At 40.2% G+C, this 62,224-nt stretch overlaps 1 long non-coding RNA gene across 1 annotated transcript; it reads left to right on the top strand.

The window, feature by feature from the left end:
• The first annotated feature begins 22,429 nt into the window (after positions 1 to 22,429).
• Positions 22,430 to 37,201, top strand: LOC309872107. The gene is made up of 4 exons (XR_014315669.1): positions 22,430 to 22,641; positions 23,873 to 24,006; positions 33,766 to 33,951; positions 36,263 to 37,201. It is a non-coding gene; the product is annotated as an uncharacterized lncRNA (long non-coding RNA).
• The last annotated feature ends 25,023 nt before the right edge of the window (positions 37,202 to 62,224 follow it).

Raw genomic sequence — 62,224 nt, forward strand, 5'->3', positions numbered from 1 at the left:
ATCAGTTAGGGAAGGAAGAACTGCCTAAGGGAATGTGACTAAAGTAAGGGGAGGTAAATGATTGGCAGAGCTGAGAGGTGAGACTTAGCTGCATTAGCTAGCCTCAGGTTTCAAATAGCCTCCAACCAAGTACCTATCCGAAGGCTAATGATGTCTCTATTGGCAGAAGGGGATAAAGGATGGTGGCTCTTAAAATGATGAGGATGTGTTTTTATGTCAGCCACATAAATCTGTGACTTCTTTTCCAATCAGAGTATTTATCTCCACCTGCTCTTAGGTTCAGATCAATCCTCCTCCCTCCAAGAATCCATCTGTTCATTATGTTTTCTGTAATTTGCACACAGTGGTATCCTTGGCAACCAGTCATTTGTCGCAGATACAGCCCTTAGAGTTCAAAATTAGGTCCTTATTTCAAATACTATTCACTAAACAAAATACTATTCACTAAACACACCAATATCTGTTAAGATAACTGTTCTCAAATTGTGTTCTGCAGTTCACTAATTATCAGTCCTTGGACCTCGGGGTCCAAGGGCACCTTCTTTAAATCAATAAAACTAGATGCAAAGCACAGATTAAAACTGAAATTTGGAGTGAGCTCCTGCTTGTATTCCAGGCCTTCTAAGAGCCACTAGTACATAGAATTCCTGAAGCTTTCTCAGAAATTTGGGTCCACACTGAAATTGACCCTAGTATTAAAATTTTTTTGTGAACCATATGAAAACAAAAGCATGAAAATTCACAGCTACTTTTGGAGGGTCTCCCCAAATATCTAAGAATTTTAAAACTTTTCTAAACCAACTTGCATGTGAGTACAGTGACCCACAATGTCTCATTTCCCAAGATGCCTGGAGCCCACAACCATCAGTTCCTCCTAGGTGAAGGAGACCACTGATAAGATTTCTCTAGGGACCAGGAAGGCAGCACGTGCTGCTAAAGGTGCCCCTTGACATGCAGGATGCCCAGCTTTGCCCTTTTGTCTAACCTAAAAGTATGGAAAATTTTAAGAATGATGATGTTCCCTGGCTGGATTTGAAACAGAGCCCCAAGGATCAACCTTGACATATAGCAAATAAAGAGGCAGGCAGTTTGTTCATTGAGTTTAACAGCTCTAACACAACTCCGTGCTTAAACTGTATCTGGCAAGTAATTTCTTGTTTAATTATCTATCTCCTCCTAGATTTCTGGGTTTTATGAGGTCAGTTAAATCTGTCTTTTCAGTATTCCTAGCACAATGCTATGCCTTAGTCTGTGGTCAGTAAGTATGCATTGAATGAATGACTCAATGTTAAGTTTTTAGCATCCAAAAGCTCTTTTGTAATTCAGAGGCGATTCTGGTGTTACTGCTGTTGCTATACCAGAAGGCAATACTAATTGTGTTGATTGTTTCTGCCAGGCTCTTGAACTGCCAATAGGGGAAAATTTGTTCTTTGGCAAGAATGAACAAATAAATAAAATAATCTCTGATTAAATCTGAAGATTTTATTAATATGAGGAAAACCTATGAAAGAGGAGAATGTTTATAAAGCAATTTTATTTATTTATTTATTTATTTATTTATTTATTACCCCTGAGATTCCTTGGCATAGATTCTGGACTTTCCACTGGTATCATTTCAGCCAAGTGTTTACTGGTACTAACTATGTTCAAGATACCAAGAGAACTGTGTCCTCTACTGAGTCTGCAGAGGTGAGAAAGTATATAATGGCTGCCTTGCAAAGAATATATGATAGAAATAAGATTGAAAGACAAAGTGCTAGAACATTCTAGCAGCTGGGGAAAATAGCCCTGGAGCTGCCCCTGTTTCTCTGAAGCATTCAGTCTGAGGGAGAATGAAGACTCAATGACACAAGGAGAACTGAATACACATTTCAAGTAGATACTTTGTTGGACATATTCATTAGCCATTTTTCCTTCAAGCAGAGCACCTAGCTTTTGGGAAACAACATATACAGATAGTGTTTGCCTTCTTCCGTAGGAAGGGCAGCCTTATCTTTACATCCCAGTTAGCAGTAATGCTTACCCCCACACTTTGTTGGTGTCTCATGCACCAGAGTTCTGCGTTATTTCTTATTTAACAAAGACTTTTGTGGATACATGAGGTGTTCTCATATATGAGAGAATCTTATAGGTCAGAAATCAATCATTCAAGATTAGCAGAAACTGCCCATCTAATCCAGGCTTCTGTTTATTCAAAATGATTTAAAATGACTACATAACAATTCCTTTCTGAACACCCACGGAGGTCCTGGAGTTGAGCCTGAAAAATGGTGAGGACACTGACAAAAGAGAGGGAGGACAACAACCTGTTTATAAGCAACAGCCAGGGAGAGCTTGAGGCAGAATGAGGGACAGTGAGAGGCTGCAGTTAGCTAGAGGCACGACACATACTTAGGGAAGTGGTGGGGATTCAGTCCTAAAAGGTAGGTTAGATCTAGTTTCTGGAGGGTTGGGCTTTGAGAGCTGGCTAATAAGACTGGCCATTTGTCTTTGGGCAATGGAAGGCAAGGAAAGATTTATGAACCAGAGGTTATATGATCAGCACATGCTTCAAAAAATTGAATTTGTATTGGAGAAGGCAGAGTCTTGTGGAAAGGCTAATAATTTGGTTACAGAATCAAGAAGATCTGACAACTGACTGATTGTTGATGGGGGACAAGGAAGAAAAAGATGAAGTCCAAGGGGGTCTGAAGCTGAAATCTGAATGATATAAACTTGCCATATCAATAAAATAGTAAGATTAATAGCACTTAAGGAATACAGTTTAGTTTAAATAACGTTTTTACATAATTATATCTTTAAAAAGAAAAAGTGAGTCAGTGGAAAAACTTGTTTTTGAGGGGAGTAGATTATAGTTGACATCTGTTGCTTTTTGCCTATCCAGCATTCTTTCTTCTTTTTCTCGCTTTTTCTATAAAAGACTACAGTTCATGTGATTGAATCCAATCCATTGCTTGCAAGGACTTAGATCAATAGTGAACATAACTGTATATTTCCATCATGTGAGTGCTTACAGGATGGTCAGTGTCCCAAGTTAGCCCAGTGAAATTCAATTGTAGGACTTTCGTTGGAATTATTGGGAAAGAGAAGCTCTTTCTTTCTCTAGGTTTACTAAAGCAGTGAAAGTAAGTCTGATGCTTATGGTAACTAAAATGAACATATTCTAATAGAGAGACCCTGACTTAGAAAGAAGGGAGTGAACACAGACATAAACAAGAGAGAGACAAGTACAGAGAGACAGAGACAGAGAAAGGGAAGGGAAGGGAAGGGAAGGGAAAGAAAAGAAAAGACAAGAGGATGAAATTCTATTCTTGACAACACTGAGTTCCTGGATCTAGCTCAGGAATCTTATGGCTATGTAGGGAGATACATTCCTCTTTCCCCCATTTCAGCTACTTTAAGTTGGATTTCTGTCATTTGCAGCACCCAAGACCCTGGTGAATGCAGCAATGATGTGTTTGACTTCAAACATATAGAATCTGTTTCCAGAATGGTGTCTTAGTGGACTGTAACTCCGAAGAGAAGCTGTAACCAGGGATACATATTTGAAACTTACCTGCATGAAAGCAATGTTAAATCTCTGGGAGGAACAAAAAAAAAAAAAAAAAAAAATCTCTGGGAGGGACTGAGGTCCCCAAGAGAAAGAATGTAGAGAAAGATGGGAGGGAACAGAGGGCAGAACAATGCTTAGTCATGGGAACTGAGAGACACAATTGGAGAGAAGAAAAAGAAATGGTCCTCAGGGTTAAGAAGAGATTAAATAGAATGAAGATTGTCACTGGGCTGGCAACTAGCAGTCACTGGCTCTCATTAGGTAGTGATCTATAAGGTCATGGGTGTTAAAAATTACGAGAGGAGGGCGCCTGGGTGGCTCAGTGGGTTAAGCCGCTGCCTTCGGGCTCAGGTCATGATCTCAGGGTCCTGGGATCGAGTCCCGCATCGGGCCCTCTGCCCAGCAGGGAGCCTGCTTCCCTCTCTCTCTCTCTCTGCCTGCCTCTCCGTCTACTTGTGATTTCTCTCTGTCAAATAAATAAATAAAATCTTAAAAAACAATTATGAGAGAAGATGAGAGGATTTATAGGTTATGAGAGGATAAGATTTGGATTTCCCCCTATAGAGGCCTTGACTTTATCCTCCATTGGAGTCTGTAGAAGATTTCAGGAAGACGTTACATGTCTTACCCACCTTTAACACTCTGTGCCTGACAGCCAGTTGGTGCTCAATAAGTGAACGAATAAAAAGAAAATTGGCCAATGTATGTAAGGAGTGTTTTTATTTAGGAAATGGATTTCTGTCAGGGAAAACACGTTATTTACAATGTACTTCAAGTCTGAAGTCTGAGAATGTGCCTCTAGCACAACAGCATCCGCAATTTAAGGCTGGAACGTAGGATGAAGCAGCCTAAGTAGCTGCAGAGCCTTATGACGTAAATGGGTCACAAAATACCACAGTCTTGAGTTATAAACTCAAATATACAAAGTAAGCATTGCAAAAGGACAGAAACATCTTCTGTGTATGACAAGAAAATGGAGGAAGGTAATCGATCTTACATCATTAGGCTCACAAAGATGGGCAAAACCTATCCCCAGATTCATTCTCTATTTTACATTTTTCCTCCTTGCTCTAGAAAAGGAAGAGATTTTGGAACAGGATGGAAAACAGGCCTAATCATGTATGTTAACGCCAACCAAAAAGCACTGATAGTTTGGATTGCTAAAATGATTGCATGGCTCCAGGGAAAAGAGTTGATGACTCTCATTGATTATTGATGTCTGCATGGGCAAGGGAATCGGAGGCTGGGGCGGGGTGTGTGGGGGGGTCGGAATCTCTATTTTATTCAGATCTCTGCTCAGATGATACCTCAGAGGGATTTTCCTTGATTATTCTATCTAAAAGTATCTTCTTATTTTTCTTTATAACACTTAGCACAATCCAATATCATATCATTTTTACCTATTGTATTGTCTATTTTCTCCTCACTGAATTACAAGGTCCACAAGGATCTCACTGCTGTATTCCCCGCTCCCAAAACAGTCTCCTCAACAAGTATTTACTGAGTGAATGAATGGTTTTCATGCTCCGTGTCAGTCAAACTGGACTAAGATAAAGTTCATTTTGGGGACTGGAGAACTCAGAGAGACTATCACATGCAGACAGTTGTAACGCTTTCAAATTTTTTACAGTCTCCTGGTGAAAGGAAAGGAGAGTAGAATCCTTCTAACCCATGTGTACAAGCACAGACATCCACCGAAAGTTGAGTTTTCAGAAAAGATAAATAAGCGTGACCTTCCTTTCCTCCCCTTCTCAGAGCTGTATCTGGAACCCAAGGCTGGGACCACCCACAGAGCTGGGGCTTTGCGCTGACATATGCGTGTGTTCTAGGGGGGCTCTTCCACTTTAACGGAAGAGCTGCTTGAAAGAAACAGTCACAACCTTGAGCGAGAGTTAGAGCAATGAATCCTAACATTGTAGTGACACTAATTTAAGATTCAAAGGGTTTGGGAAACACAACTGTCAAACAGTGGGATGAGCGTGCTGGGCTCGAAAGCCTTGGTTGCGAATGAGCGAGCAGGCATTTACCAAGCAGCAGGATGGAAATCCACAAAGGGAGACCTTGCTTAAGCGATTTCATTGCTTGGGATTTGGGGCCAGAGCTTTAGAATCCCTGAACCAAGTCCCACGTAGGTTCCCCAAGTGAATGCTCAATTTCCCTGGGGGAATCCTTTGTGGAAAGGAAAGTGGGTCTGATCCCTCTTCAGGGGGAAGGGGTGTTGGTGTGGTGAGGATCCTGGAGGCAGAGTGAGGCATCGGAGCCAGGGAAGAGCAATGAACGTTAACCTTAGAGGTCAAGGCAGAGGTGGAAGCCAGAAGCAAGACCAGCAAGTGGAAATCAAGGTGAATATGATGGGAATGAGAGGTTCCAGGGGCATGCGGGGGCCTGCAGTGACTAGTAACTAAGGATTATTATGAAGACTAGGGAAAGGTCGGAGAAGAGGCAATGAATGTAGTCGGAGTGCATGTTAAGGGATTGCTGTGTGGGAGAAAATGGACACATGGGCTTGATTTATTCATAATTTATGCCTGCATAAAACTTCCAAAAATTTTAAGACAGCCTTCAAGAATAGAAACAATTGCAGTGCAGCTGTTAAAATAGAATAGAGAAATATTTTTTGGAAAGGAGAAGTAACAGGAAACAAATTTACTAAATGCCGAGGACAAATCTGGTTGTTTTATTTTTTTTAATTTTTATTTTTTTATTTTTTAAATAAAAGAACAGAACAGAAGAACAGAACCCGCCTGTAGGAAGAGATGGCGAACCAAATAAAAGGCAGAGGGAAAAACTGAGGACGAGGGGGACGGGACCACACCAGGTCTGCCGCTTGCGGCTTGAGTCCCTTTTCCCTCTCATGCTGGCTCCCTACCCCCACTGTCTTCTGGCCTTAAGCTTCTCACCCACCGTCTGTCTGCTTTCCACCTGCCTCGCTGCTTGTGGCACCAGGGAATGAATATAAGCCTCTCACCCCGTCTTTGCCATGCTCTGAACAAGCCCACCCCCTCTTTCACTTTCTGGCATTTACTCTGCCCTCAATACTATTACTCACCCAAAGGTGAGGCTTCAGATGCCACAGAGACTGGGACAGTCTCCCACCTCCTGCTGCCATTGAAACAGACTTCTGCCATCACCAATGCATTCCCTGGACCAGGTAGAGCCCTTCCATACCCTACTGGATCCTTCTTTTATTCCCACAGGGGGCACCCCTCCCGCCTGCCTCCCACCATCCCTGTCCTCTGAGCCCCTCAGATCTTCTGGGCTGGGTGAGGTCTCAGGCATCTGTGCTGGGGAGGGAGCCTTAAGGATAAAGAAGGGGTGTTGACCTTGCCCTCCTTTCTGTGGCTTCCTGAGTCATATCCACAAAGTCTGGTATTATTCTCACCACCCCTGATCATAATACTCCTTACTCCTTGTAATTGCTTGTTTAGTCCCCGATCTGTTTGTTGCTTGACACAAAGTGAATGTTCAAAAAACATTTTATTTATTCAAAGAAATATTTATTAAGCAACTACTACGCAAGTGCCACTCCTCTAAGAATCTGGGATACGCCAGTCAACAGAGAGACAAATCCCCTCCCTCTCCTTTAGATCTTACATTCTCATGGGTTTTGGTAAACGAATGACTTACGTTATGGAGGAAATAAGGAGCCGTCAATTAAAGAGCCAGGAAAGGGGTCAGGACATTCCGACAGTGGTTCTCAAACTGGAATGTGCCTGAGAGTGCACTGATCAACAGGGAGATTCCCAGCCCAGCTCTAGGGAGTGCAAGGCTGGCGTGGAGCAGGGCCTGTCTCCTGTGGGTGGTCCTCAGACCACACTTGGAGCCGTCTTGCCTGGCCTTCTGGTGGCGGAAACTTGAGAGCAGAATATTGATGAATGGGGTCAGGTTCCACGGTGGTCCGGTCAAAAGTGACATTCTCAACAGAGGACCAATTTGTGGAACCGTTTAAAAAAAATAACAAAAGCAGGTGAGGCTGTCTTTTATCACAGGTGAAAGACTGGCTGACTTCTGCCCTAGATGAGCACAGCATGGCCGTCCTGCTCGGAGGCACTAATTAAAGCCCGGCCGGCACCACCCCTTTTGCAGGCCCAAAGAACCCAGTATCAGAGAAGGCTCTGGGGGGACATGGAAAGAGGCCTGGGCCGTGTTTTACCGAGAGGCCAGGCTGTCCCTACAAGATTGTCTCAGATTGGCTCAGTTGTCAGCTTTTTACTCCTATATGCGTGGCACTGAGTAGAGGGCAAATCTGTTTTCTTGCTGTTTACATTCTTTGGGACTGAGGCATGTGGGTAGGCAGCCCAAAGGCACCATTCTCCCCAGGGCTTTCTCTGCCTCCCACAATTTCCCTGTCTCACCCTCACCCTTCCTGCAGTTCTTGGGAAGAAGGCACGTTGGCAGTGAGGGACAGAAGTGTCCCCTGGGCTCCCGACCAGTCCCCACCTCAGCTTTTGCAGGCCGGATGCCAGCACCTGGAACTTCAGTCTAAGCTGGTCAGGACGAAACCGTGCTCCAGAGTCCCAGGGCATCTGTAGGGCACTAGATACTCTCAAGCTTGTGAGGCAAGCCCTGGGGTGGGCTGCCCTCTCCTGGCCTCTGGATCCTGCACACTCCTTGCTTTCTTTACTCTCCCTTCCAGACCTTTCTACGCTGCCCTGCGGATACCTCATTATAAGGTTAAAAAAATAAAAAATAAAAAGATTATCCTATATTATCCATTTCTTTCCTGAGGGTTTTCTTCACATCTTGTTTTAATGGAAACCTGACTTCTATCTATTTGCCGAGGCTGCAGGCCTCTGGGATGGAGGCTGTTTGTTCCCCCAAGTTCCATGAAGTGCTGGGCAGGAAAGAAGAAGTCGTATCACCTTCCAGGTATATGCCGTCTGCTGTGTACCAGTCTGAAGAAACCCAACTGTCTATCTTACTGTTCTAACATATGGGCCCCGATGAAATTGAAAATCATCCAAGTGTGCAGAATGGTGCTTGGGCTAAGCGTGGTTCCTTAGTGCTGCCCTGAGATTGCCACTAGCTGTCTCTCTCTCTCTCAGTTCTCCAAGTTCAACCTTTCAGACATTTACCAGCCTGGGCAACCTGCCTCCCTTCACTCCCAGCAGTTGAGTTTGTGCTGCATGTGAGGTAGGGCCCTGGAATCTAGCAGGAGCCAGCAGAGATCAGAAGTAGGAGCTGCCTGGCTCTGAACCTGGGCCCTTCTGCTTCTTGGCTATTTAGCACCAAACCAAACCAAACCAAACCAAACCAACAAACAAAAATTCTTCTCTGTGCTTCAGCTTCCTTCATAAAATGAGGGTGTTATCATTTACTTTGTAGGGTTATTATCAGAGTCAAGTAAGTTAATGCATAGGAAAATAAAAAGAGCCGAGAATATGACACAAACTCAAGAAATATTGTTGATCATCTCCTTTAGTATTTCCAGGACTCCTTTCACTAAGGAGTGTAGGCTTCCAGACACAAAACCTTGAGGTGGAGGGCAGAGATGGGCCATGTTCGCAGAACAAGAGGAAGCTTTACAGATGCCTGCACTTATCATAAGAGCAAGCAATGTGATGTCTCAAGCCCAGATCAAAGGACATTTGCACAGAAGCTTGTGTAATACAATGTCCCTCCCCACTGCCCAGCCCCCCCCCCCCAGTTTAATCTTTGCCTATCACTAACAACTTGTATCCCTTTACTTTTTTAAAAGTCTCCTTTTATTGTTTTTAATTTTAACTCCAGAATGGCTAACAACTTATATCCCTTAATAAGGGGAAGAGGCATTTTCAGGAAAAGCCGGAGTTGTGTCTATAAATGCAGTCTTTGTCCTGATTCAGAATTGCTTGCCCTCAGGGGTGTAATTCTGGTATTCTGCGGCATAGAGAACCTGCTCAGGAGCCCTGGGAACTCCATGTGGTGGATTCTAATGTCTCGCTACCAAGGAGATTCCTTTCCCAGTGCCTAGCTAATAGCAGTATTAGAAAAATCTATCTACGTCGCAAGAGCAGCACACGGCGCATGGCAAACCAGCCATCAGGAAGGAAGGCTCTGTTCTAAGCGGCAGAGGGATGCAGTCCTCTGCCGGCGTTAGCTGTCAGGGGCAGAAGCTTCGGGTCTCGATGCACATACCTAATCTAGCTCACCTTCACCCCACATACATTTGCATTTTCTATAAATCTACCTAACACTCACAGTTTGTTTTCGTAATAAAAGATTTAGGCTTCCTCTTCTACATGTCCAAATGGCCTTTACAACAAAGTGCAATGAATTCCACACACTCCGACTGGGCTTCAGGGAAGACCACAGTGAACCACAGTTAGGCACAGATGGTGGATGTGATGATGGCGGGGGCTCTATCACACACGCAAGCTGATGTCCCCACTGGCGGACTCACACAGAACACCAGAAACAAAACACACCCGACTCTCCCAAGATGGGAAACAGCCCAAAATATCAGATCTGCGAATGGGGTCCCTAATCTCTTCATAAAAAGCAATTAGAAAAAAAAGAAGAAGGAAAAAATATTATTTGAAAAGTCCCTCCTTACCACTTTTCTTTTCACATAATCTCAGATAATTTGCCACTCCTCTGTCTCTTGGCTCAGGCCGTGTAGACCCACTTTGTTTTCTCCATCTCCTTAGGCCAGCTTTACTCCCTCTTCCAACATCTTGTTCACATCTAGGCTACAGTTAACAGCATCAGAAGGTTCCAGGTCCTAATCTCCATCCTCTGGAGTTCTGAATCCCATTAGTGAGAAAGATCTGAAAGGTCTGTCTCGGGTACAGCAGGACAGATACTAAGAACCTAAGGTTATGTGACAGTTTTAGTTTCACTAAGGTGACTTTCATCAGGGTTTGCCCAGGACTACCTTGGACTTAACACTGAAATCCCTCAATCTCAGGCATACCAGGACAGTTAGTCACCCCACGATACTTGGGAACTTTATAAAACAAACAAACAAACAAACAAACAAACAAAAAAACACTAATGTTGAAGGCCCCTCTGCAGACAATATCTTTTAATTGGACTGGGGTGGGGCTGGGCATCACTGTTGTTCAAGTGTTTCATAAGGTGATTCTGATGCTCAGTAAAGGTGAGCATCATACTTAGAGGTATGAAAACCATACCTCTAAGGGATTATCAGTCAGTTTGGATCAGGCCAGTGAAAAAAAGCTTCTCTTAGGACATGATGTGTCTTCTAATAGGCTTCTAGCCTGACACAATTTCTCAGAGGCCTTTGAGAAATAAGTCACTCATGGTTTAGCATCCTTCCAATCCTCAAACAATAAAAAGGTGCCAAACAGGGAAATGAGACTATCCAACAAAGTCAAATATCTAAAATCATCATAGGAATATACCTGACATTGCTCTTCAATTCCCCAGACAGTTAGATAAGAATAATTTCTAAGAGTCCAGGTATCTTACACCATATCATCTAGTTCCTCAAGAATCCAATGCCAATGAATTAAAAATTCAAACTGAAAAGGCCACCACTCGGGCTCAGCTGATGCCCCAGAGGTCTGCACCTTCCATTGCTGACTGTAGCACATTCAACTAATGACCATATTCTTCTTATTTTCAGATAGCCTTCAGTATATGCAATAGGGAATCTAGAAACCCTTGGCGAAATTCGAGGATGCTTTTCAAAGAGATAAATCAAACTAAATTAAAAAAAAAAAATGAAACCAAACCAAACCAAAATATCAAAAGCAAAAAAATATTAAAAATTATTTAGTACTGCTTAACAAGTTTTGCTGCAGTGTGGGTGAATTTTCTCTCTGTGATTTTTGGCTTACCCTCTTAGAAACCCAGTTAAGAACTGACATGAGGCCTTGGGAAAGGAGTCTATTTTGGCCCGCCTCATACAGACAGCAGGAAATCCCTACCCAATGACCAAGGCTGGAATTTGACATGAGGGTTTGGACTCCAGTAATGAGGAGGGGTTCCTTGACCTGGCATTGTCCCCAAGGTACTCCTGCAAGCCTCCTCATCAAGGCTAGGAGAGATCACGGCCACCATGTTCCTGACCCTGGGTCCCAGCCCTTTTAAATTCTGAATGGTAGAGCCCCATCCACAAGAAGGCACCGATTGTGAGCTGTTTAATAACGAGATGGGAAAATCATTACATTGAGGCAAGAGATGAGGATGAGTTATGACAGATACCTGCAGATTTAAATTGATAAAAGACTAGTTATCAGTAATAAGTTGCTATTTAAAGTAGCACAACTGTTAGAGCTCTGGTATCCATGACAAAATTCTATGGATATGTGTAACAGAATTACCAGAAGAGTGGAGAAAATATGGATTCTGTGGCCATAACTATATAGATCTCAAATCGGTAATGTGATGTTGGAACCAAGGTATCTTTGTTTTTCAAAACTATTCAGATAATTTTGCTCATGCCTGGTCTGTGAGCTAACTCTATAGGCCTTTTTACTCTATCAGCTATGTCTCTGAGAAGATTAGAAGGCTGAAGACCAATGTTCTAATCTGATATGATTCTAAAGAAAAAGGAGAAAACCTTGGAGTCTTCAGTTTTCAGATAAAAGATCCATTGAAGACTGGCTACTACTATTGTTCTTTTGAATTTCTCTTCTGTCCAGCTCTTCGTTCATCTAATGAGCCCCTCTGGCCTTACTAGGGAAGTCCCATATCTCGTACCCATCTGCCAGGCACAGCAGCTGAAGGTGCTTTATTATTAGGTGACCCTATCAGTGATCTTTTGAAAGTGAAATGGGGAACTATTAATAATCACTCTAGACAATGGGCATAAAGTGGGACTGTCTGAGACAAACCCTGACATGGGTCAGGACTTATTTTTCACTAAGCTCCTACCATTGATCCTTGAATCTGCTGATTCATGACAAAAACCATCTGGAACTTCTTTTTCCTCCAACCGCTACAAAACTTTGGACCTTCTAGCCTTTGATTGAAGGTTTGCAGCCTTACATCAAACCCTAGGCTTCTTTTAAATCCTTTTCATTACAACATATTTCTCTTATACACAAAAGTACATAGAATGACATGATAAATCGCACCCAACCGTATCAGACCTCCAACAGAAAGAGGTAGGACTCCTCGGATTCCCTTCCCCTGGCCATCCCTCCTTCCTTCACCAGGAAAACAACCATCTTGAATTGGCATTCCTGAATTTATTATTCATCTGTATGTTTTTTCACTTTACCACATAGGACGACCCCACAAATAATGTCTGGCATTGTTCTCCCTATTTTATTTATTTTTTGAGAGAGAGAGAGAGAAACAGAGAGAGAGAGGGAGAGAGTGCACTCGTGCAAGTAGGGGATGGGGAGAAGCAGAGGGAGAAGAAGAGAGAGAATCTCGAGCAGACCGCATGCGCAGTACAGAGCTTGACGTGGGGCTCATTCTTAGGACCCTGAGATCATAATCTGAGCCCAAATCAAGAGTTTGGGCTGACTGAGCCAGCCAGACATCACTGTTCTATTTTAAAACTGTTATTCCACAAGTTGCCTGTTCTCATTAACATTACGTTTTAGAGACATCTCACTCTACTCTACTTCATTCACTTTAAACACCGTGTAAAAAGTCAATTCTAGCAGACCATGATTTAGGTATCCATTCTTCTATTCATGTACATTTATGTACATGCAAATTTTTTGCTGTTACAAACAATACTGTTATAAAAATTCTCCTATATATTTTCTTTTGGAACATGTATGAGAGTTTTTCTGAAGTGTATTCCTAGAGGTTGCATTTGGGGTCATAGTTTTGTGCCTCTTCAACCTTAGCAGATATTGCTAAATTTTTTTCTAAAGTGATTGTACCAGCTTAGACTCTCTGAATCTGCCCAGAAAAGCTCCCCTTTTGCCCCAACCTTGCCAATAACACATGATATTATCAACTCTATTAAATTAATCACTTTGGCATTTGAAATAGTACTTGGTTATTTTAAATTGCATGTCCCTGATAATTAGTGATGCTGGATTCTTTTCACATATCTATTAGCCATTTAGGGTTTCTCTTCTGTGAAACACTCACTCATATTCCTTGCCCTTCCCCCCACTGGGCTATTTTACTTTTGCTGAGTTGTGGTAGTTCTTTATAAATTCTGGATATAATCCTTCGTTGGTTATATGTTTTGTAAATCTCCTTGTCTGTGGCTTGAATTTTAATTTTGTTGGTGTCTCCTGTTGCATGTAAATTTTTATTTTACTGGAGTCAGTTTTATCAGTCTTTCCCTTTATGATTTGTGCTTTATTCGTGTCTTATTTAAGATTCCTTTCCTACTTGGAGAACAAAAATATATTCTTTTACATTTTCTTCTAAAAGTTGAAAAATTTTGTTCTTTATGCTTTCCTCATGTTAAAATTGATTTTTATCGTTGAGATGAGCTAGAGATCTAACTTCATTTTTCCCCCCAGGGACAACCAATTGTCCTGGTATCACTTATTAACTAGTTCATTTGTTCTCCCCCTGCTCTGCAAAGCCATCTATGTTACTTTTCAGGAATGTCTTTTCCTCTTATTTTATCCCATTGATCGATTTGTCTAACCCTGCACAGTCTTAATTGACATAGTTTTATGATCAGTTTTGAGGTCTGGTAGAGAAATATCTTCAGGTTTTTCCTCTTCAGAATTGTTTCTGCCTTTCTTGTTAGAGACTCAAATATTTGCTGTCTGGCCTTTTGCAGAAATAATTTGTCAATCCTTAGTTTAGGGCGATCAGCAAGGCTGTTACTGGGCCAGGGAGCAGAGGCCCCGAGTGTGGGCAGTGAGTTCTGTCCCATGACTCTCTGCCACTTTATTCTCCAGGGCTCCACTGCGGCTGGTGGGGCTTTGAAGACCTGGGGTCAGAGCCCCTTTAAGACCTGTGAATGTTTTAGCCCCTCCTTCTCTACTACATCAAACTTTACTAAAATGTACTTCAGTTGACTCTTGAACGATGCAGGGGATACGGGTGCTGACTCTCCACACAGAAGAAAATCCACATACAAATTTTGACTCCATGAAAACTTAACTGCAGATTAGCCTACTGCTGACCAAAAGCCTTACTGATAACGTAGTCAAGTAACACATATTTTGTATGTTATCTAGATTATATGCTGTATTCTTCCAATAAAGTAAGCTAGAGGAAAGAAAATGTTAAGAAAATCATAGAGAAAAGAAAATACATTTACGGTACTGTACTACAAAAAAACCAAGTATAAGTGGACCTATGCCATTCAGATCTGTGTTGTTCAAGAGTCACCTGTACATCCCTCAATAACAGTACTTTATGTCCAATTCTAGAGTTGGAAAGCAATTTTCTAGTTGATAGGATGATACAGTTTGTAGATATTAAAATTAAAGATGCATTCTTTAGAGAGGTGTCCTGGCTTAGAGACCCAGAATCAAGGGCTCAGGAACAGATGCTTGGGTTCAAATCCTGGTCCTACTACTCACTAGCAGAGTGACCACTATATGTCTCAGTCTCCTCAGCTGTAGCGTGAAATGGAAATAGTACCACAGGGGTGCTGGGCAACACATTAGTTAACGTGAGAGAAGTGCTCAGAACAGAACCTGGGGCATAGCAAGTACTAGATAGGTGTTTGTTGATATTGCTGTTTTATTTTGTAGTTTTCTTTTCATACTTCATAGGCTGTATCATTTTAAGTTGACTCACAAGCACTTTTTTTTTTTTTTTAAAGATTTTATTTATTTATTTTTCAGAGGGAGAGCGAGCACAGGCAGACAGAGTGGAAGGCAGAGTCAGAGGGAGAAGCAGACTCCCCGTGGAGCAAGGAGCCCGATGTGGGACTCGATCCCAGGACGCTGGGATCATGACCTGAGCCGAAGGCAGCTGCTTAACCGACTGAGCCACCCAGGCACCCCCTGACTCACAAGCACTTTTAAGAGGAATAAGCAGTTGGACATCCATCAGGCCTCAGATACTATCCCTATAGCTCTTAATGATTTAGACAAGCCACGCCCATCTTTAGGGACGAGCCAGTCCCTGCTATTTCTGGGTGTGCCTTTTCCTTGGGCTTAGCTTTTGTCTGGCCTACCTTTATTTGCCAGTAGAGAAGCAAGGCCTAGAAGGCTTAACTTAGGGTTAAGCCCTTGGGGGAAAAGGACCAGGAAAACCACGAAGCCTGTTTTGGTTCTAAACCTCAGTCTGGGACTTCATGAAGTTAGCTTAACTCACCAGGAGACAGTGTTAAAGGGGTCAGCTGATGAGGATAGAGGAGAACCTGCCTTTGTCGGACCTCTTCTTTGTATTGGATGTGGTGTGCTGTAGGTTGCATGGGTTCAAAATCCTGGGTGTTAGCCAAGACATCATTACTTAAAACTGCTTATTCATAAGATATATTCTATATTAAAATAATACGATTGGCCACACCAACCCTGAAGGTAAGAAATCCTCTACAACTAACTAGCCTGAACTTCTTAGGGTAGATTCCCTGAGTCCTTTGCTAACCATTCAACTCTCAGATGGGGCTATGTGTTAACATCCTTCTGCAATCCAGACAGCCTGGACTGAAGAGAACTTTGTAAGAATCTCCAGGAGATTAGTTGCTCTGTTGCTCTGGTTCCCTTTTTCTGTCTGTTATATTTAGGCAGATTTCAAACCACCCATAACCCTGCTTGGCATGATTTTATATCAAACCATTTTATAAGTTCTTATTCTCATCCCCCCACCCCCCGCCCCGTCCCGTAAATCTGAGCATTACTAAGTAATGAATATTGTCTTCGTAAGCTGGTGAGAGACCTCCCTCTACTGGGCAGATGTACAACTGCTGCCCAGACTTAGGATGAGAAATACTAATCTTCATATTATATACTGAAAAAGAAAATAATTTTTATCTTTGGTTTAAAAAAAAAAGTTTAATAACGCAGTTGATCTTGACCTAGTTTGACCTAAGAGGAATTGTCACCAAGTCTCTGCCCCTTCTGCTTTCCTCTGCCCTTTGCGCAAAGCAGCTGAATGTGTGTTGCTGTGACCTGTCATGGTAATGACTGATACACCACCAGGCTGTTCGTCGGCTTTTTCACTGCAGTAATGTGAAAAACTGATGTAAAGCCAGCAGGCAAAACCAAAGTACTTTTAACTTGGTCCTGTATTGGAGAAGTTTATTTTAAAGCCAATTCTATGGTAGACTCGGGCTATACACAGATTTGTATCTGTGTATACACAGGTTTGACACAGATAGGCACTAAGTTCCGAGGCTTCTTAATGCAGGGTAGTGTTTCTAATGCCTTGTCTGGGGAGAAATTCTGCAGCCTTTCTGCAACTGGTTCTCAGAGCTTCTTCCCCCAACCCTGCTCTCGCAAATCCTTTGTTCATTCTTTTTTCCTTTCTTTAAGATTTTATTTATTTATTATTTATTTAGAGCAAATGAGTTTGGGGGAGGGGCAGAAGGGCTGGGGACAGAATCCTAAGCAAACCCTCTGCCATTTGTGGAGCTTGATGCAGGGCTCAATCCCACAACCCTGGGATCATGATCTGAGCCAAAACCAAGAGTCAGATGCTCAACTGACTGAGCCACCCAGCCCCCGCTTGTTCATTCATTTTTCTTTCTAAGATTTTATTTATTTATTTGACAGATAGAGATCACAAGTAAGCAGAGAGGTAGGCAGAGAGAGAGAGGGAGAAGCAGGCTCCCAACTGAGCAGCAAGCACAACGTAGGACTTGATCCCAGAACTCTGGGATCATGACCCCAGCAGAAGGCAGAGGCTTTAACTCACTGAGCCACCCAGGTGGAGGCAGGCAAGGCAGCATGTTCATGGGTTGAGAGATAGGAAAAGGTCTATTGTGGCTGTTTTCTATGAACTCAGAGAAACTAGAACACTGGGATGCAGATGTAATGTTGCTGGAGCGGTGAGCTGGGGAGAGGTTGAATAGGTCTGTGATGTTGACTTTAGATTTTATCCTGAGACAAAGGATCATAATCTTAAAAACCTTCAGGGGATAGGTAGATCTGAAAGTCACTGAAACAGCTGAGTGGGAACAGGAGAGAAACTGACGCATTCAGAGAAGACAACTACAATTTTTCCAGCCAATGGTTGCCATGTGCAAGTGATCCCCACCCCCTCACCACCACCACCCCTGCCCCGCCCAAGTTAATCTGTACTTGAAAAGTTTGGCAGTTGGCGCCTGGGTAGCTCAGTTGGTTGGGCAACTGCCTTCAGCTCAGGTCATGATCCCCAAATCCCGGGATCATGAAAAATAGAAAAGTTTGGCAATTAATTTTTAAAAACCCTTAATTTAGGCTGTCTTGTTAAACCAGTTAGTAAGATCATGGAACAGAGAAGTGATGATAGTCTGGACAAGATTAGGTCAGCGAGAACAAACCCATCTCTGTGGTTTTGTACGTGGAGTCGTCATTATCCGGCTAGTTCTCTTTACAGCAAATTCTCAGAAAGATGCGGGTTGAGTTCCTACCCTGGCAAAAAGCTATTCAGCTTTCCACAATATGCCTTGTCTAACTCACAGAAGTAAGTTTACTGTTTATGACAGACCCATTTATTAGATGACTGGATCAATGACTGTGCACACAGTAGGTGCTTAGTTCACACTAAATACATAAATGCATGCAAGAATGTTTCCATTCCTCTCACAGAAAATACAGTTCCCTGGATTAGAAGAAATCCTATGCCTTCCATAGGCCAATCGATGGCAGACAGCTTTATTATAGGGTTATAAAATAAAAACTTGTCATTTCCAGCTCATGGCTGACTTGGTTATATACCAAAAGAGGGTGCTGAAGCCCCTTATTTTTATGGGAGAAAAAATGGTAAACGATGAGGGTAAATATCAGGATATGTGTAGCTTTTGTAGGCTGTTGGGAATAGCTTTTTCAGTACTAGAGTCATAAGTATTAACAGCACTAAAGAAAGTAAAGCTTCCAAGAAAAGTGAGGGAGATTGTCCTTCAAAAATGGAGGTTCCACTGTTAGGCCAGCCCACTTTTCTTCAATCACTCATTCAACATCCTTTGTGGAGAAAGTACTCTTTAACGGGTGCTGGGAGCAGAGTGTGAAAAAGACATCACTCTGGCTCTCATAAGCAGATAATCACAAGAGTGACAAGTGCGTGGGAAGGAAGGTGCAGGGTGTTTGAGGAACTCTTAGGAACACGGGATGGGGGTCCTGAGGGTGTTTTGTGGACGTGATGCCTGTGTGGATAATGAGTAGATGACTGAAAATCATCCAGGAGAAGATACTTCTTTGGGGGCTGGAGTGGGATGGGCAGGGGAGAGTTCCAGGAAGAGTTGACTCAAATCCCAGGAGGAGAAAGCAAGCTTAGTATGTCCCTAGAAAGGAAAGAAGTTTATTCTAGTTGGAGTTTAAAGTAGAAAGTGAAGTGGCAATATCTCATTCTGGAGCCATAATTAGAGGAGAGACCCCACAGGGCCTTGTGACCACGGTAAGGAGTTTGGACTTTCACATAAGAACAAAGGGAAACCATAGAAATTTAATCAAGAAACTCATCAAGGGATTCACATGATCACACTTAGATTTTAGAAAGGTTACTTTGAGGGAAGGGGAAGTATTGAACTGGAGCAGACTTGAAGCAGAGGGATCAATTAGGAGCCTGTTGCTGTAATCCAGGAGAGAGCTGACAGTGTGGCCTGGAGTGAGAGAAGGGCAGTGCGGCTAGAGAAAAATGACGTAGATGTGAGGGGTTCTTTTTTTTTTTTTTTTTAATTTTATTTATTTATTTGACAGAGAGAAATCACAAGTAGGCAGAGAGGCAGGCAAAGAGGGAGGGGAGGAAGCAGGCTCCCTGCCAAGCAGAGAGCCCGATGCGGGCTCAAACATTTTAGGTTGACTTAAAATGTAAAAATATTCACATGGCAATATTCAATATAAAATTATGGCTTTTAGGGGCTCCTGGCTCAGTCTGTGGAGCAGGTGACTCTTGATCTCACGGTGGTGAGTTCAAGCCCCACATTGGGTGTGGAGCTCATTTAAAAATAAATAAATAAGTGACTCTTAATCTCACAAAACAAACTGAGGGTTGCTGGGGGGAGGGGGTTTGGGAGAAGGGGGTGGGATTATGGACATTGGGGAGGGTATGTGCTTTGGTGAGTGCTGTGAAGTGTGTAAACCTGGTGATTCACAGACCTGTACCCCTGGGGATAAAAATATATGTTTATAAAAAATAAAAAATTATATTAAAAAAAATATTTCTTTAAAAATAAATAAATAAATAAATAAACAAATAATGACTTTAAAAACAACTTGGATCAAGTGATTAGAATTCTACCTGGTCTTTTTGCTTAGAGCAGACTTCGAATGCACCACCTGGGATTTCCAGTTTCAGTTTCTACAGAGGGGAATGAAAACCAAGAAACGCTTGCAAAAACCCTTTGTATGCATTCTCTCTAGATGTTCACTTTTCCTTATGGTTATTTATGGTTGTCTCAGTCAACCTCGTTCATTTTTTTAAAGCCATTTTTCTTTATTGAATCTTTCTAAAGCATTCAGCTTTTTCTTTTTGCAATGACATTTTATCAGATTATGGAATATTTCATTACAGTGGATATAAAATAACAAGTAGAGTTAGGTGAGGAACAAAGATGCATGGTAAGTTCACAACTCAATGGGTGGGGGGCATTTTACAAAGTAATGGGACAGTCTGAGCATGGGTCAGATTATTTTACAAAGAGAATGAGGAATATTGGTCTAGCTATTGATTCGTTGAGATTGTTTAAGAGAGCTTCTACTGTAATATAAATCTTATGAATATAAATATTCCCACAATGACAGACCTCCCTACTGATTTATTTGTTTTGTCTCCATAGAGAAAACAGCTTCCCTTTTGAATTCAGTATTTCTCATCCCCACTTGACCTTACCCAAACTTGTTCCTCTTCCTGTCTTCCCTCTTGCTCCTTGACACATCATACCCCATCCACCCGTGATCCCAAATCATAAAGGGGAGCAGCATCGTGGTCTCTTCTTTAAACCACAGACCCCATTGGTCACCACCTATTCAATTCTCTCTTCCAAATATGTCTTTCCAACTTGGCCCTTCCTCATTCTTTCACCTGGTTTACAGCCTCGGGCTCCTAGTAGACCTTCTTCCTGTTAGATTCAGCCCATCTTTCATCAGTCATCGACATTGGCGCCAGTGGGATATTTCTAAAACTGCAAAAGTGTGCAAAACTCCACTTGGCTGCGCATTCCCAGCAGGAAAAAGTTCCAGCTCCTGCTAGGACTCCTGCCTCTCCTGCACCCCTGCGTGTCCCAGATTCCATGATTCCCAGATTCCCAACACCACTGAAGTGTGTGTCCCCTCGGTCTAGAGAGCCCTTCCCCACTTGGAAGCATGCCAAACTCCTACTCACCCTTTAAAACCCATTTCCCCTTTGTATTACTGTAGTCCTGAATAAGGGATAGTTCACCGCATCTGGCTCCAGTGGAATTAAAGCCAGGATAGGATAGATCTCCATGAGGAATAACATAAGCTAGTTGGGTACCCCAGATCACTGTCACTTCTGGGTATCAGAAAAGAAAAACAGTTGGTCTGTATGAACACTGGGCTTCCCTCACCCCACCATCTCCCTGGAAGGAAACTTCATCAGCAAGCTAGTAACATGGGACTTTTTCTGGCATGCTTGGTGGAAACTACCCCCTATAAGGTCAGCTAACTGTGTATAACAATAACGTCACTTAAAAATGTCTCAGATTTAATGAGCACTCACAGCATTATGTGGTAACCTTAGGGAGAGAGGCTTTTGGGCAAGGGCTAGGGCTTCATGAGTCAGCAATTTGGAATGTGGGTTTTATGATTCATGTAGTAAAACCTATTCTCTGAGGTGACATTCTCTGTAAGGCAGGCATCCGTTTACTGTGACGTTTGTAGAGACAGATGCTAACCTCCAGCTCCAGAACAAGGAATGCGACATGGAACCAGTGAGCCTGACTAAATGAGTTAGGATTCCAGGTTACTAATGGAACAGCCTAGCTCAACGAGCTGAAGTACAAAAGAATTTATGATAAGAATGTAAGTGTGTCTCATGGAAGCCAAGAAAAAGAATAAGCCAGAAGAACTGGACCCAAAAGGACTCTGGTTTCTTTCTTCTACCTTTTTGCCTCTGAGCTGTTTTAATGTTTTCTACTTTCTACCTTTGGTGAATCAGCCATCTCTCCTGGCAAACGAGAAAGTTTGTCTTTTTAGTGGTTAAATTTTTTATTTTAGGGGTGCCTGGGTGGCTCAATGGGTTAAGCCTCTGCCTTCAGCTCAGGTCATGATCTCAGGGTCCTGGGATTGAGTCCTGCATCGGGTTCTCTGCTCAGCGGGAAGCCTGCTTCCCCCTCTTTCTCTCTGCCTAGTTATGATCTTTGTCAAATAAATAAAAATAATAAAATCTTTTTAAAAAATTTTATTTTAAAAAGTACCATACAGACTGACTTTTTTCTTTTTGAATTTTGCAAGTTTCAGTACACGTATAAATTTGTGTAAGAATGAGCACAATCAGAACACAAGCATCTTCCTAGCCTTCGCAACTGCCTTGTGCTCTTGCTTTGTAGCCATGCCCTACCTCCACCCGCAAGAAGCCCCGGCAACCTCCATCACTGTAGTTTGTCTTTTTGAGAACATTGTATAAATAGAATCCTACAGTATGCAACTTTCTGGGCCTGGCTTCCCTCCATCGGCATGATGTCTTTGAGATGAACTTGAGTGAATGTGCTCATCAGTAGTGTCTTCCTTTTTATAGCTGTACAGCGTTCCATCGCATGGATGTACCAGGACTTGTTTATCCATCCATCTATTGAAGAACAAGATAAAAGTCTCAACACTTACCTCTTTAGCTGCCTGGAAAAGATTAGCTGATGTTCGTGGTTTCAAGTCCAGAAACCCCTGTGAGGCACTCGGAGGCCCGGCACTGGTTAGATTGCCATTTCTGGAGACAGGAGCCAGCGTGGGGGTAAGATGTTAGGATCGGCCGGCCAGCTGCTGGGGTCTGTGCTCTGCCTCCCTGGGGCATCATCATCTCTGGCCAGGAGTAGGACAGTCACCATGGAAGCCCTGGGAATGGAGGGAGAAGAGTGAGTGGTAGAGAAATAAGCCATTCCTAACTTGTTCTCCCACAAACTTGTTCTTCGCCTCGTCCCTGATACATCGGTCTAAAAGGTCTGGTTCCCCAGCCTTAATTCATAAGCCTTCAGAGTGAGTCGCAAACTCCATGTGGTGGGAACGACTATGTCCCTTCATCATCTGGATGGTGACAGACAGGTAGTGATTCCCCACGGGGTGCATGGCTCAGCCCATTCACCTTCTCTGCACTGGCCCTCCTCTCTCAGCACCGTGCCCTGTTGGATGTCCTTAGCAATGGTAAGGATTCAAACGGAAGATGAAAGGAAAAGAGTTTGAGCCCAACCTGAGGCAGACGTTTTGCTTGCGAGTCAGGTTCTCATCTCTCATTTGTCTTTGCTGTCTTTGAAAGATAAAAGGTTTCTTATTCTTTCCCATTTACGGCATCTTTCTAACCAGTGTTGAACGGCCTTCAAAATAACATTTATTCTAGCCGGTGCACAATATGGCTGTTGTGATCGGCTATGGGCTGAAGCCCGCTGCCACTCAGCCTTGTCTGTCACCTCATATCACATGAGTCCAACAGAGCTGCTGCCTCCGCTTAAATCCCTAAAGCCAAGGAAATGAAAAGAAAAAGCCAAATAGTAGTGGCTCTCACTCTCAGAGGTGCCTTGGCCTTTGTTCCTGAGGAGGGGGAGAGATAAGGAGGAGGGACCTCAGGCGGAAATGCTCAGGACCTCCTACCCCTTCAATCAGAGCAATGCTCCTGTGATCTCTGTTATATACAAGGCCTCTGTGTAGATTTTCTGAGAAGAAAGGATTCTAATGCTGGAAAAAAAAATGTGACAACCACTCCCCAGCCAAACAGAGACACCGAGAGTCCTACCACGTGTGCGTGCCAGCAGTCTTATTCCGGTTTCATCTGTTTTGCTTTTCTCTTGAGGACGTTTCTTATTTGGAAGTTAATTCTCCAGGAGCTACCTAGTACATAATCTAGTTATTGCTTTTTAGTGGATTCAGGAAGATTTCTTTTCTTTCTTTTTTTAGTTTTTTTACAAGTTATTGGTATAATCAATGTTTTCTGTAGAAAATGATAAAATTTATAAAAAGAAAAAAAAAGGTGACTAACAATTATCCTTCAGTTCCACCACCTGGAGACAGTTGCTTTTACCGCCCATTCCAACAACAAATCCTATCATTGTGCCTTTAATGCATTTGGAAAATCTTTCCCTTTATGCCATTTCTACTGTCACCATTCGAGTTCAGTTCTTTAACCAGTCTCTTAATCTCTGAAGAACAGGAAACCAATTTATCGCTTTTTTGGTTAAAGCCTTTCAGCGGCCTCCATGGACAAGTGGAACACTATTATGAGCTGCTTGCTCAGTTCCTGAGGGAACTGCACCACATTTTGCTCTGAGGGCCTCATGTCAGTCCCCAAGGACGACTCCTGCAGAGTACCTCTGAGTAAGTACTTCAGGTGTCTAGCACTGTGGGCACACACCGCTGGGCTTCAGTGCTGAACCAGATGATTTCCTCTCTTGTTACGTCATTGAGAATGTGACAGAGGAGAGATTAGGTGCATGGAATCATGTTGCCATCTTGCCTCCTTAAGAAAAAACTCGTTCTCACTCAACAGTCAGCTGTGCCTTTTTATGTAGTGCCAAATGCATCCCTAAGACATGGTAATGAAGGTCAGAATAAACAGATTTGGCCGTGGATCACCAGAGAGAGCTGCATTCAACATTGACAAAGCAACATGGTCACTCTCTTTGGCCTCAGCCACATGATCTGTAGCTCTTGTATGCATGCAAATTCAATGCCATTGTCTAAGTGGGGACTGGGAAGCTGGAGATCAATGGGAAGTATGCCTCCACCTTATAATATCAAATGGGGATGATGCTGGTGCTAAATAGTTTTAGGGGTCCACTAGTGTCTTTAGGGGTCCACTAGTGTCTTTACTACCTTATAGAAAGCTGGGGCTCACCTCAGGGATAGACTCCAAAGGGCTATCATCTCTGCCCCTTCTGCTGATGCTGCCATGCTTGTGCTGGCAATGAACCATGAGAGGTATGACCCCTCCCTCAAGGTTGTCAGCAATGCCTCCTGTATCAACTCTTGGCCTCCTTGGCCAGGTGATCATGACAACGTTGGCATTATGGAAGGATGGTAACCATATTCATGCTATTACTGCCATATAGAAAGCTTTAGCTACCTCCTTTGGAAAATTATCATGATGGCTGGGATACTGCCTGGGACACCATCTTTACATCCCTGGGCCCTGCCAAGGCTGTGGGAAGGACCTCACTATGTTGAACAGGAAACACTGGCGTGATCTTTCAAGTTCCTACCCCTTGACTGTCATGGATCTGACCTGACCTCTGCAGAAAGCTGCAAAATATGACAACATTAAGAAAGTGCTAAAGCAAGCGTCAGAGGGGTGTTCTAGGTGACAATGAAGTGTTATAGCAATGCTTACTCTTCCACCTCTGGTGTTGGGTCTGTAATTGCCCTCACAACTGCCTTATAAGCTTATTTTCTAATATAATGGTGAATTTGGTTATAGCATCTCTGTGATAGACTCACAGCCCAGATGACCTCTATATAATAAGCACCCTGGACCATCAGCCACAGCAGCAGCATAACAGTGGACTTTAGTGAAGGGTTTTACTATGGACTATGGCTGCTATGGACGGAATTATGTCCCTCCCACCCCCAGATTCATACACTGAAGCTTTAACCCCAACGTGGTGGTATTTGGAGATGGGGCCTTTGAAGGTGGTTAGGGCCAGATGAGGTTGTAAGGGTGGGCCTCCCATGATGGGATCAGTGTCCTTCTAAGAAGACACAAAGGAGAAGGCCACTGTTTATAAGCCAGGAAGAGAGCTCTCACTAGAAACCAACCAAGATGACATCTTGATCTTGGGCTTCCAGCCTCCAGAACGATAAAAAAATAAATAAATAAATAAATAAATAAATAAATTTCTATTGTTTAAGCCATCTAGTCTATGGTATTTTGTTTTGGTAGCCCAAAGTGACAAAGACACTGGCCCAGCTCTATTCCTTAATCACTGAGAATCTCTCCTCCTTGAAATATTTCCATCCCAAGTCTCCTGAAGAAGAGGAAGGGCTTATAGAGACCTCACTTGTCCGGATCATCAGTCACATTAATCAAGTCTATACACTGTCTCCTCACAAAGAAAAAAAAAAAAGTTCAACGAAGCAAGCTAAGACAAAACAAAACAAAGGCAAGAAAGAAACAAACAAAGTACCCCCGAAAAGTTCTAATCAGAAAACAGAATACAAATAAGAAAAAAGAAAAAGAAAGAATCGTAGATGGTTAGGAGCATAAATACCCTGGCTGAAGTCTCTTACTTGGGAGCAAATGAGATTTTCTGGGCAGTTAGTGCTATGACTTGGGACCCTCAATGGAAGACTTCTGTGATAATTAATTAAAGATCCAAAAGTCATACCTGAAGCTTCTTCTTTTTCTGACAATGTATACTGGCAACTCCTGCTCCTCTAAGTTCATGGTTCTAAACTGCCTCACAAGGAACAGATGAACACTTTAGCAAGTAACTTGTCTTGGGACCAACCTTCCCTCACACGTTACACATCACTCTGCTCTTATATGAATATGTAACCACCTTAACGTTTGTGTAGCATGATTTTCACATGCATTACATAATTTCAATTCCTAAATTCTAGTGCAAAGTAGCCACATCTCAGGAATCTCCAGTCTTGAGTCTCTAATCTCAATATTTTTAATAATTTGAATTTAAATGCTGAAGTGGGTCATCTTTGAGCATCCTATGTTCTCTTCCTGTGTTAAAAGACTCCATTCTCCCCTCTACTGACCTGAGGTGTTTATTTGACAAAATGCTCAGTATGAGAACAGTGGGTTGATAAATATTTGTTGTGTGAATAAGTGAATGAATAAACACATGAATATTTCTATATTTATTTTATTTTATTTTTACAGAGAGCAAGAGAGCAGGCACACATCCATGTGCAGGGGCATGGTAGAGGCAGAGGGAGAGAGAGAGGAGAGAGAGAGAGTGTGCGTATATCTTAAGCAGACTCCATGCCCAATTTGGAGGCTGAGACAAAGCTTGGTCTCAGGATCCTGAGATCATGACCTAAGTCGAAGTCAAGAGTCAGACACCTAACTGACTGAGCCACCTGGGTGCCCCCAGATAATTCCACCTTTAAAGTAATAGCGTAATGCATTTTCCTTTCTCTCTGTGACTTCTCAGTTAATTCTCCCTTAGTTTCATCCCCTTTGTCTATATCTCCACCATACCCCACTGGTCTGTGTTGAAATCACAGCAAGCAATGAATTGCCCACTGATGCTAGTATTTTCCCTCTTTAGCATTCACACTCAAGCTTTTCCCTCTGTCTGGAATGCCCTTCTCTCCCAAACCCTTTGTCTGCCAATGAACTCCACTTATCCATCACTGCCCAGTCTAAATACTGTGTCTAACCTATGGATTTCTCACTCACCCTCCCATTCAGTATTAATTGCTTGCCTCCACTACACTTTATAGATGCTTCTACTGTAGAATGTACAACCCTGAATTATTACTTCTTTTATGGATGTTTATCTTGTTCCTAGACTAGTGAATCCCAACTCAGACGACATGACAAAATCTCCTGGAGAACTTTTATTGAATCAGAATCTCCGGGATGGAGCCTGGAGACTTTTATTTTTATTTAATAAGGACCTGAGTTGCAATTGTTTGCAACCCTTTGGGCTGGCTTTAAGACATCTTTGCTTAGGCTATATGGTCTTAAATAAAGAAATGTATTTTACTCAGCTTTATATCCTAGGCTTAGCATAGTGTTGGTCTACAGGAATCATTCAATATATGTTTATTGACCCAAAATGAGTTGATTGTGATTTTCTGCCTGCAGCTCTCACATTCCTGAATTTAACAGAAGGGGAAAGATGTAAAGGGGGAGAAATTGCTAATAGTGAAATTTCCAGCAGCTATTCAGAAGATAATTTGAGAGCAAAGCAGTCTTCTTAATGATTGTCTATAAAACTCATAAATAAGGTCCTTATATAAATGAGGGAGTCTCTTCCCACCGCCTAAACTTAGCAGAAGCTCACCCTGACTTTGGTTACAGATTGTATGAACTAGCTAGGGGAATCATCTCCATCGAGATGTGCACCTCAGCTTCCTCTCTCTCTTTTTCTTTTCTTTTTTTTTTTTTTTTTTTGGTTACCATATAGATCTCACCCAGTGTTAAATTGATCACCAGAGGGCAAGATGGCTTATTGTTGCTGATTAGGTTATAAAAAGCAGTAAGACATCAGAAAGTGAGTTCTGTCTTGCCATACTTCAAAGAATTTAAACTAAGAGCTTTCAATAGTTCTTTGCTGCCTTCTTTGTTCAAGAGCAGCTATGTTTCAAGACCAATAGCAGAGAATTTATTGCTCTAATAAAATGAAACAGTAAAAAACAGCTGGAGAGTATTGGCAATTCCTAAGATCCACTTATCAGAATAGCTTAAAAGCACTTCGAGAATATTAGTATTAGGACCTCAAATAACCATCAAATCTTCATATTTACTCAGATTATTTAATTGCTTCTTTGGACAAAATATTGAATTTTTGCTTCATCACACATTGTAAATATTATTAAGTTCCTTAAAGGAAGAGTATACATCTCATTTCCATTTCTATCTGTCTTACAGCTTTGCCCAATGCAGCTGACCAACAGATGGTGAACTTGCAAATTAATATCCTTTGCTTTTATTTTTCATTTTATTGTTTTAATTTTAAAGGCAATACAAACTTCTTAAAAAAAGTCCTCAAATGTGTAGAAATATATCAAGTAAAAATTTTAAGTCCATAAACAAAGAGAGAAGTCTGGAGCAACCCCTGGGGTGTCATTTAAAAAAGGATTTTGTAGTCATGAGACTTTTGCCATGATTAGCATGCCGTTCCCAGCTATGTTATATATTAGCTACCAGTCCAAAACAAATAAAATGAACAAACAATCCCCCCAACCCCCTTTAGCTTAGAAGGAGATATACAACGTTTTTCTGCCATAGATTCTTCCCTTCAGAAGGTGGTCCTTCTCTACTATTGTTCGACATCTGACTTTTGGGAAAGGTTCAAGTCTCACCTTCAACACTGACTGGTCAATTTGAACATTAGGTGGTTGGAGGAATGTAAATAGGAAATCCGGGAAGGGGGAGCTGAAGTCAGTGTGAGGCTGGGGTAGGCAACTCCTACCTGTACAGATTACACCCTCCCTCTGATTCTCCCCTTTCTGCAGAATTTGTGCTCTGCCCTTTCCAAAACCGACTCCCACCATTTGTACCTTGTATGTTTGATGCTTTCTCCATCCATATGCCGTAATACATACTGCAGAGCTATTCGTTTTTGTTGTTGTTGTTGTGTGTTTGTTTCATTCCATTCTGAGCCATCTCCTTAAAACAGAGCTATGATTCTGGAGCCAGCTGGACCTAGAGTCTCTGTTCTAACTTTGTGATTTGGGCCATGTTACATAACTTTTCTGGGTCTTACCGATTATATAATGATGGCAATACCTACCTCATGAAGTTGTCATGATGGTTATTAAATGAGATAAGGTGCTTGTAAAAGGCTCTGCTTAGCATAGAACCAGTGCTCAGTAAATCATAGCAACAATGACTTGTGGTCTCGGCATTGCCTGCCACGCCTGGTACAAATCCACTGAGCTGTGTGATCAGCAAGTCTATATACACGGTGGGCACATCGTGACATGTATTGAATGCAGGCTGGCAGCTTGAGTTGCTGGCCAGGTTAACGTGCATCCCTGCTCCAGAGACTTCCTTGTCAGGCTATGTTTGGAGATATAGCTGTTTTCTGACTTCAGCCCCTCTTTGAGAGTCAGGCAGAACATTTCGGCTTCTCAAGCTTTTTGGCTTGTGTTTTCCATATTAAACTGATCCCTTCAGAACGGAAGGTAATGGTGGAGTGGTGCTGTCATTTAATACAAAGTTGATTATGCTACCATCGATTTCTGACATGGGTGGGATCGCCTCCCAATCAGAAGCTATTGTCCCCCACCAGCCCCGATTGAATGTGCACCTGCACGCTTCTCATGGGCTGCATCTCGAGCCCGAGAGACTTCAAAGCTGTGGGTGAGGGCACGGTCGGGGGGCCTAATGCCAGTCAGCTTGGAGGCATTCACTACTATGTACTGAAGCATCTCTCTGCATCAAAGGAAGGTGCCACTCAAAAAACTGCTCCTTGTTGTGATCCAGGGCACCATGAATAGTTGGTGATTGCATTCTCCTGGAGGTTCTCGCTGGGTGGTTTCAGTCAGACACAGAAGATGAGAAACACACAAGAAGAGGAAGGCACAGGAGTTCAGTTCTACAGTAATGCAGAACTTAGGCATGCCCATTGTAGGGGGACCTTCTGCATCTACTTTTAATGGCTAAAGATAAAGTGACTTTTTAACCTGGTGAAATCCATACCATGATGAAATTGTACTCTGCACCTTTGGGTTCTTCCTTTACACCTTTTTTGGGGGGGAAGAGTGGGAGTTGCTGAAAATACATCTGGCATATTTGGTTTCATTGCCCAAGTTATGGCTCTTGGAACAATACTGAGACTGAGATAGATGAGTAGCAAGGGGCTGAGTAGTAAGAAAGGAGAGCTCAGGGAAGGAGTGCGCTGGTCAGTGGTTCTCAGATGTGAGTGGTCATAAGAATAATTAAGAAAGCATATTACAGGGGTGCCTGGGTGGCTCAGTGGGTTAATCCTCTGCCTTCAGCTTGCCTCTCTGCCTGCTTGTGATCTCTCTCTCTCTCTCTGTCAAATAAATAAATAAAATCTTAAAAAAAAGAAAGAAAGAAAGAAAGAAAGCAAGCATATTACAAGGGTATACTCATCCATCTCACCCAGACCTGTTATCAAAATTGTTTGGGGCAGGGGAATGATCCCTGAAAATCTGAGTTTTAAATATAAATAACAACACTGAGGATAATAGAACCATTCAATTCTTACATAGTCTTTACTGTGTGGCAAGCATTTTGTCCAAAGTGTTCATATTCATAAACTCACTTACCATTCACAATGATCTTGTGAATAGGGTACATTGTTCTCATTCCCAGTAGCAGATTGAGGAAACAGAAAGCAAGTCACCAGTTTAAGGTCACATAGCTAATAAATGGACCCAGCTGGGCAAGGCGAGGACTCAGGTGAGTTCTGGGTACAACACTGAAGCACTCGCTGTCGGGCTCATGCAAGTGCCTCTCAGGAAGCGCTGGGCTCCTTTGAATTTTGTGCCCTGGGAAACTCACTGGCTTCACTGGAGTTTTCGCGTTGGAGCTGGGATTGAACCTAAAGAGTCTCTCTTTAGAGCACAGACTCCAAACGCCACAGGGAAGGATCTAGCAACAGAAATGTCTCCCCCTTGACCTCCACATGACAGCTAAGGATCTCCCTTCAGGAGAAGGGAAACTGGTGGACAGTTTCCAAAGCTGCATTTCAGTATCTGCCATTGCTTTCGTGACAAGGCTTTATTTTCCCACGGCTGCAGGCTAATTTTTCCTGGACCACTCCTGCCCAAGAATAGAAATGAAGCTCTTTCTGTTGTCTGCTCCCTCTTTCTTCCTCCACATTGGTTCCAACAATAAGTAAATTAAATCATTCCTGCATGGCTAATTTTATCTTGGTGTCTACTTGGAGAATCTGGACTGACATACATCTCTGTCTCTTCTCCAACAATGGGTTTGAAATGTTTTTGACTGAGACCCACAGTAAGGAAAAAATGTTTCATCTTGTCACTCTGTGAGTGTGTGTGTGTGTGTGTGTGTGTCCATATACAACATGTATATATGGAAAAAAGTTTCAAAATCAATACTTAACTTTCCCACATGCAATGTGAGATTCTATTCTGTATCATTTTTTTTTAAAAGAAAATTCTGGTTACAACATACACAATTGCATTCAAGACCAAACACATACCAGAAATACCATTTATGTTCACCCACTGGTAGCATTTGCTGTGATCACATGGTAATAGCAGGAGCATTTGATTGCCCCTTAATTAGCTAATGCAGGAGGCTTCTTGCCTTGTATTGACCTTCCCAGTGGTCTGTTTCTTATATTTTCCTGTGAAATGTAGACTTGCTTTTTAAAATATATACTATGACCTCAGGAAATGGATACTAAATCAAAAGATTTATATATTTGTTCCAATGTCAGGAGCACCAGGAAGTCAGGGTCCTCTTTCCAAAATACCTTAGATTTGATCAATTTAAGGTCATGATCCACAAAATGTGTGTATGTGTGTATATTTGCTTATTTAATAAAAACACATTTCTTATGTCCCCACAAATACCAGTTTCTTAATTGTTCATTTGATACTTGCTAGGGATGATTATTGGCAATCTGAGATAGGTTCCTGAGATTAAGAAATATTTACTAGACAGTGAATTAAAATTAAGAAATTCTATCCATTTAATTTTTGTTGGATTAGGCACAAGCTGATTTTTTAAAAAATTTAGCTCAAGAAATGTCTTCCACAGCATGCTTTGGGAGGCACAGATTCATATATTGTACACTGTGTTCCTAGCCCATGTGGTCCACCTGCACATTCTGCTCATGCATTTTAAAGACATCTCAGTGCTATTTGGTTTAATTCTATTTTGAGATAGCCACCCTAGAGAAATAACCAGAGTTACAGAAAATGATTTATGTATAAGGGTGGTCATTATGGCATTATTTATAATAGTGTAAAATAGGGACCAACATTAATTTCCAACAGAGATGGTTCAATAAACCACGATATATCCGTAAGAATATGTGAGAAAGCACCACTGGCTGGTATTTTGGTGATGCTCATAGCTGAGTAACTGGCACTCTCTCTAGAGCAGAAGTCTCCAGTTTGTCAAGTTCTCCACTCTTCCCTACTGGGTAAGACCCACTTTACTACTTCCTGCCTGACATTGGTAGGCATTGAGGTTTTGATCCTTGGTTGACATGATACTGTCCAAATTCTTTTGTATGAACAATGGCCCCCCAAAAGATGTTCATGTTCTAATCTCTGGGATATTCATTTTGTTTGTTTGTTTGTTTGTTTGTTTTGAAAGGGAGAGAGAGTGAGAGCTGAAATCAAGAGTCCAGTGCTCAAGTGACTGAGCTACCCCAGAGCTCCATTCTCTGGGATGTTGGAATATGTTAATTTACATGGCAAGAGAGACTTTGGAGATGTAATTAAGGGGTGGGCTCTGTGTAATCACAGGAGTCCTTGTAAAATAGGCAGAAGAATCAGAGTCAGAGATGTAGACAGAAGCAGAGACTGGAGTGATGCACTTTGTAGATTGAGGGAGAGGCCATGGATCAAGGATTAAATGGCCTCTAAAAGTTGGAAAAAGCAAGGAAACAGATTCTCCTCTAGAATCTCCAGGAGGAACACAGCTCTGCAGACACATTGATTTTAGCTTGTAAGACCCATTCCAGACTTCCAACTTCCAGAAGGGTAACATAACAAATGTGTGATATTTCAAGCCACTAAGTTTGTGCTAATTTGTTAGAGCAGCAATAGGAAATTAATGCACATAGCATTCAAGTTTGTTCAGTGCGTGATTTCAACCCTATCCTTAATTCTCATATCCTTCTTCTCTGCTTTATTCTCTATACAGCAGAGAATCTCTTCATACCAAACTACCCCAGGACACCACGATTTCACTCCTCCATATCTTTGTGTCCTTCTTTGTATTTAAAATCTCTTTCTCTCCTTTCTGTAAAGCTTCTAGAAGAGGCAAGGGAGAAGCCTTCCTTAATATTAATAATTAGTAAAGGCATTTCTACCATCTATAGTATAAACAAGCTGGGGTTGATGGAAGACCCCAAGGACCATTCATTAAGTTTCTTACTAGAGAAAGTAGAGCTTTTAGGCCCAATTATATACCTTAATTTGGAAGGATGAGAGCTGGAGGTGAAAGCATATTGTGGAGCAGAATGGGAGTTCTTGGCTTGGAAGTACTTGTGGCATTGTAGAAGAACCACCCCAGGAAGCCCATAGGGTGCAAAGTGTAAAGACAAGCATGAGCATGGTAAATGGAAAGATAGCCCGTGGTGGAGCTTCCCAGAGACATAGCTTCCTTGTGCCTCCTAAGTTTTCTTATGTAGCATGTCATGCATTTGTCACTGAAACACAATGTTAACATAAAAGAGAGTTGGGGTTGTAATCAGCCTGTTTCTGCTTTACCTACAGAACTGCCAGGATCAACAGGACATGCCTATCTGCAATGGAACGGACAGAATTGCCCCACCTTACAGCACTCATGCCTACATATAACCAAGAAGACAGGGAACACCTTCCTCCACCTGCCTGTGTGAATGGGCTCTTCTAGGGCTCTGAGCAGCACTCAGGCAGAGTCTTGGCTGGCCTCACTGCCACGTATGTTGAGCTAATTTGTTTTCCAAGATCAACAATGCCACCAGTATGACCTGTTAATGGTTGCCGAGACCCCTGTAACAATTAGTCAGTCTTTAGGTATGGTAGAGACTACACACGCCTAGGGAGGACGCAAATCAAGCTTTGCAATCAGTTCCCAGTGTTCTGCCAGAATGGCCTCTGTTGCTGCAGGGAGACATTTTCATTTTCCAATCAGATGTTCATTCACGACCCCAGACAGCTTCGTCTTTCGATGCCATCTGAAGCTTTCTACCCATTTTATCTCCAACAATTCCTGTAACCCTTGAGTATGGCCCATCCCAGCACAACAGAGCTCTCCTTGCAAGCCTCAGGTCTTCTGTGGCACCTCTTCCCACAGCAGTGCATTGGGGAGGCAGGTGGCTGTCAGAGTTCTTACTGCTGTCACCACTCCTCTGCTCAGTTTGTGTGCCAGGGTGGCCTAACAGCCACAACTGGAGAGATTTTAAGATGCCAGCTCCTAGCTTTACTAGTCCACCTACTGAGTCTCTGAGGGACTAGGGGATGGTCTTACAACGTTATCCTGTTTGGTGTTTCAACAGCCTTTCAATTGGCTGCTATGGACCTATGTTTCAGGATTTCTTCACCATAATTAGTCCTCGACATACATTTAGGCTGTTGTTTGGAATTATGGACTCGAAATGGAAAGATTCTGTTTAAGGATAGGTGGAGATGTGGGGGCGGAGGGGAATTCATCATTATAGGTGCCTCAAAAATCATCCCTTGCTTTGCAGAGGTAAAGCAGCATGGGTTTTCTGACACCCACATAGAGCTTTCTAATCAAGACACAGACAGTGGAGGAAAGAGGTCACATTTTCCTCCATTTATTTATTTATTTATTATGTCGCCGACTGGTTTGTTCGATTTCTGATCACAAAGCTTGTGTGGGCTGCCCCATCCAATTCTAGTCCTCTAAGACATTTGTGACAGATTGATTTTCAATTGTAGTTGATGAAATTTTGCCCCCTCCCAGCCCCCCACCCCCTGCCCCGTGTCCTCACAGGCAAGGACTGTGAGGACTGTGTGGAAAGCAGAAACAGGACTGCATTTGGACCGTATCACACTAAATGAAACTCGTAGATGTTACTTTCAAAAGGCTGTTTTGTTCCCTTTGATTTTCCTCCCATCATTTGTCTATTTAGATAAGCCCACTTTATGGATTGTAGAAAAAAGCCAAGTGGAAGTGGTTATTATGATGGAGAATGAGGAGCTTCATTCAGTACTTATCTTTTTTTTTTTTTTTAAGAAAAAAAAGTAATTTGAATGGGAAGCCCAGAAGCATTTAGCTTTTACATTTATGTGCTTGCTGGATTTTGGTGCCAATTTTTCTTTCCTTTGGATGAGAGATAGGTAATTTGTAGTCCATTGTGCATTTATAATGCCGTGCCTGATGTCTCATTAGCAAACAAAACAATAAATTGCATGACATATCAGTTAATGACATATCCTTCCCATGGTATATGATAATTTTTGAATACTGAGAACTTGTTTTAAAATTTGAAGTGTTTTCTTTTGAAATCTATCTTCCAGTCTATTTCTCTATTCCCCTTCATCCTGATCTCTGAAATAAAAATCTGCACTTGCTGCCACATTCCCACACCCTAGTCAGTCCTCTCACTGGATTCTGGACCACCATTACCCCAAGCTAGCTCATCTCAGAGGTCACTACTGAATTCCAAATGGCCAAGTTCAAGTTCCAAAATTTTCAGCCCTTGGCTCACCTGATTGTAAATCTGATTTCACATCCAATTTCATAGGGAAAATATATGTAAACCAGTTTGAACTTGCTCAACTTCCTATTCTAAAATTAAGCCCTTCTTTCTCAAAGTTCCATTCTTGATACTATTGCCTTCTCTAGAATGTTATTCAATCAACAGTTCCTCTCTCGTATATCAGAGTTCCTCCATCTACTGGCTCTTTCTAAATCAACCTATGAACACAGTCAAGTGCATCTCGTCACACACACACACACACACACACATTCATCCTTGATTCTGTATACTCCTTCAATTATTAGATCATGTGACTTCTTTTTTAATATATCATTTATATAATTATCTTTCTCTTTTTTTATTGTGTTATGATCTTGAAAGACCAATTGGTTGACATAAACAGTTTCCACTTGCAAAATCTCCAAATTTTCACCTATTATTTTCTCTTGAAAGTTTCAAATGATTATTTTTGTATCTAATATGATTATTATCTTCTTTCTCTCATATGATTCTTGGAGCTTTTTTTTTTTTTTTAAAAGATTGTATTTATTTATTTGTCATAGAGAGAGAAGCGAGAACAAGCACAGGCAGACAGAGTGGCAGGCAGAGGCAGAGGGAGAAGCAGGCTCCCCGCCAAGCAAGGAGCCCGATGTGGGACTCGATCCCAGGACGCTGGGATCATGACCTGAGCCGAAGGCAGCCGCTTAACCAACTGAGCCACCCAGGCGTCCCTTGGAGCTTTTTTTTAATTCAATTTTACTAATGTTTTATTTGACATTTTGCATGTCACAACAATTTACCTTTATGTTTTCTTCTACGAGTTTTATAGTCTCAGCTTCTACACTCAGGTGTTGGGTTTTCAATTTATTCTTAAGTCGAAGTTGGAAATTTATATTTTCCTAGGTAGTGATTCTGAAAGTATTGTTCCCAGACCAGTAGCATTAGCACCTCCAGGAAATTTTTAGAATGTAATGTGTCAGACCTCAACCCCAGACCACTGAATGAGAAACTCTGGGAGGTAGGCCCAATAATCTGTGTTTAACAATTATCACCTTCAAGTTTAAGAATCATTATTCTAGAAGTGCATCCTTTTCATAAATACTTTTAAGTTAATTGGTATAAGGCATTACTTGTTCTTTTTTTGCTAATAGTCTCTGACTATGAAATTACATCTCTCTCATTATTAATATTAGTTTCCTTCTCTTTTTCTTGATGTTGATCGTATTTGCCAAAAGTTTGAATATATTATTGTTTGAAAGAACCACACTTTGTTTTATTGATAATCTTTTCTGTTTTTAAATTTTGATTTAATTAATATTTGCTTTTATTTTCACTGGTCCCTTTACTCTGTTTTATTCTGTGGTTCTTTAACTTCTTGAGTTGAATGCCTCATTTGTTCATTTTTAATCTTTTGTATTCTCTGATACAGTGCACTGTATCCTGTGTGTACACTTTGGCCTTAATCCTGTAAATCTGACTTGTAATGTTCCCATATATTTGTTCCTCATTTCTGAATAGTTTCTCATAGTATATATAGTTTTTCATAGTAAATCTCATTTCAATTTTGATTTACTTTTTTATATAAGGGCTTCTTTGAAATGTTTTAAAAATTTTGAAGAAAGTTTTCTTTTTATGAAACAATATATAATATACTATATATATTGTATAAATGTACATTTATTTTGTTGTTAAGTGTTCTAATATGGTTAGAGTATTTGGGATTCTCTTTTGGGATTTACTGAAATTTCCTTGTGCTTAACAATTGATCATTTTTGTGAATATTTAGTGTGTTTGTACAGAATGTGGAATGTGTATTCTCTGTTAAGTTGAAGAGCTTTCTCTCTCTCTCTGTATATATATATGTATAAATATATACATACATATGTATGCTTGTATATATGGATACATATATGTACATATATGTGTATATACACACTTACCTATTTATCTATTAGATTCAGTCTTTTTAAATTAATTATTTATTTTATTTTATTTTTTGAAGATTTTATTTATTTATTTGACAAGTAGGCGGAGAGAGAGGAGGAAGCAGGCTCCCCGTGGAGCAGAGAGTCCAATGTGGGGCTCAATCCCAGGACCCTGGGATCATGACCTGAGCCAAAGGCGGAGGCTTTAACCCACTGAGCCACCCAGGCACCCTTATTTATTTATTTTTAATTAAGTTATATTAGTCACCATACAGTACATCATTAGTTTTTGATGTAGTGTTCCATGATTCATTGTTTGGGTATAATACCTAGTGCTCCATGCAATCCATGCCCTCCTTAATACCCATTACCAGGCTCACCCAGCCCCCCACTCCCCTCCCTCTAAAACCCTCAGGTTTGTTTCCTGGAGTCCATAGTCTGTCATGATTCATCTCCCACTCTGATTTCTCCCCCTTCATTTTTCCCTTTTCTTAATGTCCTCCACATTATTCCTTATGTTCCACAAATAAGTGAAACCATGCAATAATTAACTTTCTCTGACTTAATTTCACCTAGCATAATCTCCTCCAGTCCTATCCAAGTTTATGCCAAAGTTGGGTATTCATCCTTTCTGATGGCTGAGTAATATTCCATTATGTATATGGACCACATTTTCTTTATCCATTTGTCTGTTGAAGGCATCTTGGCTCTTTCCATATTTTGGCTATTGTGGACATTGCTGCCATGAATATTGGGGTGCATATGGCCCTTCTTTTCACTACATCAGTATTTTAAACAGACTAGTTTTAAGTTTGGTTTTAGATTTGAAGAAAAACTCAGAAGATATAGTACAGAAAATTCTCATATACTCTGTACCTAGCTTCTCCTATTATTAATATCTAATATCCTTATGAAATGTTTGTTATTAGTGAACCAATGTTGATACATTATTAATTAAAATCCCGTTTCATAATATTAATATCAATAGAAAGTCTCCTATATAATTTTTCAAAAACAGACTATATTTCCAAAATCTAGCAAATTTATAGTTTCAATGGAGATTCTGTTCAGCTGAGTGTATATGGTGGCTTAAACAAATTAGTGGCAATAGTGAATAATGCTGTTATATACTTGAAAGTTGTTAGGAGAGTAGATCTTAAATATTCTCATCACAAAATATGTATTAATTATGCAATGCAATGGAAGTGTTAACTAACTTTATTGTGGTTGTTATTTTGCAATACATACATGTATTAAATCATTACTTTGTAACTTTAAAGTTATACAATGTTATATGTCAATTATATCTATTAAATAAAAGAGGAAAAAAATAAACATGCCTCATAAATCCCTAAAAGCTAGGGGGAAAAAAGAGGGTGGAGTCATAGGGGACCCTATTTTAACTGGTCCCGTGCATTGAGCTGGATATCCACCAGACCATTCTAAACACCCATGAAATAAGTCTGAGATGTAAGAAGATATATCTGGATCTCTATAAACAGAATATCTCTGATGGTTGGCCTTAAGGTATGAAGCAGGGAGCCATGGTTCTGTGGGCAGATATTGGAAGATAAACAGAAAGGAGAGGGAGCCTCTGTGATCTTGTGCCAGGAAGACAAAAGCCTTCCGAGCTGGGGACCAGGCACAGACTTGCAGAACAGTAGTGGCAGGGAAAGGACTTTAGGGCAGCCCCCCAAACTGAAACCTGCAGCTATAGGGGCACACATGAGAACCAGGGTTGGCTTGCAGTTTTAGAAGCACAAAGGACAGAAATGTGCCCCGCCCTGGGAACAAGGGTTGGGCGTGCTCTACTAGGTATTCACCCAAAGGATGATATCTGAAAATACTAATTAGAAGGGATACATGCACCCCAATGTTTATAACAGCATTATCTACAATTGCCAAATTATGGAAATAGCCCAATGCCCATCAACTGATGAATGGACAAAGAAGAGGTGGTATATATAGATAATGGAATATTACTTAGCCATAAAAAGAAGGAAATCTTGCCATTTGAATGACATGGTTGGAGCTAAAGAGTATAATATTGAGTGCAATAAGTCAGTCAGAGACAAACACCATATGATTTCCTCATGTGTGGAATTTAAGAAAAAACAAATAAAGGAAAGAAAAAGAGAGAGAGAGAGAGAGAGACAAATCAATAAACTGATGGTTGCCAGAGGGGAAATGGGTAGGGGATAGGGGAAACTGGTGAGGAGGGTCAAGAGTACACATCAGATGAGCACTGAGTATTGTACAGAATTTTGAATCACTATATTGTACACCTGAAACTAATATGATACTGTGTATTAACTATACCAGAAATAAATGACTTAAAGAAAGAAATTAAAAAACAAATGAATAGGCATCCATATAATTTAACATTAATTTCTGACAGAACTCTTTTTAGAAATAAGATGATACGTGGTTTTTTTTTGTTTGTTTTTAAGGTGAGAAACATGCACATACTATTGTGAAATAGTGGTAGATTCCCATTAAAGACACGCATAGAAGGAGGATAGCTGCTGTGATCAGTATCATTTAACACTTTTCTGGAAGTTTCGGTGAAAAGAATAGGCCATGGAAAATAATTAAATTGGGGGACCGACTGGAAATGACACAACAACATTATAATTCCCAGGTGATATTGCCTAGACAACCAAAGGAAATGAATAAAAGTTTACTTAGATCAGTTAAAAATGGAATATACAACGTTCGAGATTTTGTACATATTCAACAATGCAGAACACAGTATTGTAAAAAGATCCACTGATGATAGCAACTAGAATGTAGGATTAAACTTAATAAGAAATGTAGGATTAAACTTAATAAGAATTATTCAGGATCTACTAAAATAAAGGAAAAAAAGAAAAAAATAATTCGGAAGAAAGATACGTTTCTGAATAAATAATATCACAAATGTCTCCAAAATAAATTGATACATTTGGTGAAATTAGTAACATGGGGGGTAGTACATGACACTGGCCTTCTAAAGCTCATGTTTTCTTTAGAAAAAGAGCTAATTAAAATTTTAATACTGATTTTGGTGTAGCAAATCCACAATATGAGATATTGAAATAGATAAATTTCTAATAACTAAGAGTGAAGACTTTGGCTTGCTGCTATGGTGGGGGACCTTGCTATAGACAAATTCTCTCACCAAGAAAACAAGAAAAGCTAGATAAAATACAAAAAATACCCATTGGGAGGTAGAGGCGAACTGCCGAGGCAGAGAAGATAAATAGAATGACATCTTAAGAACTGGAGAAAATAACTAGAATTCTATATTGTTAGAAAATAATTAACAGTGTTGAGTACAAGAACTGAAATGAGCAGATATTTCCATATAGTTGACTAGAAACCCGAGGTCTGTTAATCTACTTGAAGCTTCCCTGGTAAGAATGATGATCCCTAGGGCCTCGGGATTAAACCTTTCCCAAAATTCATCCTCAGGGTGGGGTAAAGAAGGAGATGGGCAAGAGAAACTTGAGTATCTCCCTTGCATTTTCCCTAGAGAGGCCAACATTTCTCCTGTTTTTGTTCCTTCCTTCCTTATTCCCAGATACTTGACACTGAAGACTGTAGTCCCTGGGTTATGGCCATGTCCCTCTGTGGGGACATCCTCAGAGAATCAGGAAAACCCTGCTGGCTCATGTATCTACTTCCTGGGTTCTTGTCTCTGCTTTATATTCTCCTGGGGTGAATAACATAAGCACTTCAGTAGCTCAAAGTCTTTGGACTCATTCTCTACATTTTAATTAACTAACTAATTAATTAATTAAAATTCGGTTAGCCAGCATATAGTACATCATTAGTTTTAGATGGAGAGTTCAGTCATTCATCAGTTGCATATTTCACCTAGTAAAACAGGTCAGTAGAGGACATGACCTACCTTTACCTGACTTCTGACACTAGGTAAGAATTCATTCAGTATTCTTCTTTCTTTCTTGAAAGAAGGGCAGTGACTTTACCAGCCAAGGTTATAGACCGGCTGATACATATGTACCAAATGATAGTATGGTCCTAATTACACAGCATCAGGACTATGAAATACCCCACTTCGGTGGCACCTCTCAAAAATGGCCTGCAAATCTTCCCTCAGGTCCCTTTACTATTCCTCCTCCTAAGGGTGATTCAAGAACAAGGCTATTCCTTCCTCTCACTCCACCTCAGTGGAAGACATTCCCCCCAAAGGGAATCAGTTAAGAAGTCCTGCATATTTCAAAGTTCTCTTTTAATTAGAGTTCTTCAAAAAAGTTAATGTCTGGGAATAAACACTTGGGCTTGAAATGACAGTGTTCCTCCTGGCTGCGTAAACATACACATTTAGCCTTTGGATTGGAAATCCCAACTCTAAGAATCTACCCCAAATATATAATTGTAAAAATACAAAAACATACGAGCACAAAACTATTCTTTTATAGCATTTCTTTAATGGCAAAAGACGGGAAATAACACAAATGTCCATCAGTAAGTGACTGGTTGACTCTTGAGAGGGAGTTAATATGGAGAAATTGTTACAAAGGTATCAGAAGAGCTAAAGGACACATGGGATCATGGGAAACATATAGATAAGCAACAGCAGGCAACTACTACCATGTCCAGGGCTAAAGGGACAAAAAGAAAATATGGCTTTATCAACTAGAGCTTCCCAGTGGGGCTAACACCTTGTAGGTGATACAGGCAGATACAGCCTGAAGCAGAGGAAATGAGAACCTTCTCCTCTTCTGCCCGCCTCTCTCCAACAGTTGCCAATCCCTGGCTGAACCTGACTGAAGCCAGTTAGCAAGAAAGCCTGGGTGTGCAGGGGTCAGTCAGAGAAAGGCAGGAGGGCAGAGAATGCAACTCAGACACTTAAAGAAAGTTTCTATTGGCTGCTCTCCCCTCTTAGCCCCCACCCCTGAATATGGGTTACACTTTCCTTTTCTTTGTATATTTCATCATTTTTTATTGAAAAGTAGACAGTTTATAAAACATTGTATCATAATACTGTAAGAACATTTTATAATATATTGTAGCAGTTCTGGGTCATGATTTTTCTCTCCTAGTAATTTGTTTTCGTTGCTTTGTTTAGTAACTTGCCTGGGCTAGGTTTATGAAATTAATCTCCCCGATGACTGGGTATGTCTTCTTCTCTTAAAAATTATTATAGTTGCTTTTATTTTTAAGCCTGACTTGCGAGAGGTCACCCCTCTTTCTGTGTAGCTTAATGGTCAACAGTGATTAGACAGGACAGTGATTGGAGGCTGCACTCCAACCTCTTGAGCCAGGAAAGTTTCTGTTCTCTGCTGATAGATCTCCATATGGGGCGGGCACCACATTCAACGTTCAAGCTGTTTTAAATTCTTCTCCCGGCTTCTTTTTCTCCTGGCCTCTTCTGCGTCTCTTCTGTGCAGGTGTGGTCTCAGTGCTGGTCAGGAGTATGTGGAGGGCTTGGGCCCTCTCTTGTCCGAATGTGAATGCACGTGGTCTCAGCTAATATTACGCTTGTCCCAAGCACAACCTCAGGCTAGCAGAGGCACTGGCCTCGCCACTGGTCCGCTGCTGAGATTGTCATTTCCTCAGACAATTTTGCCAGGGCGCGGCCCATCTCTCCAAAACAAGTGTGCCAGTGAGTAAGCCAGAGCAGCAGAGCCACTGGCTGTCACAACTTGTCATAGCATCCATGTCAATCACACTGGGTGGAGGATAGGAGCAGTGCCAGTAATGAACACCATAGGCTCCCACTAGACTTAAAAACTCCGTAGGTTTTCAAACATAAATGCTTCTTAAAAAGGTACACCTTTCGTAGATGTCCAGAGCATGAGAATAGTCATTTTTGCCGTTTTTGGTTCTGCTTTATAGTTGCTTTTTGAGGAAAAGATTTGCTAACCTCCTAACCTAGTTATACTCTGAAGTTCTGCTTCATTCATCCAGTGAATATGTATGTAACATTTTCTTGTGAAAGGAATTTTTCTCGGCACTGAGGATATCTCCATAAATAATACACATCTAGTTCCTGTTCTTATGGAGCTTATATTTTAGCAGGGGAGATAACAAGTGACTATATAATGTATTATTTAGTTACAAATGTAGTGAATGCTACAAAGAAAAGCACTTACACCTTTTTTTTTTTTGGATCATGTCTCATCGAATTAGTCATAACTTCTATAAAAGCCAAGTTCTTAGTAATGGCGATGATGTATATCATTTTCTTGGTCCTGATTTCAATAGATATGCCTTTAACATGTAACCACTAAGATTTTTTAGTTTTTAGTCTATTTTTTTAGTTAAAAAATAGATTTTTTTGAGAAATCATGCTGAAGAATTACATATTTATTTCTAGTTTTCTAACATGTTTTCCCCTTAAAAATATACACCAAAAGTTATCATATGCTTTTTTAGCATCTCTTGAAATTTTCATATACATGTCCATGTTAGATCTATTTGCATCATACTTTATGTTTCAAGATATCCTAATAGTAAAATACCTTGCATAACCAAGATAAAATATATGAGATGGAGGCTGGTAATCATTTAAACTTACCTGGACTTAAATTGCTGCTACTTTATTTAGTGCTTTATTGAAAGTGAGATTGGGTTATTATTTTGGTTCCACCATTTTTCAGTTTTTGATTATTTTATATTTTTCTATGTTTTTCAGTTGTTAATATAAGATGTTTCTTGAAAGTGTGGAACGATTTAAACCAGAGGGAGAAAGACAAGCAGGGAGTTTTCACAGTGAAGGCAGGAATACGACCTATACCCTGGACTCACAAAACCAAAGCATTTTATTAATATATCTTGAAAGGGCATTTTTTTCTTTAAAAACAAATAAATAGTTTCTATCTTCCACCCCACCCCCCAAAAAGAGAGGACTTTAAAGATTACCTAGTTGAGATTTTCAAGTCCTCTAGCCCATAAAAAACCCTGTGTTCTTAGAAGTTAATCTGGCTGGCTTTTCAGTGACTTTGAATACAGAGTTCTAAGTCATAATAAGGACAACTCCTTAGGAAGGGAGAAGTAGAGAAGTCCTACTGGGGAGAAAGTTGGGATTCCCACAGCACCAGTAAATATCTTTTTTGCAGCATTAACCACACTGAATTAAAATTATTTACATGTAGATAATTCCCACTAGCCCACAAAACCCTTAAGAGAAATGGGGATTTTTTTTTTTTTTTAAACCAAGTCTCTGCACATCCTGGTGTATCTCCCAGTACATGTAATTCTTTATAAAATTTTATTATATGATGACATGAATGGGGCTGTAGAGGGCACATCTCAATCTAAAAGCCAATTCTCACTCTTCCAATGTCCCAATAGAAGACTTAAATAAGAGATTTTATAGGGGCATGGAGATGGTTTAAAGGGAAGGGTAAAAGGAGAAGGACATGCAAATGTCACGGACTTTCACCAATGATGAACAGCCATTAAAAGGTAACCAATGCTTCTGCTAAGATTTCTTACCAAGAAAAAAAGGCAGTCTGTCTTCATGCTGTCGACGTCCTTTCGCTCACAGAAATCTGTACAACCTATGTGTTCTCACGAGGGTCCACTTCTGGCTCGGTGAGCTCAGTTGAGCCGGATCTCTGAATTTTCTGGATTTCCGTCTTCCTAGCTGCAACATATGAGGGTGAGTAGGTCTTTTCGAGAGTTTTTTTTATACCACACATCTTTTGACTGCAAGATGAATGAAAAAGAAGCAGGTGGTTTTCTGAAAGAATTTTTTTAATTAAAAATCAGATCACATATTTTTATAGTAATAAAAGTGAGTTGGAGATTACTAAGCCACTGACCAGCTTCCTGCTTGTCCCCATGAGCCGGAAATTTTTACTAAAGGCAACAGAAACTCAATTCGGTCCCCAAATGTCAAGACTTTATATCTGTCAGGAGGAAAAACTATTGTTTGCTCTTTGTGCTGTCAGACAGTTATCAAGTCGGATAAGTTAAATAGGTTTGTCTTCCCAATATTTGAGGCATGGATCTCGCTTTCTTATTTCTGCTCTGGGAGGGTTTGATTTGGTGTTTACCAGAGTGGGGAAGCGAAAGGGAGAGAGAACGAGTTTGAGAAAGAGAGAGAACAAACAAGTAAATTGCAGCCACTTTTCTTCTACAGCCAGAGGCTGTGATGTCAAGAAGTAAATGATGGAAAATGTCAACTCTGCTATCTGTAACCTCGTGCTCGCAGTTTCCCTGAGGCCCTCATGCACTCTCACAGCTTCTTAAGCAAGAAGTAGACCAACAAAAAAATGTAAGGGCGTTTTGCACTGGTTACACCATGCACCCTTACACAGTAGTCTTGAACAGAAGACTTGACAGAAAATTCTGATACTTTGGGTTTGGTTTTTTTTTTTTTTTTTTTTTTTTTTTGCCAAAGAACAGTGTCTCCTGAGCACCTGGGTGGCTCAGAGGGTTAAGCATCCGCCTTGGGCTTCAGTCATGATCCTGGAGTCCTAAGATTGAGTCCCACATGGGGCACCCTGCTCAGTGGGGAGCCTGCTTCTCCCTCTGCCTTTCTCTCTTTCTCTTTCTGTCTCTCATGAATAAATAAATAAAATCTTAAAAAAAAAAAAAAAGAACAGTGTCTCCTTCAAAAATGCTGACCTTTGGAATCGTGTTTATTCTTCTTAGTAAATCTCTGTGGGAAGGAGGAAACTGGTGCCTTTGTTTACATACCTTCCCACCCAATAGAACTTGATAAGGGACAGTCTGCCCCATAAACGGTACTGTTAGAGGGTGCCATGGTGAGCAGGGAGGAGGGGAGAGGAAGAGGAGTCAGGGAAGAGAGGTGAAGTAGAGAGACCAGAACAGCCAGGAAGCACCCAAGAGCACTGGGTGGTAGGAGGACCTCCAGGAAGAGCAAGGGGAGGTGAGGGTCCTCATGAAAAATCCTGCCTACTGTAGGGGGTTGGGGATTTGTACAAACTGTGCGTTCTCATGGGGATCCAGAGCTGACTGCTCTGCACATTTCATCGTGCAAATCGTGGGACGTTGACTAATGCCGGCAAAGTTCTTTAATTTCTTCCAAGGAATGGTGTATACAGGAATTTTTTTTATTACACAGATCAATCATTAGAAACAGCTTAGATGATATTATTCATGCAGTTAACCTGAAATAAGTATGGTAATAGTTGTAGGAAACAAGCAAGAATTACCCTCATAAACTTGGAGATTAAATTAAATCTTTTTGTTAAACTCATTTGTTGAAAAAATTATCGGTTCTCCCAGTAATAATGTGATTCTGTGAATTGAATTTTATGTTATTTAGGGACTTCAGAGTAAAATTATTCCAAGGCTTATTTCTCTTGGATGAGGGGCTGTGGAACCTCATTTAGGATGTAGAATGTTATAATTGCATAAATTACTCAGGGCTTATGATATGAGATTTTAAAGACAAACAAATAGATCTTCTGCTTTTAAAAATTCAGCGAGAATGTGGCTCCCTGACGAGATCACTTTCTTTTCACCCTCAAATCAGCTTTATTTCTTGGCTCTTCCTCCCTGTGCTACAAGTATTTCTAAGGGAGACTGTGTCATGGGCTTTCGGATTCTGCCAAGAAAAAGTGCTCCATTGCTCACAGATACATTGATATTGTAAAGATAGTTCTTATAATGGAACATAGCTAAGGGAGAAGGACAATGCTGAGTTCTTACTAACAGTATCTCTATGAATCTTGACTCTGAACCTGGATTGATTTTCTAAACAGATAGAATAAGCAGTCAGTGGAGCGCCTGGGTGGCTCAGTGGGTTAAAGCCTCGGTCTTCGGCTCAGGTCATGATCCCAGGGTCCTGATATCGAGCCACACATCGGGCTCTTTTCTCAGCAGGGAGCCTGCTTCCTCCTCTTTCTCTGCCTGCCTCTCTATCTACTTGTGATCGCTGTCTGCCAAATAAATAAAATCTTAAAAAAAAAAAAACTTAAAAAAAAAGGAATAAGCAGTCAAATCAATGTCTGAAACTCTTAAAAAAAAAACTCTCATAAATAGAAATTGTCTTACTCTAGATGTCCCCAATCTGTCAAGTCTAAGACAAAATCTTGTATGTCGATAGTTTATTTGGGGAAATTTCTATCCCAAGGATACAGGATAGAAGTAAGGATAGAAGTATCCTTCTATCCCAAGGATAAAAGTAAAGGACAAGGAAGAAAGGAAAAATAATCCAACATAATCAAAAGAAAGGAAAAATAATCCAACATAATAAAAAAAAATCCAAAAATAATCAAACTTTCACCACTACAGGCAGCTAGGGCTCTATCCACTTGGAAGATCTGAAGAAACATTTATAATTCACCTCAGAAAGAGGGAAATATTTATCAAACAACTTATATTGCCATTGGTCAATACCCAGTGAGGTAATAACTCATGCTCACTTCTAGGCTTGTCCATAGAAAGGGATCCCCGAGTAAGTGTCCACAAGCATCCAGGAAGTGGTGTTGAAATTTTCACTTTGTTCATGCAATGATCTCCTGACTTGAGTGAGCATTTTTATGACCGTTATTTTGAGCTCTCTATTAGGTAAATCGCTCATTTCCATTTCATTAAAGTCTGCTTCCAGAGTTTTACCTTGTTCTTTTGTTCAGAACACATTCCTGTGCTTTGTCCTTGGCTCTCTGTGGTTTCTGTGCATTAGATAGAAGAGCCCCTTTCCCACTCTTGACAGTGTGATCTCACTTGGGATGTGAACCTTGTTGATCAGGCTGGCTTGAGCTCCTAGTTGTCTCTCAAACCTCTGTGTTTGTCCAAGTCTCTTTGTTTGCTCTCGGTGGCTCCCAGTAATGTGCCAAGACCCATCAGTGTCCCAAAGCAGAAGACTGCAGGCAGTACCTAGGAGATTAGAAGCTGGAGTCTCGGGAGGCCACTGGGTTAGTATGTAGTTAACCTCCTAGGGAGAAACTGGGAGGTGGGCATCTTTGCTTGCTACCTCTGTGCTGGGGCCAGGTATGTAGCTGCAATGGGGGTACTCCTGCACCTGCTAAGAACTGCATCTTTGTTTGCTACAGTACTCTGGTGATTACGAATGCAAGCCTTTTGGCTCTTACAGGCAGGTGACCTGCAGGCCCATCCCTTAGTTGGCAACTGCAAAAGCTGGGGTACCAGATATGTGTACAACCACCTCCCAGGGAGATACTGGACTTGATTTTATTATTGGAAGACACTGGAGGGAGAAGGCAGGAGAGGTGTTTACCAGCTTCTTTAGTCTCTGGAGAAGATTGCAGCCAGCACCCAGATGCATGCTGAATTAGAAGTCTGGCCCTCAGGCAGCAGCTTTTCTTTTTTTTTTTTTAAGTTGAGATATAATTGACATAAAACATTATATTAGTTTTAGGCATACAACATAATAATTTAATATTGTTTATATTGCCAAATGATCACCACAATAAGTTTAGCTAACATCTATCACCACACATAGTTACAACTTTCTTTCTTGGATGAGAATTTTAAGATCTACTCTCTTTAGCAACTTTCAAATATACAGTACAGTATTACTAATTATAGTCATCATATTGTATGTACAATCTGGTCTCTGTATCTAGGAGTTTGGTTTTTTCTCTCCTTCTTCTTCTTTTTTTTTTTTTTTTAGATTCCACATACAAGTGAAACAAGTGTGTCTTTGACTTAATTCACTAAGCATAATGCCATCAAGTTCCATCAAGGTTGTTGCAAATGGCAAGATTTTCTTCTTCTTTATGACTGAGTAATGATATGTAGATTGTATTACATATAGATGTAGGTAGATTATATATATATAATCTATTATATATATATATATATATATAATATATATATATATATATATATCTCAAATTTTCTTTATTCATTCATCCATAGATGGACACTTAGGTTGCTTCCATGTCTTGGCTATTGTAAATAAAGAGCAGCTTTTAAAGATTGCAGTTAAATCTCTTTCAGGACTGGGAGATGGACGATTTTGCCTGTTCCCTTCATGCTGACCCTTGTAGGCACTGTCGTGATGTTTGTGTACCATTAAGGATTGCTTTTTTGTTTACTGTGGGTCTTGTGGACACAAGCTCCATTGGCTATGTGTTTTGGGATCCCATTCCTCTAGTGAAAGTCTAAAAGTTGAGGCACTTGGTATGGGATGTAAACCTTTTGCCTCTCAGGGAACAGCTAGGAGTTGGGGGTTATCTCCTGATCGTGTGGCATGTTGCTGGGGTGGGGTTGATGGCAAGTATCTGTCTCAGCCTTTTTTGCACATTTCAGTGTGAGCATTTTCTTATTCATCTGATGTGTAGGAGTCACTTGGCTATTATCTACATCTCTTTCAGAAGAAATTTCTCCTTGTGTGGCTGTACATTTGGTGCACTGCCAGAGGAGGAGAACTCAGGAGGTTTCTGTGTACCTTCTTGGTCAACTCTGCCTACTTTGCTCTTAAAATTGAAAGGATAGCCAGTGATTGTCAAATTTTTTAGAAAATCCTTAAATGATCCTGTAAGGACCTATTTAGAAACTGTCCCTGCTCCCCTTCCCCCAGGGGATTTAATGGAGACAAGTCCTAGAAACCAGCTTCAGGTAACAAAGCCCAGATACAAAGGTGGGTCAGGCCAGGTGGAGACATGGGATCAGTGGGGGGTTGCCTACTGTCTCCCTGGTTACCAAGAAGTATGGGCCCCGCCCTTTGGGAGGCTTTTGGGCACCCAAATCAAGGTGTAATAGGCTGGTTCAAATGTCTACCATAGGGTAAATTGTAACTCGGTCACCTATCATCACTGTGGAGTTTCCTGTGTGTGTTACAATCTCATTGGCCACCTGTGCGTGGCCAGGCCCGACTGCATGGCCTTTGCCTTTAAAAGCTAGCCTGTGAAGCAGAGAAGGGTCGCCCTCTCTTGTAAAAGGTGCGGCCCTGAATGTCCGTTAGATTCTTAATGCTTGGATTGAAATAAAGCTTTGCTTGACCTTCGCTTTGTATCAGTCTCGCTCCTTTAATCACGGACCCATTATTGGTACATAACAGATCCATATTTTCTTTTTCTCTTTTTATTTAAAAATGCTATGATGAAAGCAACATTTTTGGCTATAAGTCATCTCTTGTCCTATCAAGTCTGCCTCAAAACAGGCCCCTTTGAGTGAGTTTATTGTTGCTCTGGTATAAGGCCCTGGACTTTAGCACCTTACAAATATTTGTATTCCTACTACAAGCCAGTCCTCCTCTCTCTGTCTTCCTCAAATCTCCCAAGTGACAGGTCTTTTCATTTTGACGATCACAGAGCCTTGGAACATCTTCTTGGTTTATGACATACCCAAGTGTTGCTGTATTTTGCTTGACTTCAGCTTAGTTGTTTCACTGGGTATTTTATTAGGTTGATATTTTTTATTTCTCTCACATTGTATTCCACTGTGTCATCTTATATGTGACATCTTACTGTGCCAATTCTTGTTGAATTGAAACTATTTTATCAGATGAAAATAATAAGTGTTTTCAAGTTTAAAATAAGTCAAATCTCTAACCCATTTTTATAGTTGGCTGTATTTGTTCATTTTATTTGATAGGTACTATAGTCAGCCATGATGTCTTATCAACTACCACCTTCTATTAAGGTCAGGAACACTTGAAAATTTCATGTCACTAGTTTACTTTTGGATACAATATAGTAACTGAGAGAGGGGGATTCTTTGATAAATAAAATGTTTATATAATTTTTTAAAACTCAGTGAAACATATAAATCTGTACCTATTCTAGGCTTTAAGAAAAAAAGAAACCTTCTACAAACTTCTGAATAGTCTTATTTATTTTCTATTATGAATGGGTAGAATGTTCATCTAAACAGAGCTCTTTTTCATATACATTTAAATGTAGTTTAAAGTTTCAGCTTTCTTGCTAATTTCTTGCTAATTTAATTTAAAGAGATGCAGTGGGAGTGGGTGCAGGGCACCACCCCAGGAGGGATTTTCTTGTGCCCAGGTATAAGGAAGAAGCCTCATATACCAAAAGCGTGTTTCCATCAGAGTAATGAACCAAATAACTACTCTTGTGTGAGTCTCAAAATATAAATCTTTCTTTATGATGAAAGGGCAGGTAGTAGTGAATTGTTGGTACAGAAAAGAGATGAAGAAAAAGACAGTAGCTTAAATGTTATGCACATTTATGCAAATCTAACTTCTAAAACGAAAGCGTTTTCACTTTGAAAGTGACTGAAATGAATGGGTGAGAGGCAGGGAGGCCGCTTAACTCTTTGCCTGTAGAAGCCTTTTGAAAGACCACTTATGGCAGAAAGAGCTGAACCACCCTTTACAAATGCCACGCTATTGTGAGTTCAGGATAGCATACTAGATAGTCAGAGTAAAAGGCAGATGTGTTCTGTGAAGACCTAAGTGGAATAAAATGCCAGGCTCAGAAGAGAAATCTCACGTGGGTGGGAGTGGGTGAAAAATACTCAGGGAATACAACTGGAATGGGCTGTAGGAACCTTTAGCAACCTTGACAACACTCAGAACTCTTATAATGTAGAATGCCTTTAGGTTCCTAGATGAATTTGAAATGACAAAGCTCAATTATAGCAACTTAGTAAATATATTGTGATAGCAAGGCCAAGAGACTCCAGAGGAACAGGTAATGAAAGATCTTAAGCTCATCTCAATGTATTTCATTTTGACCTGGGTTTACATAGACACAAAATCTCAAAGACACACTTCAGCTTTTCCGGAGCCAAGATGATCTTCCGCAGATCCCAATGTATTTAACTTTTCTGTAACTTGTTTCTGTAAAACAAAATGTGATATGAGTTTTTGTAAGAGCAAAAATCAAAACAAAACCCAAAAACACAAGTAAGAGAGATGTGGTAATTAACAAGGGCGTTCTAAAACAATTACCTAGAAAAATTGTAAAATACAAAAGGAAAATTTACACGCAGGTAAGCATTCCAATTATTTTGCCTGAAGATGGTGTTAAAATCTTTGAATAGTTTCAATGGAGGATGGGTAGGTGGGATTTTAATATATTTCTGTTCAATTATATATAGTTTACTACATTTTATTCTAATAATAACCCTCTACAATTACACCATATATTAACTGTAACATTTGGAAAACTCAAAGCAGAGCAGATAGCCAACAAAAAGTAACTTGAATCAAGACAAAGAAAGATTTTAAGCAAGAAAAAAGATAGGTAGTTTGCTAGGTAGATCTTGTAAGATATACATACTCGAGAGAAAGAGTCATGACCCAAATGAGAAGACCCGAAGAGTATGTCTTAGCCTAGTAAAAACAGAAAGAGCCTATATTTCAGATGAAAGACAGAAACAGACATAGAGACAGAGAGAAGAAAGATTCCTGACAGATGGAAGCTCTTTACCTGTCTAGTACAGTAAAATTGTGCTCTGAAAAGTGACAATCAGTAGCTTCTAACAAACTCATACTTGAGGCCTTAATGATACTCCTATGTAAAGCTTAAAAGGTCACACAGCCTCTCCCTGGTCAGAAATTTCTTTGATCTATTCTAAAGCAATTTCCCCTGCCTGCAGAGACACTGCTTAGTCAGTGATGGACAATCCTTATGCATAGATCTTTTTTTTTTTTTAATTTTAATTTTTAGTTAATTATTTTTTAAAATTTAAATTCAATTATCTAACACATAGTACATCATTAGTTGCAGATATAGAGTTCATTAATTCATCAGTTACCTATAACACCCAGTGCTCGAAGATCTTAATAATAACAGGTAACAGAGCCTCACCTACTGATGGATATCATCCTTTCTTAGGCTCTAAAAAGTGTTCAGCTTTCGCTTTGTATGAAAATATGGAAATGTGGCTATCCTTACAATAATAAGTGTTTACCTTACTAATATCTAACTCAGCCCTGATATACTCAGTCCATACCTTTCTGTGTACTTAATAACATTTTGTTTCAATACCAAATCAGTGTATTCTTTTTGAAAACATTCAACATGTGAGTTAAATTCAATGCATAGGGGCCTAACAATGTACATAATTCTACTGAAGTGAAGACACAGTGAACAACTATGTTCAAGTTCATGCATATACACGCAATGAAAACCATGTCACAATACCAATAGCAATTGCATGGTTCTACTTACTATAAAATTTAGTCTAATTTCATATATATTATTATGTGAATAAAAACTTTAGAATCATTGAGGTATGGCAATATGATATATAAGATACAGTTCCACATTTCATTTCATTATAACTTTTCGTGTCCTTAGATAGATGTAAGGAATTTGGGAAATTTATTTCACTAGGTCAAAAGTTCTATTTGCTCAGAAGCTTGCTTAGCACAATGTGCAAAGTTACTGCAGTTTGAATGAAAAACCAGTAGAAGCAGAATTCTCTACAGTTAAGGTCACAGTCAGCAGCATAAATAGAAAGAGCATATGCTAATTTAAGCCAAGGGTTGTGAAGTCCATTTAGGGGAACTTCCATAGATGTGTTTTATGCCACAAAATGGCAGAGAATACCTGGCTGGATGTGGAGACATAAAGATATACCATATGCACATGAAGTGAACTGTTAGTCATACAGCATGAATGTGTCCATACAAAATGGAAGTGTCATGCTTTGCAGCTACTAATTTCTATGGAATGAGGAAAACAAAACATAACCATACAATACCAACACTATTAATTAAACCAAAACAATGTCTTAGTTATCTCTCACATAAACCTTTTAATAATTGTTTAATGAAAATTATCACCTCTTGTAAAGATGAGTAATAATAACATTGAACCAGTATCAGAGCTATACAAAAATATTATAAAATAGTAGGAGAGGAATGAAAGAATGATAAAGAACACACATGAGAAAAGTATCTCCATGCTGATTATCCCATGATGATGAAATAATCAAAGTAAAAATATTAAGAAAATATTAGCTTTCTAAAACAAGAGCTAAAAGAAGAAATAAAAGAGCTTGGGAAAGAAATAAGGAGACAACCAAACAAGTCTAAAAATAAGGGCAGAGCTCAGATGGAAAAGTAGAAGAGAAAAAAATCAAAGTGAAAGCTAAATGGGAAGCAGCGCAAAAAATAAAGCTGAAAGCAATGTTATAGGTTGAATTGTGTCTCCCCAAAATTCGTATGTTGAATTCCTAAACCCCTATACCTCAGGACGAAACTTAATTTGGCAGTGTGTTTTTGCCATCCAATAAAACTAAATATTAATAACAAAGCAAGAAACAAAAGAGAACAACAATATGCAATTTGGAAACTGGAAAAACAAACTAAACTCTTAAGTCAAACAGTAAATCAAAAGTAGGAATGAAGAATAAATGTGAATAAACAACGATAAAATACTACATATCAAAACCCGACTATAGCCAAGGCTGTTCTCGGAGCTCTGAGGATTTTGAAGGGGTGGGGGGTGGGAGTTTGGGGTACTAGGTGGTGGGTATTATAAAGGGCACGAATTGCATGGAGCACTGGGTGTGGTGAAAAATAATGAATACTGTTATGCTGAAAATAAAAAATAAATTAAAAAAAAAAAAACAAATTTTATAGACTCAAATCTCACATTATTAATCAAGAGAGTATAAAAATAAATGGGAAGGCATCCAAATGAAGAAATTAGAAAAATAAAGCTAAAACAATTAATGGTGATAATGCAGAATTACAGATTCAATAAATTTAATAAGAGAAGGAGGAAGCAGGTACATTCAAAATAAAATTTAAAGGAAGAATAACAGCTGTAGAGAAAACACAAGCCTACAAATGCAACATTATTCAAATAAGCCTAAACTTGTAGGTATTTCTGAGGAAAAAAAACCATAAATGATAAACACTGACTCCAAAGAAGTTATAAAATTAAACAGATCGGTTAATATGGAAGATACTAAAATGTGATTAAAAAATAGCACAAAAAGATAAATATATATCTCAATAAAGAGTTTAAATGTTAAAAAAAAAAATTGGAAAATAGAATCCAGCAGCACATTTAAAACATAAACTGTGGCTCAGTGGGACTCATACAAAGAGTCAAGGGGTAGTTCATTTTGGAAAAATAAATGAATACTTTGAATTAATTGATCAGAGGATAAAATAATTAGCTTTACAGCTGTTTATCTTGAGCTGCTGTAACAAAATACCATAAGCTGAGTGGCTTAAACAACAGAGCTTTATTTTCTCATAGTTCTGGAAGCTAGAAGTCCAAAATCAATGTGCCAGCATAGTTGCTTTTGGGTGTGGGTTCTCTTCTTAGATGGTAGACAGCCACCTTCTCCCTGTGTCCTCACATGGCAGGGAGGCCTCAGAGGGAAGAGAGAGCAAGCTCTCTGGTGCCTTTTCGTAGAAGGGCACTTCTAATCCACCCTCATGACCTCATCTAAACCTAATTATCTCCCAGAGACCCAAATACCATCACATTAGGGGTTAACATATTTCAACATAGGAAATTTGGGGGAGACATAATTCAGTCTATAGCAGTGTTGAAATATATTTTGTGAAATTCAACATATGCTCTTCAATAAATAGAAATAAGTAATTATTTCCTTAAGATAATCAAGTGTATTTATCTCAACATGTTGGCATTATGTGTAATGGAGAAAGAATGAGAGACTTCCTACTGTAGATAATAATAGAAAAACTTTTTTTAAGATTTAATTAATTTGGGGCACCTGGGTGGCTCAGTGGGTTAAGCCACTGCCTTTGGCTCAGGTCATGATCTCAGGGTGCTGGGATCGAGTCCCGCATCGGGCTCTCTGCTCAGCGGGGAGCCTGCTTCCCTCTGTCTCTCTCTGCCTGCCTCTCCATCTACTTGTGATTTCTCTCTGTCAAATAAATAAATAAATAAATAAAATCTTTTTAAAAATATTTAATTAATTTATTTATTTATAGTGAGAGTTGAGGGAGGGGTAGAGGGAGAGAGAGAATCTCAAGCACACTCCCCACTCAGCACGGACCCCAATGCTGGGCTCAATCCCACAACCCAAGGAGCATGACCTGAACTGAAACCAAAGTCAGACACTTAAACAACTGAGCCACCCAAGTGCCCCTCCTTTGGTTTCTTTTTAATAAATCATAGATTATTTCTCATTTCATGATTTTTCTCTATTATTTCATGTAATTCTGGAGATACTACTCTAAGCAATTAGGAAGTACAAATAAGTATAAAAGCTAGCAAGGAAGAGATAAAATAATCATTATTTATAGCTAATTACAGATCATCTGAAAAACAATGTAGATGTTAACGTGGTGGGGCACAAACTTAATATTCCATAGTCAATAGCCTTTCCATAGTCAAATAACAACTAGCTGAAAAACACAGTGGCTCTTTTTCACTTTCCTTCTAACTGGAATACCCAACAGAGATACCTTAAAACCATGTATTGAACATGGCAGAACTCTGTCACCCTAGGTCCTTAAGAAGATAGAGTCCCCTCTCCTTATCCCCACTGACCTGAAATATCCTCATTAATCAGAAAAAGAAGAAATAACTTTCTACAGTATTTGAGCGGAAAACAACCAGCTGTAACAGAATTATTTACAATTGAGCCAAAGGACTTAATTTTCTTCCTTTCCTGATTAGAATGAGGATACAATGCCTGCAAAGGCAGCAGGCATATTATGACCACAAGGACAAACCCCCTTGATAAGGAGGGTAGAGGAATGGTGTGTTAGCCTGGAATCGCCTTCCCCTAGATTTCTTGTTGCTTCAGATCAATAAACTTCTATCTGTTTAAGCCATTGTAGTAGATTTTACTATTATTTGCAGTCAAATACAAGTAACCTAAATAATTTTCTAATCCATTGGGCTGAACATTTCAGCTTTCTTATTGAACTCATGCCTCTCTGACCATTTCTTCCATGATTTTTCCGGGAGCTCCAATATGCCTACCTTTTAAAAGTGGATGTCATAAAGTTTTGTTCTCAGTCCACAAGTCTTTTGACCACCTAATATGGTTGCAATGCACGATCTCCATGGTCGTATCTGGTGGCCCTACTCCCTACCCACTTCTCTTTGTGATTTAATCTACCATTTTAGATTGAATTACCTTGTATCAATTCATTATTTGTAGGTCAACAGATCAAGTCCAGTCATCTATCCTGCATTCATATGCAGATAATTATTGGACATTTACCCTGGATACATTGCCTCAATCACAACATGACTCAAAAGACTTGATCATCTTATCTCCTAAATGGAGCCCTCCACTGATATATCCTATTTCAGTTGATATTGCCAATAATAGCCAATTGGGGAAACTTGCCATTCTCCCTTATTTCTCCATATCCTTGACTCCCTTACCTTAAAACACCCAGAGTTGGTGATTTTATCCTTTAAATATCCCTTAAAGTTGTCTCCTCAGTCTTATCCAGATGAACTGCTCCGTTGAGGACTTCCTCATATCTTATGTAGACTACTGAAAGAACTGGCTAACAGTGCTAGCTGATTCCAATTATATCCCAGTCAAACCCATTCTCTGCACAGCTGCCAGTGGGTTCTATTTAAGATGCAAATAAGACCATGTCATCCCCCTGCTGAAAACCATTTCATGGCATTCAATCAGCTATGGAATAAAGTCCGAGCTTCTTAATATAACATGGAAGATCCTAAATTATCTGTTTGTTTGTTTTTTTTTCTGATCCGTCCAGCTTAAGCTTTGCTCTCTATTTTGAAATTCATGTTCTATCCACACTCAAATGCTTGTAGTTCTTTTAACCTAGTACCCTTTTCTGCCCTTTATCTCCTATATTCTGTGGGTGTGAATTTAGTCTTTTTTGGACACTGTGTAGGTTGTGTCAGACCTTCTCTATTAGCCATTCTTTTAGGTTCATCAATAAAAATCAAATGTGGATTATTTAAGAAGAAAATTTGTTTAAGGAAAGTCTGGTATCCTACAGAATCTCTGAAATTCTCTGAAAATCAGATTCAGGGCTACACAGTCAGGAAAAATAGCTAAAAAATCACAAAACTGGCCCAGTGAGGAAAATACCACTGTTGCGTTGCCTTGGTTTGCTAGAATTGCCAAAACAAAATGAGGGACTCAGCAGCTGAAACAATAGTTTCCCCACAGTTCCAGAGGATGGGAAGTCCAAGATCAAGGTGCCACTGATTTGTTTCCTGGTGAGGACTCTCTTTCTACTTGCAGACAACCACCTTCTCACTGTCTCCATAGTGGAGAGAGAATGCAAGCTCTCTGGTGTCTTTCTTTTAAGGGCCCATCATGAAAGCCCTATCCTCACGGCTTCCTCTAAACCTAATTATTTCCCAAGGGATCCATCTCTGAATATCATCACTTCTGGGGTTAGGGCTTCAACATATGAATTTTGTGGAGACACAGTTCAGCTGACAGCATATAGTAAGCAGCCAAATCCACTGCTGCTGGACCCAGGATTCTTCACTATCTCTCTGCCCCTCCTAGCAAGGGGACTTGATGTTTCTGCCCTCACTATTGCCACTGCCCCAGAGAAAATCCTTGTGGCACTCTTTTCTTCTCCTCATCACTTCCATATTCCAAACCTGAGCAGAGAGTAACCAAATGGAGGAGCCTAAGTTGTATGTCCATGTCCTAGCTGCAAAGTATGTTGGGAAAATAGCATATAACTTTAGGATGTCCATATTTATAAACCAGGAGAATTCCCCAAACATAAGAAAGGGGTCCAAATGCTGAGTGGTCAAAAAGATTTTTCAAATGTTCACTACATTTCGTTAGACTTTTCAACAATAGTCTACATCTTTCTTCCCATTCTTAACACTTAAAAAATGATCTCATCTAGCAAAATGCAACAATCCCTCATTACATTAAAAAATAATCTTGCTATTATTTCCCCCAGTGTGATTAACCCAGATACTGCATTCAGTTTTAAGTGTTGGACCTCTGGTTGTGTTTATTTCTCCTTTAGGTTTGTCATAATCCTTGCCTTAATAATTCATAGATTATGGATCAGAGTGTTAACCACTACTAACATTCTCCTATAAAATATAAAATTATGAGGCAAAAGGAAAAAAAATATTTTATTTTCTAGTTTTTTTTTAAAGATTTTATTTATTTATTTGACAGAGAGAGATCACAAGTAGGCAGAGAGGCAGGCAGAGAGAGAGAGGAGGAAGCAGGCTCCCTGGTGAGCAGAGAGCCCGATGCGGGACTCGATCCCAGGACCCTGAGATCATGACCTGAGCCGAAGGCAGCGGCCTAACCCACTGAGCCACCCAGGCGCCCTTTATTTTCTAGTTTTAAAATCAAATGCTATATCCAAAATATATAAAGAACTTATACAACTCAACATACAAAAAAACAAATAATCTAGTTAAAATCAAGTTACATATAATTTATATATCTCAAAATGCACATTTTATTTATTTACTATTTATTTATCCCACATTTTGAGTGAACCATTCAATGAGGATTGACTAATATAAACATCAGTTAGGAGAACATAGAACATATTCATTATCCCAGAAACTTTCCTTGGTTTACTTCCTTTATAATCAATCCCATGCCCACCCTCAGACAACCACTGAATGGTTTTCTGATTAGTTCTGCCTCTGCTAAATCTTCATATAAATGTTATCATGCAGTGTGTATTCTTTTACGCTTGACTTCTTTGGATCACAACTTTTTAAAAAATTATTTTTATTAACATATAATGTATTATTTGCCCCAGGGGTACATGTCTGTGAATCACCAGGTTTACACAATTCAGAGCACTCACCATAGTCCATACTCTCCCCAATGTCCATAACCCAACCACCCAACCACTACATTTTTGAGATTCATTTATGTTTCACTCGTTTGTATCTATTACTGATTAGGAATATGCTATAACTTGTTTATCCACTCACCTGTCAATGGACATTTAGGTTTTTGGCTATTATAAATAAAGCTTCTTGGGTAGTCATCTACAATTATTTACATGGACATATTCTTTCACTTATATTTGGGTAATTACCTAGGAGAGGAATTGCTAGGTCATAAGAAAACTGCCAGATTATTTTCCAAGATTGTTGTATGATACAACATTCCCATCACCAATGTATGACAGTTACAGTTGTTCCAAATCCCCATCAACACTTTGTAGTGGTGATTTTTTTTTGAATGCTAATCATTATAGTGGGTATGAAGTAGTACCTCATTGTGGTTTTAATTTACACTGCATGACTAAAGATGTAGACTGTTTTTTCATCTGCTTATTGATCATTTAAAAAAAGTCTCTTTTTGTCAAGTATTCTTTCAAGCCTTTTGACCATTTAAAATTTAATTATTTTTTAGAGATTTTCCAAGAATTCTATGTTCTTCCATATTCTTCTCAGCCCTTTCAGTAATAGTTATGATTACACCTTTCTTTTATCTTTCTGTGTAATGCTATCTCAGAACAGCCTGAAGTAATATTATTGGTTTACCAGATTGGGTTTCCTTCCTTAGCTGCTAAGACCCCTAGAGCCTGGAATCATAGGGAGAGTGAAAAGAAAGTGTCCCCTTCAGTTATAAAGGTGAAAGGTACTGCTTCCCTCCCACTTCCTCTTCTTTGAGTCTGGAACCATGTTTTCTGACTCATGGCAGAAAAATACCATATATTACAGTATGCCAACCTCACTGAATGTGCTCTCCTGCCAACACACTGAGCCTTTAATAGACCATTCTACCATTCATTAAGACCAGCTGTTTGGGAGTTAAAGGGTGAATGGTAAAACCATTGAATGCTGTGGGTATCAGTCCACTGACTTCCTTCTGGCTGGAGGACGTCAACAAGATATGACTACTTGCTGATCCATAAGCTAGCTCCAGGCACTTGGAGGCTCCTTACTCACTTCTCTGTCTTTGAAATATGAATTACGCCTGCTGTCCTCATAGGTGGAGTCATTTCAAGGACATACCCTTGAGAAAGTAAGATGTTGTTGAGACTACCTTGACTGACTCTAGTTAAGACATTTATGTACACTTTCAGGATTCTGGTGTATTGTGTGGTGATTTACTCATCTTGTGTCCACCAAAGATAAGCCCCCAAAGTAAATTTCCTTGCTTACTAAAACTGCTACCTACCAATCTGGAGTGGTCTGCCTCTTTCTTTGGTCTCCCCTTGCCCTATGTATACTACAACCAGTTTCAAATTTTATCCCAGGGGACTTCGAAGGTTGCAAACCAGTACTTCCTGATTGAAAAGTGAGTTATCTTATTAGAAGTAATGTTGTATGGAATCTCACAATGGTGACTAAGGTAATCAGTATAGTTATACAGATGGTAGAGCTGGCATACAAGAGTGGCAGGCAGGAAAAAAAAAAATATCAAGAATAAGTGTTTACTCCAGTGAGGAAAAATTATTTTCCACCCCATGATGGGAAGAGTCCAATGTAATCAACATACCACCAGGTAGCTGGCTGATCCCTCAGTCTATGGCAGCCTATCAAAGTCTAATGGTTTGTCATTGCTGCTGGCATAATGAGGACTCAGCTGTGGTGATAGCCAGGTCAGCCTTGATGAGGGAAAATCTTGTGACTGAGCCCATGTTTAGCCTCTGTCCCTGCCAGGATGGATGTTTTGTTATTGAGTGTACTGGATAAGCACTGAGAGACCTAGGAAAAGAGGCTGACTGAATCCTCAAAACAGTGATTTCCCCCACATGATTACTGCTAATCTCTAGCACAGTGGGACCTTCTGTTGTACCTTCACATTGGATCCAATGAGGGCCAGTTCTGAGAGTTTCATTCATAT

The sequence above is a fragment of the Mustela nivalis genome (genome assembly GCF_964662115.1).
Source record: "Mustela nivalis genome assembly, chromosome: 8".
NCBI classification, from domain to species: Eukaryota; Metazoa; Chordata; class Mammalia; order Carnivora; family Mustelidae; genus Mustela; species Mustela nivalis.